The following is a 72089-nucleotide window of genomic DNA, read 5'->3' as shown; positions in this document are numbered from 1 at the left end:
ACGGGTAATGACCATTGGGCCCGCTAATCCCATCGCAATGGGAGGACGTGCAACCAGATCTGCCTCTCCACCTCCTCTCTTTCTTCCGCTCGTCTCCGTCTCCCCTTCCCTCCAGGTCCCACACCGTTGAAGCACCGCCCCAGGCGTGTGCTCTGCTGATGAGGACGGCGGTTACCTCAGGCCATGGCGCGCGCAGCACCAACCTTCCTCTTCCCCCTCTGCGCCCTGCCAAGGAGGACGGCAGTTGGCCCCCCAGGACGCGGCACGCGCATCGCAAGTTTATCTTAAGCATTGCTTCCTCCCTCCCCATCTGTGCCCTGCCATCTCCTTCATGGTGTGGAGGCTTTCAGAGATTCCCACCTGCAAGTACATCGATTCATCGCATGTTATCATCGAATTTAATGTGAGAAAAATTATTTAGACATCAGCAGGAGGATTGATCATTTACCAGGGTACTCAGCCGTATACCGATTTACTTCGCCGCTACAGTATTCTGGATTTTCATGACGTCGTCATTGGCGGATCCACTTACTTGGGACAGAGGATAGCAAGTGGAAATATTCCCCACCTTCTATGCATCGCCTTTCCAACTCCGGACAGCTATCTATGCTCAAGTATTCGAGGGCTGGCAAGCGCTCCAGGAGGCCATGCGGGAATTCCTCCACGGCACAAGCCCCAATCGTCAATGTCCTAAGAGAAGTGAGGCCGCACATCCCATCAGGCAGCGCTTTCAGTCTACTGCACCAATTCACATAGAGTCTCCTCAGCTTGGCAAGTTTTCCAATGTTCGAAGGCAGTGCTACCATTCTGCCGCAGTATTCAATCAAGAATTCCTCCAGGGACAGCGGAAGGGTTTCCTCCTCAGACGATGAAGTGCTCCCCTCCAGGCTGTCACAACTTGTGATATCCAGAAAGCGGAGGCGAACCAAGCACCGGAGCTCCTCTGATGGCCAGCGGACAAGATTGAAGCAACTGTAAATCCTTAGCTCTTCCACGAACGAAAAGCATTTCCAAACCGTAAGTTGTGACCTGGACAATTCAGAGCTTCTGACCAAGCTGTTGAAGCCTTCCAGATACAAATATGTCAGTTTTTCAAGAGGTCTTTGACTTTGGCTTTGCTGGGCGTCTATAGACAACATGGGTATGTCTTCTGGAGACGACCCAAGAGTTAATTTGGTGAGAAATGGCCAAAAGCCCGATCGGATGCACATAAAAACTAAACTGATTGCACCACTGTGAACTTCAACTATTCTCAATTTGTTGATCATGGGGATCACTGGAATACTTGCAAGCTTGGGGCAGTTTTTGATCCTTAACTTTTCAAGCATAGGGAACACTACCAAGAAATCACTAGGCTGTCCCACACTATTTTCTGCACACATCTCTAGGCTTGGTAAGTCAATCAACCTCATCTTCTTCAACCTTGGGAAAATTTGCAGAGGGGTAAAGTGTCCTCCAACTTCCACATCAAGGTTATTACATAATGTGGTCAGGTTATCCATATTCCGTAAGGACAAAATCTCCAGAGAGACCGAAAACCACACGGGAGGTATACTCTTGCATCTTGGGCAGTCGGACATTTCGAGTTCTTCCAGACAGTTGAACAGCTGAGGCTCCCGTACACTATTTTCTGCCCATATCTCCAGGCTTGGTAACTCAATCAACCTCATTTTCTTCAACTTGGGGAAAATTTGCTGAGGGGTAACACGTTCTCCAGCTTCCATGTCAAGGCTATTACATAATGTAATCAGGTTATCCATCTTTTGTAAGAACAAAATCTCTAGAGAGGTCGAGAACCATACTATAGGTATACTCTTGCATCTTGGGCAGTTGGAAATTTTGAGTTCTCTCAAGCAGTCAAACATCTGAGGCTTTCTCATCCATTGTGACATTTCTAGGCCACCATATCCACGTATCTCCAACTTTTGGATATTACTAGGAGGTTCTAAGCACTCAAGCACTTCTTCCACATCTCTAGGCTCATCATCTATTTCTTGGTGCCAAGAGAACAACAACTCGCTTAGATTTTGCTTCTGGCTGAGATTGGCTTCTTTTGCATTCTCCCCACTCTTTATCTTGTTCAAATTCAACAATTCCAACCTATTGCTAAGGTTTTGCAAGTCTTTGAGCTGTTCTATTCCAAGGCCATCTCCAGTACCCACAACAAATGTTGTTAATATATGAAGGTTGTTCAGTAGTCCAAAGTTCGGAGACATACTTTCAAGACGACCACAGCTAGAAAGATGAAGATGGATGAGTTTTCTCAGTCTTACCATGTCTTTTGGTAACCACCGCAGTCTATCGCAACCTATGAGCCTCAATGTTTGCAAGTTATACAACACACATATTGACTTTGGCAACTTAGTGATGTTAGACCAAGAGAGGTCAAGATATCGTAGATGTTTTGCATTTGTGGCCTTGCAATTTGTTACTGAAGAAGGGGAGCAACGCAGTGCTCTCAGTGATGCCGATACCAGTAGATACTCTTTAAAATCCTTGTGTGATTCTGCAGGAGCTAAGAAAGTGCGAAGGTTTGTTCTGCCTTTGCATAACCCACTGATTTGTTCCAATTCAGCCTTTGAGATTTGCATGTGACAAACATCTTTTAACAATGCTTTCTTCTGAGTTAGTTCTTCTATACTTGCACATTCATTCGTGACAACTTTTGCTAGATCATGCATTAAGTCATGCATTTTACATACTATTATCTCATATTCTGTGGTACCATAAACATATTTGAACTCCACTTTCTTATCTTGGAGGAAGGACCTCCAAACCAACTCATTGAAAATGAATTCTCCTTTCTGTTTTAAATCAATTGTTCCCTCTTCTTGAATAAAGCCATTTGCCATCCATAGTTGGATCAACTTATCCTTCTCCATCTGATAATCCTTGGGAAAAACCGCACAGAATGCAAAACATTGCTTCATTTCAGATGACAGGTGTTTATAGCTTAACTTTAGTATGGGCATGACCTCTTGTTTGCCTCCATCATTATCCCCAATATTACTTCCTTCGATGGCCTTCCACTCCTGTACCTTTTGCTTTGAACTCAGTAATCCACCCATTGTCTTGAGAGCAAGAGGCAACCCCCTGCATTTATTGACAATACGCCTTCCGATGGTGACTAGCTCTGCTTGCTCCCGGTCAACACCGTTGCTATATGCTTTCTGTGCAAACAATTCCCATGAATCTTGTTCACTAAGACATGATAGCTTATGGGGTTCAAGTGTCTGCATTATAGAGGCCACTTTCTGGCTTCGAGTTGTGACAACAATTATGCTTCCTGGTCCACCAATAGAACACAAAAGAGGCTTCAGGACATTCTCCCACCTCCTCTCATCTTCATTCCACACATCATCAAGCACGAGCATAAACCTTTTTTCGCCAATGACTTCCTCAAGTTGTTTTTGCAATAGCTCAATCGCGTCAGGCATGTCACGTCTTCTACTTACAGCCAACTCAATTATGGATTTCAAAAGAGCGCTGGCATCAAAGTTGTCGGACACGCAGTGCCACATCTTCAACTGGAAATGTTGCTGGACCCATTGGTCATTATAGACCATCTTAGCAAGAGTCGTCTTGCCAAGACCTCCCATCCCAATGATTGGCAGCACCTGCACTCTCCGCTGATCTTGCTGGTCCAGCAGCAACTTCACCACCACCTCCTTATCATCATCTCTTCCAAAGATCTGGGTAGTCTCGTCCTGTTTTGAGTGCGTCTGCCGCCAAGGATGTTCCTCCTTCTCCCTACGGACATAATTCTCCAGGCCAAACTTGTTCATCTCCTCAACCAACTTATTGATCTTCTCGAGGACGCTCTTGAGTTTCTTGCTCATTTCAAAACGGAATAGCAGCGGTCTGTGGTGCATGAAGTAGCCGAGTACCTTGCGGGAATTGGACATGCCAATTTTAGACTGGCGGCGCAGTGCCTCGTACTGGAAGTCGTCGAGCACGTCGTTGGCCTCGTAGGCGACGGACTTGAGCTCCTTCATCCAACTCTTGACATAGTTGTTTGTCTCGCTCCTCTCCTCTGCATTGGCCAGCTTGCACTCGATGGCTAGCAGTTGGCGCTCCAGTGTTCGACGGTCGTTGTCGAGGCCACACATGCGGGTCACGGTCTCGACAAGTGCGTCTGCAGCTTTGCCGGCTACACTTCGCACTAGAGGGAGAAGCAACAATTCTGCCATGATCTTGCGGATCGAAGGAATAGGAAACTGCAGCATATGAAAGAAGGCGAGAGGTTACAGGAATCATTATGCTCCTAGCTGCAAAGCATGCCTTATCTCCTCGCAATCCACATTTTATTTTACTTTATTTCTTAGTTCCACAATAGCTTAGCTTGTATAACTCTCGAATGAAGAACAGAACATGAAGAACAAGAAGCAGAGCAAAACAAGTCCAAGGCATGCACCTCAACACCACCGGATTTGATCTTGTCCAAATTGGTGAAAGAGCAATGGTACTGCTGGTCGTTCCGCCGTCCCCCCCTGTGCAGCTCCCACGCACGGCAAGGCTGGTAAAGGTAGAGAGGATGGAAGCAAGTGGAGATAATATCAAGGTGCGCGCCCCCCTGTGCGGTTGTTGGAGATAAGATGTAAGGATGGTGATAGTATCAAGGAATCCAAGAGCTGAGCTGTATATTGACTGATAATATCAAGGAATGCAAGAGCTGAGCTTTATTTGCAACTATACATCACTATTTTCCTAATTAAGTTTGATTTATCCTGAACTTCCATATGCAAACAATTGCTTGTACCAACATCACAGATGACTCCAACCAAATGATGTTCAATCCCTGGGGCGAGCATCATTTTCTAACGTGCAGATAGGACAAGGAAGAATAAGCAAGACATTGTTTTCTATCTGTCACTTCTATGACGTACTATATTGGAGGCCCGGCACACAGACCTGGTAATTGATCGGTTTTATATTTTTGTTTTGCTATATAACTTAGTTTTTCTGTGTGTGTTGGATACTGCTCCAGGACAAATTGAAAACCAAAGATCGCATAACCAGAAAGTATTTCTGTGCGGACAAATTGCACTACCTATATTATGCCAATAAAATTCTGAGGACCTTTAGTATGTAATCTTACGCACAGCCAAGTTTTATTTATGCATGCTGGTTAGGATGGGTGCACCTTTGGTTGGAAAATACGTTGGCGTTGTCACCGATGTCTTCGTGGTCACCTGAAACGAATTGGCGTTGCATGCGAGGGCCGGCGCACCTTGTCTTGGTGTGAGGTCACTAGTAGAAAAAGGGTCAATCGTGAAGCACATTAGTGCCGGTTTGTATTTGAGCCGGCACTGATGTATACATTAGTGCCGGTTCCAACGGCTAGCCGGGCCGCTTTCATTAGTACCGGTTCGTGGAGAACCTTTAGCACCGGTTCGTGCCACGAACCGCTACTAATGAGAGTGGTGGCAGGATGTTTCCAGAGTGGGGCCCTCCAGCACCTTTAGTACCGGTTCGTGCCACGAACCGGTACTAAAGGTCGTCCTACATAGACCCTTCGTCCACCAGCACTCTGTTCTTCCCCCTTTCCCCTCTCCGGCCCTCTCCTCTGTTCTTCCCTTCTTCCTCTCGAGTTCATCACAAAATTTACCCAAAATTTGTCAAGATTTGAAGGCCCTCATCCATTCAAATGATCACAAAGGTTAGCAACTTTGTCCTTTCATCTCTCATTGCTAGATTAGCTCTTGCATTGGTTTATATAGTGATTAATTTGTGAGTTTAGTAATTTGGGAGGATATATATATATATATGTGCTGGTATTTGATTTATATGCAATTTGAGGTCAAAAATAACACTTAGTTTGCATATGTAGGTGTGGTTTACTTAGTGCCTTCTAAATCTCCATCGTAGCCACCGTCGATCGCCCGCACCGTCCCGTCGCCGGCACCACCTTGTGGTGAGCCTCTTGTTCATGAAATTTTATATAAAAATTGATGTTTGTGATTTGGATATATAGTTACTCGTATAATTATCTTACCCGTACGTTGTTTGTTATACATATAGTGCCATGGTTTTGATATCCGTCCCCGTCGGCCCTAGTCCTTGTTATGATTCGGATGTGGTATGTATATTCTCTTTTAAAACTAGTTGCATTTCGTGTTTATGACAAATTATGCCCATCAAGTTGACATAGAAATTTTTTCTAGGAGGTATCTGAACCTGAAATTCCAACCGACCCTATTGCCGAGAGGTTAAATTTAGTTGAAAGAGAAAACGAGTACTTGAAAGAAAAATTGAAAAGAATTGAGGGGGAGAAGATGGAATTGGAGTTGCATGTTGCCGATGTCGTCAATGATCACAAGATCAAGATGGAGAAAATGCGCTTGAAGATTAGAAAGATTAGAAAACATGCCATCGATAGTGAGGCTTGGTATCATTATGCTGTTGGATCCATTGTTACCTTAGTTGCGATCTTGATCGTATTTGTTGTTGCATTTAAATGCTTTAGCTAGAGAGTTATTTGTTTGTTGCATTTAAGTGTTGTATGAACTTTATGTATGAACTTGTATTAATTTGGTCTATTCGGTGTTGTGTAATGAAGATGAGCCGGCAATGGATGTACGATGACCGATGCTCTCCCCAGTTCGTTGAGGGCGTGCGTACTTTTCTGCTTGCGGCTGAGGCAAACAAGCGGGCGGATTGTTTTATGCCTTGTCCATGTGCTCGCTGTAAGAATGGTCACAATTACTCTACGTCAAGAACCATTCACGTCCACCTGTTTAAGACCGGTTTCATGCCCCATTATAATGTTTGGACCAAGCACGGAGAAAGAGGGGTTATGATGGAAGACAATGAAGAAGAAGAGGACGAAGACAGCTATCCTGGCCATGGGTTCCCTGAATACGATGATACAACAATAGGGGAAGAAGCTGAGCCGGTAATGCGGGAAGAAGCTGAGCCGGCAATGCGGGAAGAAGCTGAGCCGGTAATGCGGGAAGAAGCTGAGCCGGCAATGCGGGAAGAAGCTGAAGAAGATGCATCAGATGAGCCCGTTGATGATCTAGGTCGGGCCATTGCCGATGCAAAGAGAAACTGCGCAAGTGATTTGGAGAAGAAGAAGTTGCAGCGCATGTTAGAGGATCACAAAAAATTGTTGTACCCGAATTGCGTAGGTGACAAGAAAAAGCTGGGCACCACACTGGAATTGCTGCAATGGAAGGCAGAGAGTGGTGTATCTGACAAGGGATTTGGAAAGTTGCTGGTAATGATAAAGGATATGCTTCCAGAGGACAACGAATTGCCCGAGAGTACGTACGAAGCAAAGAAGGTTGTCTGCCCTCTAGGGTTAGAGGTGCAGAAGATACATGCATGCCCTAATGATTGCATCCTGTACCGCGGTGAGTACGAGGATTTGAACGCTTGCCCGGTATGTGGTGCATTGCGCTATAAGATCTGCCGCGATGACCCTGGTGATGTCGAGGGCCGGCGCCCCAGGAAGAAGATTCCTGCCAAGGTGATGTGGTATGCTCCTATAATACCACGGTTGAAACGTTTGTTCCAAAACAAAGAGCATGCCAAGGCGATGCGATGGCACAGAGAAGACCATAAGAAAGACGGAAAGTTGAGAGTACCCGCTGACGGGTCGCAGTGGAGAAAAATCGAAAGAAAGTACGGGAAGGAGTTTGCAGATGACGCAAGGAGCGTATGGTTTGGTCTAAGCGCAGATGGCATTAATCCTTTTGGGGAGCAGAGCAGCAACCATAGCACCTGGCCTGTGACTCTATGTTTGTATAACCTTTCTCCTTGGTTGTGCATGAAGCGGAAGTTCATTATGATGCCAGTGCTCATCCAAGGCCCTAAGCAACCCGGCAACGACATTGATGTGTACCTAAGGCCATTAGTTGAAGAACTCTTACAACTGTGGAATGGAACAGGTGTACGTGCGTGGGATGAGCACATGGGGGAAGAATTTGACCTAAAGGCGTTGTTGTTCGTGACCATCAATGATTGGCCTGCTCTCAGTAACCTTTCAGGACAGACAAACAAGGGATACCGCGCATGCACGCACTGTTTGGACGATACCGACAGTATATATTTGGCTAATTGTAAGAAGAATGTGTACCTGGGACATCGTCGATTTCTTCCGAGCAGGCATCCCGTAAGAAAGAAAGGCAAGCATTTCAAAGGTGAGGCAGATCACCGGACGAAGCCTCGCCACCATACTGGTACTGATGTACATGATATGGCCAAGGATTTGAAGGTGGTATTTGGAAAGGGTCCTGGTGGACAACCTGTTCCGAATGACGCTGACGGACGCGCACCCATGTGGAAGAAGAAATCTATATTTTGGGACCTGCCCTATTGGAAAGACCTCGAGGTCCGCTCCGCAATCGACGTGATGCACGTGACGAAGAATCTTTGTGTGACCCTGCTTGGCTTCTTCGGCGTGTATGGGAAGACAAAAGATACACCTGAGGCACGGGAGGACCAGCAACGTATGCATGGAAAAGACGGCATACATCAGGGTCATGCAAGCTACGCTCTTACCAAAGAAGAGAAGGAAATCTTCTTTGAATGCCTGCTCAGTATTAAGGTACCGTCTGGCTTCTCGTCGAATATAAAGGGAATAATAAACATGGCAGAGAAAAAGTTCCAGAACCTAAAGTCTCATGACTGCCACGTGATTATGACGCAACTGCTTCCGGTTGCATTGAGGGGGCTTCTACCGGAAAACGTTCGATTAGCCATTGTGAAGCTATGTGCATTTCTCAATGCAATCGCTCAGAAAGTAATCGATCCAGAAATCATACCAAGGTTACAGAATGATTTGGTGCAATGTCTTGTCAGTTTCGAGTTGGTGTTCCCACCATCCTTCTTCAACATCATGACGCACATCCTAGTTCACCTATGCGAAGAGATTAACGTTTTGGGTCCTGTATTTCTACACAATATGTTCCCCTTTGAGAGGTTCATGGGAGTCTTAAAAAAATATGTTCATAACCGTGCTAGGCCAGAAGGAAGCATCTCCAAGGGCCGTCAAAATGAGGAGGTCATTGAGTTTTGTATTGACTTTATTCCTGACCTTAAGCCGATTGGTGTTCCTGAATCGCGGCATAAGGGCAGACTGGATGGAAAAGGCACGCTAGGAGGGGAACAAATAATATGTATGGACGGACATTCTCTCACTGAAGCACACTACACAGTTCTACAGAATTCCGCCTTGGTGGCTCCGTATATGGATGAACACAAGAATTTGCTACGCTCCAAACACCCGGAGCGGTCTGATGACTGGATTACACGTGAACAAACCAGGAGTTTCGCTAGCTGGTTGCAAGCACGTACCATGCATGACACCTCTATTGAAGATGACCTGTACTTGCTGTCCCAGTTACCATCTTCGAATATAATGACTTTCAAAGGGTACGAGATAAATGGTAATACATTTTACACGATCGCCCAAGATAAGAAGAGCACCAACCAAAACAGTGGTGTCCGCTTTGATGCAGAAACCAAGACGGGAAAGGAAACATATTATGGTTATATACAGGACATATGGGAACTTGACTATCGACGTGGTTTGAAGGTCCCTTTGTTTCAGTGCAAATGGGTCAATATGACACGAGGCGGGGTAACGGAAGACCCGCAGTACGGAATGACAACAGTGGATCTCAACAATCTTGCGTATGCAGACGAACCATTCGTCCTAGCCAATGATGTGGCACAGGTTTTCTATGTGAAGGACATGTCTACCAAGCCAAGAAAAAGAAAAGATAAGGAAGCGAATGCATCGTACGATGAGTCAAAGCGGCACATAGTTCTTTCTGGGAAGAGAAACATCGTGGGAGTGGATGACAAGACACACAAGTCAGAAGATTATGAAAAGTTTGATGAAATTGCTCCATTCACAGTGAATATTGACCCGAGCATCCCGTTAAATGATGAAGATTTTCCATGGCTACGATGCAAAGGGACACACGCGAAGAAAAAGTTTCACACCCAAAGATCTGGGATGTGATCGGCTTAGCTATCATCACTTTCTTCTGTATTTCACACCCAGGAGGGAATCTCTGTAATAGTTAGGGTAGCTAGTTATGTGTTTTGGCATTTGAAACGTGAAGAAATTTTATGTGCAAGCAAATTCTTTCATGCATTTATTGATTTTTTCAGTTAAATGACCCTGAAATTGAAAAGCATTTCAAATGAACTCAGAAAAGGATGAAAGTTGGCATGGTATCATAATTTCACCCACATAGCATGTGCAAAAAAGTAGAGAGAGTTACCGCAAAAACTGGATACACTTCGTGTACAAAATGAACAATCTGTTTCGAAGTATCGGGGTTTTGGACGAAAACTCATCCGTTAAAAAGGCATTTCATTTTTAAATAACTTAAGCATTACCAAATTGAATATAATGATAAAATACACTAATATTAAACATAAGAAAAAAGAATCACTGGAAAATGTATTTTTAAAGTTAAGTTATTCACAAACTAGTGATTCACAGAAATTTCAAATAATTCAAAATTTAAACTATTCAAATTTAAAAACTACCGGCACTAACTGAAAGTTTCTAAAAACTATCAAAAATATTCACAAAGAAACTCTAAATACAGCAAAAAACAACTAAAAATAAATAAAACAAAATAAATAAAGCAGAAAAGAAAAAACTAAATGAAAAAAGCCCACCTACCAGGCCACAGCGGCCTGCATACGACTAGAAACCCAACCTGTTGTTGGGCCAGGATGCAGGCCCGAAAGCCCAATAGGCCCCACAGGGCAGAGTAGCAGAGGTAGGCCTAGAAGGCCTGCATTAGAGAGGAGCTCGAGACAGCAGCGGCGGCGGGGCTTATAAGCAGGTGTGAGCGCCCTTCGGCTAGCGAGGTGGGACTAAACTTCTGCGCCCCTCGCCTGGCAGCGCACCCCCTTTAGTACCGGGTCGTGGCACCAACCGGTACTAAAGGGGGGGCCTTTAGTACCGGTTGGAGCCAGGAACCGGTACTAAAGGGGGGTGCTCCCCCCCCCCCCCCACTTGGCCTGGCCAAAACAGGCCTTTAGTACCGGTTGGTGGCTCCAACCGGTACTAAAGGTGTCCCCTATATAAGAAGCACTTCGAAAATTTTCAGTTTCTCATCTCCCACTTCTCTCTGCCGCCGCCCCGTCCCGCGCCGTCGCCGTCCCCGTCGACTCCGCGACGCCCCCGTCCTCGTCGCGTCGTCCCCGTCGACTCCGCGGCACCCCCGTCGCCGTCTCGGTCGCCGATCCCCTCGCTTCGCCGTCGCCGTCGCCTTTGGATCGACCTCGCCCTCGCCGTCGCCGTCGCCTCGACCTTGCCCGCGCGCGCTGTGAGCCCCTCCCCCGGCCCCTCTCCTCCCTCCAATCGATCGTAGCGCACACCGGCGCCGGCGCCGGCGCCGACCGTGCGCACACACACGCGCGTGCACACACACACACTACATGCACACACACACACACACACACACACTACACACACAATTTTTCTGTTTTTAGCTTTTAGTTTTTTCTGTTTTTCTGTTTTTCATACAAAGTTTTAGATGAATTAATTAATTAGATTAGATTAATGTCAAATAGTATGTAGAAATGTTAGTTATAATATATATAATGTCAAATGTTATAGAAATGTTAGTTATATAGAAATGTTAGAAATTTTGGAAATGTTAGTTTTAGCTAGCTAGATGAATTAGATTAATTTCAAATTGTTAGACGATGATCGATGTTTTTTTAGTTTCTTATATTTTTAGTTATAAAATTTAGAATTTGCATATATGAAATCATCACAATCCATCATTTAAAAAATGTTACTTTACTTTTGCGGCATATAGTATTTTGTTGTCGACGATGCCCGGCCCGCATCCTCGCCGTCGACACGTCCGCGACGACGTCCTGCTTCAGAGGACCCATGTCTGGGACTGGGCTCCGCCGGGCTGGCACTGGGAGGTGCTACCTTCAGGGGCGCGACGCTTGGTGAGGAACCCGGCCCCGGGTCCCGTCGTCGACCCTCATCTCCTTTGGTGGCATTCACGTGGGCCACTTTCGGTGCGGAGGGAGTTGGCCTGCCGGAGGTGGTACGTCGCCGTGTCAGGGAGGAGGACGAGCACGTCCATCGCTACATGGCTGCTATGGACGTCAGGTTCTCCAATACCTGGCAGGTTCTTTGGGGAGATCACCCGAGCTATGATCCAGTGATGGTTCCTTCTCTTTGGGTGTCCACCGCCCGCACCTCAGGAACCGCGAGTGGCCTAGATTACTCTGTACTATTCGATCTTTATTAGCTTGCTAGCTAGCTAGCTAGTGATGTATTCAATATTATATCTATTATTCGAGATGATGTATTCGAGATTATATCTATTATTCGAGACGATGTATTCGAGATTATATCTATTATTCGAGATTATACTAAATTGTTTTATATTTCTTTTGGCATAGTTAAATAAAAGCTATGGCGAACAATACCGACAGAGATAGAGAACAGACCATGCTCGATATCATACGCGGGCCAGATGATGATCAGAATGAACAAGATTTTGACGGCTCCGAATTTCTAAACAACACCGGAGAGGGTGATATGATATTCGATCACGACGACCGAGAAGATGAAGTCATGAACTATGACGAAGAACATGTTGATCCTGAAACAACAAACACCGGCGAGGTATATATATTTATATAAGCAGGAATCTGGTGATCATCGCATGTTTTAAATGAGTTGAAGATATATTAACGAATCAATCTTTCTTCTTTCAGCCATCCGGATCGAGCAAATCTTCAGGCAAAAGGACGAAACGAGGCCCGAACAAAAAGTTGAAGGAGGGCGTAAAGTACAATATCGAGGCAATCAGACCTAATGGCGAACCATTAGCGCCTAAGAAGATTGCGGACAAGTTCGTTCGTCAGTGCGGAGTTATTGTGAAGGACCAACTCCCGATCTCCCTTCAAGAATGGAGAAAGCTAGCAAATCCACGTCCAGATGTTACTTTTGTCGACGAGAAGCAAAAAAATCTGCTTTGGGATACTCTCATGGAACATTTCACCTTACCAGATAATTTCACAGAAGCAGACGTGCGGAAAGTCAAGGACGCTGCTTTTAGGAAGATGGCGGTTGCATTCAAGAACCACAAGAGAATGACGTGGGAGAAGTACGTCAAGGGAGGAAGGAAGACTCCAGTATTCGAGGGGATACTAGAGAATCAAAGTGCTCATTGGGACGATTTCGTGAAATTCAAGGATTCAGAATTAGCTAAGGAACGGTCGAGAATAAACAAGGCCAATGCCGAAAAAAAGGATAAGTTCCATAAGCTGGGGCTAGGTGGCTACGCGGTGGCAATGCCTAAGTGGGATAAGTCTGAGAAAGAGATGGAGGATGCAGGTGTCACTCCGGTTAGTAAGAGCTGGCCCCCCAGGTGCAGGACTTGGTTCTATGCGCATGGGGGGGAGTTGGACCCGAAGACAGGCAATGTTTCGACGAAGGCATGTCTGAACGGAGCCGACGATGCGCTACTTGTTGCAATAGAAGAGGCTCGATCGGGGGTGTTCCAGCCCAACAGAGAGAACGACGAGCTTACGCGTGCCCTGGGAAATCCTGAACACCCGGGAAGAACACGAGGCAAGGGCGCTATTCCGTGGTATGAGGGGTTTTCGGACTGGAACGCCGACTACAGAACCCGTGCGAGAAAGAAGATTACGGAGGAGAAGAAGAGGAAGATGGAGGAGGAGCAAAGGAAGCTCGACTATGAACGCCTTCAAGGCCTAGAAGCAAGTCAAGCGGAATTGGCAGCTAAATTCCAGCGGCAGCAGGAGCAGATCGACTCACTTAGCCAGCAAAGGGGGTCTCAGCAGCTGCAGCAGCTAGCGGATGATCCAGTATTGGATACCACCGCCCCATCCATGCCGAGAAGCAGCGTGGGTTCCGCCCCGGGCGACGCAGTAGTGCTGGATAGATACCCCGTGGATGACATCACGGAGAACACTAACTGCGAGCTACACTTCAAAATGAAGAACATATCCATGAAGGTGGCGGACGCCGTTGCTTTTTCAAATTCCCCCGAGGCAACCTTCCATTGCAACCCGATTCCAGCGGGCTATGCTCGTGTCTTGGTTGATGAGGTGGTGGACCAATATTCGGGGCTAGAGCTTGACATTCCTGGAGGTGATGAGGAGCAGACACTCGGAGATGCCAAACATCGTATCATCGATTGCATCATTTTTCGAAGGCCACCGACACCGCGTCACCCGACTCCTCGTCGAAGTCCGCCACCGAGTCAGCAGACTCCGGCTCCTCCAAGTCCACCAACGCGTGAGGCCACTCCTCCTCCTCCAAGTCCGGCAAAGTGTCAAGCCACTCCTCCTCCAAGTCCGGCACAGCTTCAGGCCACTCCTCCTCGTCCAACTCAGCCCCGTCAGCCGTCTCCGCCGCCTCAGCAATCGCAGAAGAGACACCTCGCAGCTATGGTGCGTAGCGGTACCAGTCGAGGTCATAGTACAGGAAGTACAGGCGGAGGCAAGTGATATAAATATGGTCCAAACCTCACTACTCCTCTTCCTGTGAGGGCTTACGACAGGACCGAGGAGCAAACCAATGCCATAGTGCGGGCAGAAGTCGACGCCCATTTTGGACCGAAACCGCCACCGCCGCCAAGGGAGAAAGTGCCTGTGGAAGTAGTTGACCACTTCATTCGTATGGCTCAACCACCAGCTCCTAAGCCTGTTGACACAGACTATGAGCGCCACATCAGGAAGTTACATCGACAACGTCTACAGAAGGAGGCGAGCTCGAGCTCGAGCAAACAACAAGCAGCTGTCAAAAAATGCGGGAAAACCGTTGCCCAGCTGGGAGAACAGGCGGCGCAATCGACCCCCCGCTTGTTGTGCCGACAACACGTGACAGTACGCGCGCCCAATATTATTGTGGCCAAACAGTTTACGTTTCCGAGGTGGGCAATGTGGTAATAACCCAGGAGCATATAATGCAGGCTGAAGAACTCAAGATCACTGTTGGACAACTCCTCGAGATCGAGGACATGCCTGTGATTACAGAGGAGGAAATAAAACGGAAATATGTCCGGGGCCAACCTTTGGTCAAGCCAGAAGATGTCAAGAAGCTCCCAACGAGAATGTATGAATTGCATCAATGGTACATGGACATTACCAAGAGATCCGATCGAGAGTCCCTCATGGTGTATGTCAAGAAGGATCATTACTACCATGAGAAAGCTGTGGCCGTTGAGTATTCTGAACTGTTTCAGTTATACAATCAAGACGCACTCGACAAATCTATCGTCAGTTGCTATTGTCTGTAAGTGATTTCTTTCTGTAATTAATTTAAGTCTCAAGCTAGCTGTAGTGATCCTTTTGATCAATCATTACCTGTAATTATCCTCACTATATTCTTTTCTGTGGTATTATGCAGGATGAAGATGTATGAAATGAGAAAAGGTGGACGCTATGGCATTGGGTTCATTGACCCAAACACCGTTAATGAATACACATGGAAAATGAACAAGTATTATAAAAAGCAGGTAGAGGACAGCATGCTAGAGTTCTTGAAGCGCCTCAAATACAATGAAGATATACTACTTCCTTACAACTTCCAGTGAGTCACACTTTCTTGTACTACAAATTCTCTGTTTTTGCCTACTAGCTAGCTACATGTTTTTGCTTACATATGCCCGCTTAATTAAGACATTGAAATGTGTGTGCATGCAGATTTCACTGGATCTTGTGTATCATTAAAGTTGACGCCGGAACAGTTGAAATACTGGACATGCTACTCAAAGCAAATAGTGACTACAACATCTTGTATGGGATAGTCAACAGGTAATTTCAATCATTATTAACTATATATCTCGGCCTATTTAGTTCGTCATTTCATGATATGAACTATTTAATAACCCCTTTATTCATTTTCTTTGTCGGCGGGCAGGGCTTGGGCAAGGTTCATCAGCGTCACGAAAGGCGAATGGAAACCACAGCTGAAATGGTTTCGATCCAAGGTAAGTAATTAAGTAGTACTAGCTAGCTAGCTGCCATCTCTTTAATTATCATGCTTGATTAATTATTATCTGATCAACTTAAATTCCATTCTCGTAATAAAGGCCCTGAAGCAGGCGCAGGGGACTAATCTGTGTGCATACTGCGTTTGCGAGAACATTCGCATGATGGCGTCCGAAAGGAGCAGATCTCAAAGACAGGAATGGGTACGCTTATCAGAACACTATTCACAATTTTTACACCATTATCGATATCTAGTCACACAACTAATACACATGCATATTGATCTCCTTCTTAACAGTTCAAAGAGGTGCGGGACAAGCTCCTAGAAACGGAGCGCGTAGAAGCACTTCAAGAGGAAATAGCGGGATTTTTGCTCGACCAGGTCATAAATCCGAAGGGAGAATACTATTACCCGCTACCGCCCCCATCGAACATATCATGAACCACTTCCAATTGTCATCGTGCTCCGAAGGCACCAATTAGGCTAATGCCACTGGCTCCGAAGGCAACATGCATATGTAGGAGAAATTGTATATAGCTATATATGTGTGTATGTGTAAATTAATATGATGGTTTGTGAGACATTGATGATATATATATATATGATTGGTTCTACTAGAAATTCTATTTATATATATATATATATATATATATATGCATAACGTGTACAATGTGTAGTACCGTAAAATACCAGCAAACGAAAAAGAATTAAAATGGAAAACACAAAATTAAATGAAAAAAAATCATAAAACCAAAAACCCCCAAACATTTTAGTACCGGTTGGTGTTACCAACCGGTACTAAAGGGCTCCCGGCCCCCGGAGCTGGCTCGTGCCACGTGGTTGCCCTTTAGCACCGGTTCGTGCTGAACCGGTACTAAAGGGGGGGGGGGGGGGGGGGGGGCTTTAGTGCCGAAATGTTAGTGCCGGTTTCGGAACCGGCACTAAAGGGCCTTACGAATCGGTGCTAATGGCCCGTTTTCTACTAGTGGGTTATACATTGAGAATTTAATCGCCGCTGCCACAAGATAAACCATGCGAGATAGAGACAGAGACGAAGGGGTCTCTTTCGAATAGGGAAATCACCGCCAAACCTCGGCATGATCGTCACTACGTTGCTCTCGGATGAGACGACGGTAGAAATTATGCACCGCTCCTTGACATGCCAGCTGCAGGATGTAGATATGCTATTTCTTTTCAATAGACCTTGAGGATCAGAAATTTAAAAGCAAAATAGTGCAGCTCGATCGGTGAAAACTTGTGGATGGATGGCCCGGCCCCATTCGCTCAGACAGTCCACTCCATAATTCTCGCCTGAACCTAGAACAACCCATCTTTTGCTGTCTGCAATATATTTTGATAATCTATCTACCTGCACTTTTATACGTGTAGTTCCATCTACAGCTAGTGCATTATTTGCCGCGTCCATGCAGTACCACAGACTAGAAGCCTTGTCGACCTTGCTTACAAGAAACAGCGTGTGTATACAAAGCTGCTTCAAACCCAAAGCGGTTTTGTTAGGCCGGTACTACACTCTAGCAGTAACTAATTAACTGATACAAATGCACTTTACTACAAACCTGAGACTCCTACAGCTAGCTGCAGTGAACTACTGGATTGGAAATGCCCCTTGAGAGTCGAGTACAGACTACATGTAGTGTATCCACTACAGGAATAGCATGGAAAGCCGAGTACCCAGAGTATTTCACTAAGGCCCGAAAAATAGTGCTACTCGGGCAGCGGAAACTCATGGGTATGCAGAAACAAATGGACGACTCGCCTCAAGCTACATTGTATGAGAGGGGCGTACCATTGACAGCGGTGGTGAGCATGGACGAAGAAGAAGAAGAGTGATTAGAAACTAAAAAAAAACGACGATGTTGTTTGTTGCGCATAAGGATCCTTTTTTTTGGGAGGAAATTTTTCGATCTATTCATCAACTGTCAAAGTGGCAAATGAACACCAGAAGTAAAAAAAGTACATCCAGGTCCGTAGACCACCTACCGACGACACTAGTAAAAAACGGGTCTATTGTCCCGGTTCGTAAGGGCCTTTTGTCCCGATTCCTTAACCGGGACTAAAGGGTCGTTACTAATGCCCTGACCCTTTAGTCCCGGTTCTAACCAGAACCGGGACAGATGGGCCTCCACGTGGCCTGCGCGCTGAGCCCAGGCAGGAGGGCCTTTGGTCCCGGTTGGTGGCACCAACCGTGACCAATAGGCATCCACGCGTCAGCATTTCTATGGCTGGGGTTTTTTTATTTTTTTTTTAAAGGGGGGGGGGGGTTTGGGGGTTTTGGGGGGTTAATTTAGCTATTTCATATATTGTGTTAGCTAGCTAATTAATAGAGAGAAGTGTCCTCTCTTATATATGTCCGTGCTTGGTCGACGGTACGTACTATACTACATACGAGAGGACTAGACACGCTAGCTAGCTAGTAAGCAAACAAAGGAAACAGAAGATCGTCATGAACATATATGCATACAGAGAGAAGTGATATCGACCACCTCTCCTTCTCCGAGAGATTGGTCGAACAACAAGTTCTCGTATATCTATCCGACACTACCGGCTACATATATACAATAATTATCTCTTACAAATATAATCTCCTAAATTACGGACACATGGTCCACATAGTATTCTTCGTCTTCAGCGATCACGTGGTCAAGAAAGAATGCCGCCAATTCCTCTTGAATTGCTCGCATGCGATCTGGTGGTAGGAGTTCATCCCGCATCCGAAACATCTAATTTAAAGAAGGGGGTCAATACATACATACATATATATATATATATATATATATATATGAATGAAACTCAACACAAATGATGGTAATAAAATAAAATTGTGAATATTGTTATTTACGCACTTCATATTGTTCGTCAGAGTAGCCCCGCTCACAGGTCGTGTGGCGGATGGACTCGCAAACGTAGTATCCACAGAAATCATTCCCTTTTTCCAGCCACAACCACTTTACAAGAAATAGAGGTCAATCAAACTGATAAGCAAGAATGCCAAATGGTATTGATGAAACTAGCGCTTGAATCACTAGGAGATGCGCGGAACATGCTACTATAGTACTTACTTTCGGGTGTCTAAATTCCAGCTCTTTCGGCAGTCCCGGAGCTTTTCTGGTGAATTTTCTCCAAACCCTGCCAGACAAAGAAAACAATTACTTGATATCAGAAATGAACAAAGTTGCTGATATGGTGGATAATGATCGATTTAACTTACTTCTCGAGCATTTTAGTCATGTCCGCATACTCCTGGGGATCTTTTCGTTTAGAGTCCAAGATAGTTACTACTCCCTGCTCAAGCCTAATCTCTAGGAGAATATAATGGTAACTGCGCACGCATGCATAACTCATCAATTACATTACTATAACCTGGACTAATATATAAGGGAAACCGAATATGCACAAGACAGTAACACTCACTTGAAGTTGTAAGGAAAGAGTATTATATCTTTGTGTTAATTTATTTTGAATGATCGTAGCAAGTTGGCCTCGGTATCTGCGGCATGAAATTTAACCTTAGTTGCATCTATGAGATATGTGTTAATGAACCCAATATCACCGACTTGTCTTTCTTCAATTCGGCGATCTTCAATCTGCATAATATAGTGAGGATAATTATAAATACATGCAATGAAAGAGCCGAGCTATATAGAGAGACTTAATGACAGAAGTAGTAGTACTTATAGACAATAGCAGGTGACCGTTGCTTTTTCGAGGGCCAATTGATTGAAAAACTAATAGAACTCCTCAAATGGAATAGGCAACAGATCAATTCCAACGAGGTCATGCTCCTTTTTAACTCTCACATACAAAGTACTCCTTCCCCCAGACTCTCTGCAGATTTTCAAGTACCAATCATGCAATCTTCGCATCATCGTTGATAGAGATCTTTCATCTTTGACGAGAGGCTTCCCGTACTCGTATCTGTGCATCTGCACGTCCATGAAATCATAATGTACATCGTCGGTCAGGTAATCTCCAAGATTGCTATAACCGGGCACCATCTTCGGATCGACGATGTCGCTAGGCACCTTGAGCGGGGGGCACGATTGATTCCCTTGTTCGCCGAGCTAGGCAATTTGTTTCCCAGCTGCTCGTCGTTCTTTCATCCTTTGATCACTGACTGTACTTTCCGACCGCTCTGCTTCGGCCCATGTCTTTCCAATAATGTGCTCATAGTTGCCTTTCGGCGGAGACTTGGGTGGTTTTGCCAGGGCAGCCAGAGTGCGCTTCGCTTTCACCGGATCTACCTTCTCCTCCAGAGGTGGATGTCTCTTTGCTTTCAACCCTTGAAACCAGTCATCCACTTCGGTTCGCGCGATCTTCGCGTTCTCCTCCGGGGTCCTCTCGTATGGTAACTTCTCTGGACTCTTCAGAGAAGGACCGAATCTGTATGTCCTCCCGCCTCTCGCTGTACTGCTAGATGTCGGCCGAGCAGACGGACCGGCTATCTTCTTTACTTGCTTACGAGGCGGAGGAGAAGGACTACGACGCGCCGGAGCAGCTGCCGGAGCGGCGGCATGTCTCTTCCGCCCTTGCTGACGAGGCGGAGAAGGAGGAGGCTGGCTGCTCGGGCGCGCCGGCGCAGGCGGAGAAGGAGGCCTAGTGCCGCCACGCGCCGGAGAAGGAGTCGGCGGCCGAGTGCCCTGATCGTCACTCGCCGGAGGAGGAGGCGGTGGAGGAGGTGGAGTGCCCTGACTCTCCGGAGGAGGAGGAGGAGGCGGAGGCGTCCAGTTCGGAAGGTTGATGAGCTCCTTCCGCCATAGGCATGGAGTCTTCAGAGAAGAACCCAGCCGAGTCTCCCCTTCTCCGGTAGGGTGGTCAAGCTGGAGGTCCTCAAATCCCTCCGTTATTTCATCCACCATCACCTTAACATATCCTTCTGGAATCGGCCGGCAGTGAAAAGTTGCTCCGGGTTCATTAGGAAAAACAGAGCCAACAGCCGCCTTGACCTTCATATTAATCCATTGCGTCATTGGATGGCAATTCTGAGACTCCGTGATAGCATCCACGGGATAGCTGGCAGGAGCCGTCAAGACATGCTTCGGCTGAAGCAGCTCGGTGGAAGCCACGCTGCTTCTCCGCTGAGATGGCGGGGTAGCTTCAGGGGAAGCTTCGGCAAGTCGTTTGCTGCGATTTGCTTCTCGTTCCTCTATCGCTTGTACCCTTGCGTGCAGCGCCTGCAGTTCGGTCTGCTGCACTTTCTTCCTCCTCTCGTGGCATTTGTAACCGCCTGCGTCCAAAAACCCAGCCTTCCACGGAATGGAGCATGGCGTGCCTCGTGTCCGTCCAGGGTGCTCAGGATTTCCGAGGGCCTTTGTGAGCTCGTCGTTCTCTCTGTCTGGAAGGAACGTCCCTTTCTGCGCTGCATCGATATAGTACCGAAGGTTCTTGAAGGGTATGTCAAGTTGCTTGTCCGTCCAAACGCACTTCCCTGTTACAGGGTCCAATTATCCGCCAGCCCCAAAGAACCAAGTCCGGCAACAGTCTGGCCAGTTCATTGTCTCTGGTTCGATCCCTTTATCAAGCAGATCAGTCTCAGCCTTTGCCCACTTAGGCCGGCCTTTGAGGTAGCCACCTGACCCCGTGCGATGGTGAAGCTTCTTCTTCTCAGCATTTTTCTTGTTTGTCTCCGACATCTTCTTACTCTTATCCGATGTCTTGTGGGCCACAAATGCGGGCCATTGATCTCTGATCTTCGCATATTTGCCCTTGAATTCTGGTGTCTCTTCTTTGTCGACAAACCTTTTCAGCTCTTTCTTCCACCTCCTGAATAGCTCTGCCATCTTCTTAAGAGCAACAGACTTAATTAATGGCTCTATAACCGGCTTCTCCAGATCCTCCTCTGGCGGTAGGGTGAAATTTGCCTTCAGCTCATTCCAAAGATCATCTTTCTACATATCATTGACATAAGACACCTCAGGGTCTTCTTTAGCCGGCTTAAACCATTGGTGGATGCTGATCGGGATCTTGTCCCTAACAAGAACCCCGCACTGAGCAGTAAATGCATCCTTTGTCCGGATGGGTTCAATCGTTAGGTCGTCGCGCGCGATTTCTGTGATCTCAAACCTTTCATCCTCGCGCAACTTTTTCTTCGGGCGTCGTCTCTTTACCGAAGTTGTGCTCGATCCGGAGGGCTAGAAAAAAGAAGAAAGACGAGAGTTAATTAATATGTGTACATACCAAAACAATGAATGCATCAATTAGCTAGTCTCAGCACAAGCTTAACTAATATATTTACCTGACCGGACTCTGTTCGGTCACCGGAGCCGTCACCCTGTTCTTCTGGACCTGCTTCTTCACCCTGCTGTTCTTCCGGACCTGCTTCTTCACCCTGCTGTTCTTCCAGACCATCATTGTCGTTAAGAAAACACGACATGACATCACCTCCGTCTAAGATTATGTCCCGCAACCTCTCTTCTGCTTCCTCGTCTCGTCCGTGCTCCATTGTTTCTGCAAATATATATTACAACATGGCAATTATTACACAAACATGACAGCATGTGGATATATTAGTTTGGGTGTACTCCTCGAGAGTTTTCACTGTCGAAGTTATCCGAGAGGGGGTAATATCGACAACGATGAGATACATACACGGGAAAATAATGTTATCGGGGAGCGGGTATATCGACTCCCCCCACCCCCCACGTGTTGAAGTTATCGGGAGGGGTACATTTATATTGACAATGACGATATACGTACATGGGAAAATAATATTATCGGGGAGGGGGTATATCGACCCCCCCACGTGTTGAAGTTATCGGGAGGGGGTATATCGACCCCCCCCCCTCGTGTTCAAGTTATCGGGAGGGGGTAATATCGACAACGATGAGATACATACACGGGAAAATAATGTTATCGGGGAGCGGGTATATCGACCCCCCCCCCCACGTGTTGAAGTTTTCGGGAGGGGGTATATCGACCCCCCCCCCCCCCCGTCGTGTTGAAGTTACCGGGAGGGGGTAATATCGACAACGATGAGATACATACACGGGAAAATAATGTTATCGGGGAGGGGGTATATCGACACCCCCCCCACATGTTGAAGTTATCGGGAGGGGGATATCGACGACGACAGATCCGATAAAACATAAGAAAACGAAGAAGAAATAAAAAGAGGAGAAGAAGAAAGGAATAGCTAGAGGAGAAGATCGAAGAAAAAAAAGAAGAAAAAAAAGAGGAGAAGAAGAAAGGAATAGAGGAGAAGAAGAGAAAATAGAATAGAAAATAGAATATATATTCTATTTTCTCTTCTTCTCCTCTTCTTTTTCTTCTTTTTTCATCTTCTTATTTATTTCTCCTCTTCTTCCTCTCCCCTCTTCTTCTCCTTTCTTCCTCTTCTTATTTCCTTTTTCCTCTCATTCTTTTTCTTCTTCTTCCTTCTTAAAAATACATGAAGTAGTATTGCTTAATTCATTGTTCATATGAATATACAAACATTTTCATATTTACAATAATTAATATCACCAAAAAAACCTATGAACAGAAAAAATCCTAATTTTTCTAAAAAACTATCTTTTGCATATATACATGAACATATATATACACAGAGAACATATATACATATATATAAAAAAAGCATATATATGAAAAAAAGCATATATATGAAAAAAAAATGCTAGCTAGGGAGAGGGCGCCGGCCGGACCAGGAGGACCGCGGGGTCGGCGGCGAAGATGGCGACAGGGCATTGGGCGCGCGCTCGGGGTAGGGGGCGCGGGCGACGGCGAGGGCGGGCCGGGGCGGCGTGCGTCGGGGAAGGGGCCGACGCGGGCGACGGCGAGGGCGGGCCGGGGCAGCACGCATCGGGGCAGGGGCGCGGGCGACGGGGGCGGGCCGAGGCGGCGCGCGGGCGACGGCGACGACGGGGGCGAGCCGGGGCGGGCGGCGTCGGGGCAGCCTGGCGGCGTCGACGTCGGCGTCGTCGGGGGCGGCAACTGCAAGATGAGAGTGAAAATTTCCTAAGTGTGGACTTATATAGCAGAGCCTTTAGTCCCGGTTCGTGGAAGCAACCGGGACTAAAGGTGGGCATTAGTCCCGGTTGGTGCCACCAACCGGGACCAAAGGCCACTTTTCAGTAGTCCAAAGGGCGGGAAGCGGCGGCCTTTGGTCCTGGGTGGTGGCACCAACCGGGACTAAAGGTGGGCATTGGTACCGGTTCGTGGCACCAACCGGGACCAATGCCCACCTTTAGTCCCGGTTGGTTGCACCAACCGGGACCAAAGGCCTTGTGCTGTTGCGCCCGCGTCGAAAGTTTAGTCCCACCTCGCTAGTTGAGAGGGGTGCGGAGTGGTTTATAAGCCCCACTGCCGCACCCCTCTTGAGCTTCTCTCCATTGCAGGCTTACGAGCCTAATTGTCACTGCTATGCATGTGGACCTACTGGGCCTCCTCCGGGCCTGAATCCTGGCCCATGGATGGGTTTCTAGTCGTATTCAGGCCGTGGGGGCCCAGTAGGTGGCACTTTTTTTGTTTTTTTGTTTTTTTGTTGCTTTATTTATTTTATTTTCTTTTGTTTTTGCTTTATTTTTTAATTCTTTATGCTTTTAGTTTTAGAAAAATTATAAACTTTTTGTTAATGCCATTAGTTTTCAAATTTGAAAACACTTATTTTGTTTTTTTGTTTTCTTTGTTGCTTTATTTATTTTATTTTGTTTCTACTTACAACAAAATACTTATTGTTGCTATTTTTATTTTTTTTCATTTTTTTGTTTTGTTTTCTGCATTATTTATTTTCTTTTGTTTTTTGCTTTATTTTTTTAATTCTTTTTGCTTTTAGTTTTAGAAAAATTATAAACTTTCTGTTAGTGCCATTAGTTTTCAAATTAGAATAGTTAAAATTTGAATTCTTTGAAATTTGTGTGAATCACAAGTTTGTGATTAAGTTTACCAATGGCCCACATGGCTGCCCTCTTGAGAGTGTTCTTGGTGAGAACATTGTTGACAAGGAGCGAACCGGGATTAATGGTATTAAGAGGGCCAAACCATAAGACATTAAAGCATTTGAAATGAACTCTGAAAAAGTTGGCATAGCATGTGCATGTACAAAACGGAGAATTGTATCATACTCGTCTGTTACAAAGTTGGCATGGTATCATCATAATAGTTCCGGGAGAAAGTCTTCACTTTTTCTTCACTTGTGTCATTTGCTTATTGCGCCGTAACCATGAATAATCTTCATCGTTTATCTGGATGCTTGGGTCAGCCTTGACTTTGAAGGGAGGAATTTCATGAAATTTTTCATAATCTTCAGACATGTTTGTCTTGCCCTCCACTCCCACGATGTCTCTTTTTCCTGAAAGAACTATGTGGCGCTTTGGCTCATCGTATGATGTATTCGCTTCCTTATCTTTTCTTTTTCTTGGTCTGGTAGACATGTCCTTCACATAGATAACCTGTGCCACATCATTGGCTGGGACGAACGGTTCGTCAGTGTACCCAAGATTTTTCAGATCCACTGTTGTCATTCCGTACTGTGGGTCTACCTGTACCCCGCCTCCTGACAGATTGACCCATTTGCACTTAAACAAAGGGACCTTAAAATCATGTCCGTAGTCAAGTTCCCATATGTCCACTATATAACCATAATATGTGTCCTTTCCCTTCTCGGTTGCTGCATCAAAGCGGACACCGCTGTTTTGGTTGGTGCTCTTTTGATCTTGGTCAATCGTGTAAAATGTATTCCCATTTATCTCGTATCCTTTGTAAATCAATACAGTCAAAGATGGTCCCCTGGACAACAAGTACAGCTCATCACAAACAGTGTTGTCATCTCTGAGACGTGTTTCCAACCAACTGCTGAAAGTCCTGATGTGTTCACATGTAATCCAGTCGTAGCACTGCTCCGGGTGTTTGGAGCGCAGACTGTTCTTGTGTTCATCGACATACAGGGTCACCAAGGTAGAGTTCTATAAAACTGTGTAGTGTGCTTTAGACCAAGAATGCCCGTCCCTACATATTATTGAGTCCGCTCCTAGTGTGCCTTTTCCGGTCAGTCTCCCCTCATACCGCGATTTAGGGAGACCTATCTTCTTAAGGCCAGGAATGAAGTCAACACAAAACCCGATGACATCCTCTGTTTGATGGCCCATGGAGATGCTTCCTTCTGGCCTAGCGTGGTTACGGACATATTTCTTTAGGACTCCCATGAACCTCTCAAAGGGGAACATATTGTGTAGAAATACGGGCCCTAGAATGACAATCTCGTCGACTAGATGAACTAGGACGTGCGTCATGATATTGAAGAAGGATGGTGGGAACACCAGCTCCAAACTGACAAGACATTGCGCCACATCACTCCTTAGCCTTGGTATGATTTCTGGATCGATCACCTTCTGAGAGATTGCATTGAGGAATGCACATAGCTTCACAATGGCTAATCGGACGTTTTCCGGTAGAAGCCCCCTCAATGCAACCGGAAGCAGTTGCGTCATAATCACGTGGCAGTCATGAGACTTTAGGTTCTGGAACTTTTTCTCTGGCATATTTATTATTCCATTTATATTCGACGAGAAGCCAGCCGGGACCTTCATAATGAGCAGGCATTCAAAGAAAATTTATTTCTCTTCTTTCGTAAGAGCGTAGCTGGCAGGACCTTCATACTGCTTCGGAGGCATGCCGTCTTTTTCGTGCAAACGTTGCAGGTCCTCCCGTGCCTCAGGTGTATCTTTTGTCTTCCCATACACGCCCAAGAAGCCTAACAGGTTCACGCAAAGGTTCTTCGTCACATGCATCACGTCGATTGAAGAGCGGACCTCTAGCTCTTTCCAGTAGGGTAGGTCGAAGAATATAGATTTCTTCTTCCACATGGGTGCGCGTCCCTCAGCGTCATTCGGAACAGCTAGTCCGCCGGGACCCTTTCCAAAGATTACGTGTAAATCATTGACCATAGCAAGTACGTGATCACCAGTACGCATGGCGGGCTTCTTCCGGTGATCTGCCTCGCCTTTGAAATGCTTGCCTTTCTTTCGACATTGATGGTTGGTCGGGAGAAATTGACGATGGCCCATGTACACATTCTTCCTGCATCTGTCCAGGTATATACTTTCGGTGTCATCCAAACAGTGCGTGCATGCGTGGTATCCCTTGTTTGTCTGTCCTGAAAGGTTACTGAGAGCGGGCCAATCGTTGATGGTCACGAACAGCAACGCCTTTAGGTTAAATTCCTCTTGTTTGTGCTCATCCCACGTACGTACACCGTTTCCATTCCACAGCTGTAAAAGTTCTTCAACTAATGGCCTTAGGTACACATCAATGTCGTTGCCGGGTTGCTTAGGGCCTTGGATGAGAACTGGTATCATAATGAACTTTCGCTTCATGCACATCCAAGGAGGAAGGTTATACATACATAGATAGAGTCACGGGCCAGGTGCTGTGATTGCTGCTCTGCTCTCCGAAAGGATTAATGCCATCCGCGCTTAAAGCAAACCATACGTTCCTTGGGTCCTTTGCAAACTCATCCCAGTACTTTCTCTCGATTTTTCTCCACTGTGACCCGTCAGCGGGTGCTCTCAACTTCCCGTCTTTCTTACGGTCCTCACTGTGCCATTGCATCAACTTGGCATGCTCTCCGTTTCTGAACAGACGTTTCAACCGCGGTATTATAGGAGCATACCACATCACCTTCGCAGGAACCCTCTTCCTGGGGGGCTCGCCGTCAACATCACCAGGGTCATCTCGTCTGATCTTATACCGCAATGCACCGCATACCGGGCATGCGTTCAGATCCTTGTATGCACCGCGGTAGAGGATGCAGTCATTAGGGCATGCATGTATCTTCTGCACCTCCAATCCTAGAGGGCATACGACCTTCTTTGCTGCGTATGTACTGTCGGGCAATTCGTTATCCTTTGGAAGCTTCTTCTTCAATATTTTCAGTAGCTTCTCAAATCCTTTGTCAGGCACAGCATTCTCTGCCTTCCACTGCAGCAATTCCAGTATGGTACCGAGCTTTGTGTTGCCATCTTCGCAATTGGGGTACAACCCTTTTTTGTGATCCTCTAACATGCGATCGAATTTCAGCTTTTCCTTTTGACTTTCGCATTGCGTCCTTACATCGACAATGACCCGGCGGAGATCATCATCATCGGGCACATCGTCTGGTTCCTCTTGATCTTCAGCAGCTTCACCCGTTGCAGCATCATTGGGCACATCGTCTGGTTCCTCTTGATCTTCACCAGCTCCCCCCGTTGCAGCATCACCGTATTCAGGGGGCACATAGTTGTCATCGTACTCCTCTTCTTCGCCGTCTTCCATCATAACCCCTATTTCTCCGTGCCTTGTCCAAACATTATAGTGTGGCATGAAACCCTTGTAAAGCAGGTGAGTGTGAAGGATTTTTCGGTCAGAGTAAGACTTCGTATTCCCACAATTAGGGCATGGACAACACATAAAACCATTCTGCTTGTTTGCCTCAGCCGCTTCGAGAAATTCATGCACGCCCTTAATGTACTCGGAGGTGTGTCTGTCACCGTACATCTATTGTCGGTTCATCTGCGTGCGTTATATATAATTAAGTGTGTCAAAACCATTACAGAACATCATGAATAGATAATTAAGTGACCAAATTAATAGAAGTTCGTCATCACATTAAAACCAAAGTACATAGTTCTCATCTAACAACATATAGCTCTCCAGAGCATCTAATTAATTAAACCATACATTGAAACTATGTAAAACATTTCAATGCGAAAACAAACGCGATCATAATCGCAACCAAGGTAACAATTGATCCAACGGCATAATGATACCAAGCCTCGGTATGAATGGCATATTTTCTAATCTTTCTAATCTTCAAGCGCATTGCATCCATCTTGATCTTGTGATCATCGACCACATCCGCAACATGCAACTCCAATATCATCTTCTCCTCCTCAATTTTTTTTATTTTTTCCTTCAAGAAATTGTTTTCTTCTTCAACTAAATTTAACCTCTCAACAATAGGGTCGGTTGGAATTTCCGGTTCAACCACTTCCTAGATAAATAAAATCTATGTCACGTTGGTCGGCATAATTGTCATAAACAATAAATGAACCAATAGTTATAAAGATAATATATACCACATCCGAATCATAGACAGGACGAGGGCCGACGGGGGCAGATACCAAAACCATCGCACTATATAAGATGCAATAATAAAAGTAAGAAAATGATACAAGTATCTATCTAAACATACAAGTAAGAATATTTTTCCTTTCAGAAAGAAGATAAGAACAAGAGGCTCACCACGGTGGTGCTGGTGATGAGATCGGCGCGGGTGATCGACGGCGGTGAAGACGGGGGCGGGGCGTGACGGACCGCTAAACCTAGACAAATATTGAGGAAAATGAAGCTTGGAGGTCGAGCTTGTAGAGGAGAAAGCTTAAGTAGTGTGGCTCGGGCATTCCATCGAACACCTTGTGTGCATAGGAGGTGAGCTAGAGCACCACCAAGCCCTCTCCCCCCTCGTCCAGAAAAAACAGAGCAGTGTGCTCTGCTCTTGCGCGAGGGGGTATATATAGGCACCACCATTGGACCCGGTTGGTGGCATGAACCGGGACTAAAGGGGGGCCTTTCGTCCCAGTTCGTGCCTCTAACCGGGGCCAATGGTGGTGGGCCAAGAGCCAGGACCATTGGTCCCGGTTCGTCCCACAAACCAGGACCAAAAGGTCCAGACGAACCAGGACCAATGGCCCACGTGGCCCGGCCGGCCCCCTGGGCTCACGAACCGGGTCCAATGCACCCATTGGTCCCGGTTCTACTCTGAACCGGGACTAATGGGCATACCCGGCCTAAACCTTTGCCCCCTTTTCTACTAGTGCGACTATAAGCACTAGAGCGAGCCGAAGGCGTGCCGCCATCATCAGTGCTCCCTCACCGGAGCCGTGCAAATATTGTTGTATTAGACAGCCGGGAGGTCGTCGTGCCAAGGGCCTATAGGACCAGAGCACCGCTAGCAACCGCCATCGATGAAGAGAAAGATAGATCGGAATGATCCAACCTATAGACACACGATCACTGACGAAAGAAGACCCGATCAACATGGATCCATCGAAGTCAAACGCCAACCTAATCCTATGAGATTCGGCGGAGACAAACCTCCACACACACCCTCCAACGATGCTAGCTAGAAGCACCGCTAGAACGGGGGATAGACGAGGAGAACCTTATTCCATCTCCAGAGAGCCGCCGTCGTATCGTCTTTCTGAGCAGGACACAAACCTTAAGGAAACTCATAAAAACATCCAAAAACGAAGCCCTCCAGTCGGCAAAGGCTGGGATCCACCACACCTCCTGTTGGGGAACATAGGAATTCAAAAAAATTCCTACGATCACGCAAGATCTATCTAGGAGATGCATAGCAATGAGAGGGGAGAGTGTGTCCACGTACCCTCGTAGACCGAAAGCGGAAGCGTTTAGTAATGCGGTTGATGTAGTCGAACGTCTTCACAATCCAACCGACCCAAGTACCAAACGTACGGCACCTCCGTGTTCAGCACACGTTCAGCACGATGACGTCCCTCGAGCTCTTGATCCAGTAGAGGACGAGGGATAGTTTCGTCGGCACAACGGCGTGGCGATGGTGATGATAAAGTTACCGGCGCAGGGCTTCGCCTAAGCACTACGACGATATGACCAAGGTGTTAAACTGTGGAGGAGGGCACCGCACACGGCTAAGAGATTGTCTGTTGTGCTTTGGGGTGCCCCCCCCCCGCCTCCGTATATAAAGGAGGGAGGGAGAGAAGCCGCCCCCCTAGGGGCGCGCCAAGTGTGGGGAGTCCTACTAGGACTCCCAAGTCCTAGTAGGATCCCGCTTTCATTTCCGGAGTAGGAGAGAGGGAAAGAGGGAAAGAGAGAGGGAGTAGGAAAGGGCAAGGGGGGCACCCCCCCCTCCCCTAGTCCAATTCGGACTCCATGGGGGGGGGCGCCACCTCCCCTTGGCCTGCCTCCTCTTCTCCACTAAAGCCCACTAAGGCCCAATACTTTCCCGGGGGGTTCCGGTAACCTCCTGGTACTCCGAAAAATACCCGAATCACTTCGGAACCATTCCGGTGTCCGAATATAACCTTCCAATATATCAATCTTTACCTCTTGACCATTTCGAGACTCCTCGTCATGTCTGTGATATCATCCGGGACTCCCAACAATCTTCAGTCGTCAAATCACATAACTCATAATACAAATCGTCATCGAACGTTAAGCATGCGGACGCTACGGGTTCGAGAACTATGTAGACATGACCGAGACACATCCTCGATCAATAACCAATAGCGGAACCTAGATGCTCATATTGGCTCCTACATATTCTACGAAGATCTTTATCGGTCAAACCGCATAACAACATACGTTGTTCCCTTTGTCATCGGTATGTTACTTGCCCGAGACTCGATCGTTGGTATCATCACACCTAGTTCAATCTCGTTACTAGCAAGTCTCTTTACTCGTCCCGTAATGCATCATCTCACAACTAACTAATTAGTCGCTTGCTTGCAAGGCTTATAGTGATGTGCATTACCGGGAGGGCCCAGAGATACCTCTCCGATACACGGAGTGACAAATCCTAATCTTGATCTATGCCAACTCAACAAACACCTTTGAAGACACTTGTAGAGCATCTTTATAATCACCCAGTTACGTTGTGATGTTTGACAGCACACAAGGTGTTCCTCCGGTACTCGGGAGTTGCATAATCTCATAGTCAGAGGAACATGTATAAGTCATGAAGAAAGCAATAGCAATAAAACTAAATGATTATTATGCTAAGCTAACGGATGGGTCCTGTCCATCACATCATTCTCTAATAGTGTGATCCCGTTCATCAAATGATAACACATGTCTATGGTCAAGAAACATAACCATCTTTGATTAACGAGATAGTCAAGTAGAGGCATACTAGGGACACTCTGTTTGTCTATGAATTCACATATGTACTAAGTTTCCGGTTAATACAATTCTAGCATGAATAATAAACATTTATCATGATATAAGGAAATATAAATAACAACTTTATTATTGCCTCTAGGGCATATTTCCTTCATCTCCATGGCTAGGCAAGGCGCAACCGACGGGGGGAACAGAATAACAAGCGCCGGTGGCCGACTAGGTAAAGGAGACGGACAGGTTGGTTGCGAGGGTTGAGGAAACGAGATCTACTGCGATGCGTGTAAGGATCCTAACCACATATATTCAACATGATTGATGTTGTACCATTATAATACGTATTCCCCATTGCAAAGAATGGTCATTTACCTAGTAGATACCATATAAGGTTTGAGGTTTAAAATACAAGTTTACGAGAAATGAAATAAAGGAATTATTTACCAGGTGTATGACATAAAAGGAATTGTTTAGCCGGCATACTGACATAAAAGGAACTGTTTACCAGGCGTACACGTAAGTCATAAATAAAAACCCTTTGAGGTTATTTAAAACTTTTTTTACAAAAACTTAAGAAAAAAATATTAACCAAGCGTACGTGTAATACGCTACAAGAATAAAATTTCAATATCCATTTGAGGTTGCTAGATGTGCAGACCGCATAGGTTAGGGTGGATGTGCTTACTTTTTAGCACGCCTCCTAAACAGCCTCGTGCGCTTATGAATTGGGGTGGTTACATTAAGCTAAGCCATGTGGGACTAAAATTTACTTCTCTGTCGCTTGTTCGTTCCGTTCACATGCCGCCTACGTGCATGTTCGTTCGGCTCTCTTGAAAAGCCACAAGCCTTACCATGACATAATGGCCCATACGTCAGTCAAGGCCCACACCTTTGTTTTCAGCAGGGCACAACTCTGATCCGTCTACACATATCTGTCTCTATCCAATGCAAGCTGTGGCCTGTGTGTGACCAGAAGTACGTTTGGAATTTCAAATCCGGCTTACATGGATCGAGTTTGTGATGATTAGTTGTGGACAACAGATGAATGGATCTGCTTAGTCTGCACTCTGTAGTAGTCGTGGTGGTAGGATGCTTCATCATGTCATGCTCTCAAAGATTCCAACTCAAGGAAGGAGCAGACACAAGATCAGACTGTTGTTGCCACTAATTGTTATGCAGATTATATGAATTGGGTCCATCTAATCACCGTACGAGGTTGCTGTTGAGCGGAAGAAAAATTCTTTTTTTTTGCGGGCGAATAAAAATTCTTTGCTTTGGAAATAATAAAAATTCAGGCTGAAACGAAGATTTTGTTGAACACCACTCTAATTATCTACACACACAAAAGAAGGTGCAATTATAAAGGCCATGGAATCCGTGCTTTCAGGTCTAATTATTCCCATGTTATCCAGCCTTGAAACAACCCATGTCCTCGTAGGAGCCCCACAAGGTGCAAAAAGCATACAAAGGCACACTCCAATATTTATTTTTATCATTTAAAACATATAAAATGATTAATGATGCATGAATTAGAAAGGTATAGATATGCTAAGTACTAAAGTTTTCCTAGAGAGGTAGTGCTGGACTGTTTACTTATGTAGAAAAAACACGTCAATCAATTCTATTTCTAAGTTTTAGTAACGAAAACATCGACGTGATAAAAACATATTCCTAAACTGCGAATTCAGAACCTAGGGATGAAAAAAAGGATTGAGCATATGACACTTCCATATATGTTCACTTCTCAAGCCACGTCAGTATAAGCTCTTTTGTCATGCAAATACATTACTCAGCGAGAGTACATTATAAATTTTGGTAATTGATTTCACATTACATAGATTGATGGCATCATATTTCTATCTCGATATTTCTGAAAATAACTTAGCAATCACACAACATTCTGATTTTACAGTGAATGATCGTTTGGATGCAACCCACGTTGTATGCAAGAAATCTTGCACATGAAGTTCAAGTCAAAGAAAATGTTATGCTTTCACTCACAAAATCATTTGATTTTGTGTCATGTGTCGTATGAAAAGTTCAGCCTTGTAAGACCATTGTTGTACACATACATTGGAATCAGGAGTAGTTCATAAGAAACTATTTTCCCAGAGTGAGTTTTTCTTCACAGAGGTATAAGTATCCAGCTATATTATAACAAATGAACTGCAGGTCATTTGAACTTCCACTAAATCAGAATCTTAAATTCCGAATATTTGTTGTTGTCATGGGCTCGTGGCCGAGAGAACATTTTTGCAGTTCAAACAATCCCATCGGAAAGTTGGCACATTGTTTACTTCAATTTCCCAAGAACACTATCAACCTAATCTGCATAGAGCAGTGCTATACACACGACATTTCTCGGACGAATTTTGCACGGTGTAGCAGATTGAACAGTCGGTGAGGTGGACTGAAAGTGCAGCGACCGGTGGAAGTTGGAGTAAATTGCATAAAACCACCACTTTGAGGGCTAGGTTTGCGAAAAACACTAGGATACAGATTCGCTGCAGACAGCACCACATCTAGCGTAATTCTTTTGCAACAACCACTGATCGGTTGATCGGGCTGTGTTAAGTGAGTTTATGACAACTGGGGCCCGTTTTTCGCCTACGTGGCACTCCAGGCCGTCCCGACAGCCGGCAGACGGCGTTAGACGACGCGTTAGGTCTCGTCTTTAGTCATCCACGCATTCGTCTCTGTTTCCCCATTCTTCTTCCCCCCCCCCTCGCTCCCGCCGCCGTCACCCCCTCCCCCTCGCTCCCGCCGCCGCCGCCCCCTCCCCCTCGCTCCCGCCGCCGTCGCCCCCTCCCCCTCGCTCCTGCCGCCGTCGCCCCCTTGCCCCTCGCACTGCAGAGATGCGTAGCCCGGTGAAAGGTGGAGTTGCTAGTGGCGGCGCTCCGCCCGGCAGCGGAGGAGGACCCGCAGTGGATCCAGGCGAGCTTTGCGGGAGCTCGAACCCTAGCAAGCCGACGGAGGAATCAGAGGAGGAGGACCCGCAGTATTCGATGGAATACCGGGCGGCGAGAGCATTCGCCGCGGCCGTGAAGGCCAATCCGACGGGAAGCCAACACATCGGGTCATCCTACGGCGGCGTATAGTGAGATCCACTTTTCTTTGCTCTTCCCCTTCCCGTTCTCCATTCAATGAGTACTCCCATTCAATTCTGTTGCTAGTGTACTCTATGGTTAGGGTTCATATTGCTCTATCCTATCAGATGGAGTAGATGTTGTGGATTTGTTGTCATGTGCTCTAGGGTTGACATAATTTAGATTAGTTCAGATTCTATGATTTGTTTGTCCTGTGCCCTAGGGTTGACATTTTTAGATTAGTTGACAAATAAGCTGATTTAGTTGATTTTATAAACGAGCAGCAAAGTTATCCTGGTATAGTATATGATTATCATATTATTAACTTAGAAAAATGCATGTTTGTGCTTTGTTATTCGGTTTATTTTAGGTACACTGTTAATTGGAGTGAAGTTAGACATTTGGTTAGGTTCACTGTTAAATGAGTTATCCTGTTATCTGCTTTATAAGTGACAAAGGATTGTATTAGTGCACTGACATGAGTTGTTTCATTAGTGTTATTCAGTTATAATTAAGCACTTATACTGCTATGTATTTTATATTATTTGCAGTCTGGATGATGAGGTTTGGGAATTGAGGATGCATTTCCATGACAGAGACAATATTGAGAGATCTATGATGATGTCAGACATAACATTTTACAACCTAGTAGCACTGATAGAAACAGAAGGTTATGGATTTAAAGATTACATGTACTATGTCAGGGATCCTGGGCTAGGTATAGAAGGAATGGAAGAAATAGATGATGATGACAAGCTTAAGGAAATTCTAGACAACATAGCATTGCAAAATCATGAATGGATCTGCTTAGTCTGCACTGACGCTTTATCATGTCATGCTCTCAAAGATTCCAACACAAGGAAGGAGGAGACACAATATTAGACTGTTGTTGCCACTAATCGTTATGCAGATTATATGAATTGGATCCATCAATCACCGTACGAGGTTGCTGTTGTGCGGAACAAAAATTCTTATTTTTTCGTGGGGGAATAAATTTCTTTGCTTTGGAAATAGAAATTCGGGCCGAAAGGAAGATATTATTTTATTGAACACCACTCTAATTATCTACACATACAAAAGAAGGTACGATTATAAAGGCCATGGAATCTGTGCTTTCAGGTTTAATTATTCCCATGTTATCCAGCCTTGCAACAACCCATGTACTTGTAGGAGCTCCGCAAGATGCAAAAAGCATACAAAGGCACAGTCAAATAATTTTTTTATCATTTAAAACATATAAAATGATTAATGATGCATGAATTAGAAAGGTATAGATATTTTTTTTTATTTTGAAAAGGACGATTACCCCAGCCTCTGCATCTGCATTTGGGCGATGCATGCAGCCATTTTATTAATTATTCATAAGGACCTTACAAAGTAGTACATCAGGTAGTCTGAAGCCACCATCCTAGCAACAACTGTCGCTGCTCCTATCCACCTGATGAAAGGGTGCCGATAGTCCGAGCCTAATACCAAATAGATATCGCACCAAAGCCTAACTTCTAAATCTGGAGGCCCCAACCGAGCCACATACTGAGTTTGGGGTACAAACCGGTCCGACGCACTCTCATGTGTCGTCGCCGCCATCTTCAACCAATCCATCTTCAGAGCAGAAACTAACGCATCGACCTTGCCAGGCCTCTCTGCCATCGACGCCACCATGACGCCAGACAGCGTCCTCCTCCTGCACGAGTCCATCTCCGCGCATCGGACGCCGAGTCTCCACTGGGCCACGCCGCCGAGATCCGCCGCCATCGATGAGTAAGATGAAGCACCGCTCCACCAAAGAAGCCGTCCACTGGTCCCTCGAGCCCGTGTACACCTCAAAAAATGACGCCCCCAAGAGGGAAACGACACCAAAGCGCCGTCGTCATCCGATCTACTGACAAGAAAGGTATAGATATGCTAATACTAAAGTTTTTCTTTCTCAAAAAACGTTTTCCTAGAGAGGTAATGCTGCACTATTTATTTATGTAGGAAAAACACGTCAATCAATTCTATTTCTAAGTTTTAGTAACAAAAACATTGACGTGATAAAAAAACATATTCCTAAACTGTGAATTCAGAACCTAGGGATGAAAAAAAGGATTGAACATATGAAACTTCCGAACATTTTCACTTCTCAAGCCACGTCAATATTGAGAGTGCATTATAAATCTTGGTAATTTTTCGATAAAGTGGCAATGGATATCACATTACTAGATTGATGGCATCATATTTCTATCCCAACTTTTTTAAAATAACTTAGCAATCGAATATACTCACAACATTCTGCTTTTACAATGAACGATCGCTCATATGTTATTTTTTTAGTCGCAAAATCATTTGAGCTTGTGTCATGTGTCGTACGAAAAGTTTAGCCTGGTAAGACCATTGTTGTACACCAACACTGGAATCAGGAGTGGTTCATAAGGAACTATTTTCCCAGAGTGGGTTCTTCATCACAGGTATAAATGATCCAGCTATATTCTAACAAATGAACTGCAGGTCATTTGAACTGCCACTAAATCAGAATCTTAATTCAAAATATTTGTTTTTGTCATGGCCGAGAGAACATTTTTGAAGTTCAAACAATCCCATTGGACAGCTGGCACATTGTTTACTTCAAATTTCCAAGAGCACTATCAAGCTAATCCGCATAGAGTAGCGTTATACAGACGATATTTTTCGGACGAATTTTGCATGGTGTAGTAGACCAAACCATCGGTGAGGTGGACTGAAAGTGCAGCGACCAGTGGATGTTGCATCGTGTGAATTTTGTACAAGGAATCACCGTGTGTGTGTGTAGTATTTTCGATCCGCATAACTAGCTTATGTTCTTTTTGCGGGAAAGACTTTTGATCTATTCATATTCAATTATGATAGTACAACGAAAACCAAAAATAATAAAAATTACATCCAGATCCGTAGACTACCTAGCAACGACTACAAGCACTGAATTGAGCCGAAGGCACGCCGCTGTCATCACCCCTATCTCTCCGGAGCCTGTCAAAACTTGTTGTAATAGACAGTCAGGAATTCATTGTGCTAAGACCCCATAGAACCAACGCACCAGAACAGCAACCGGCGTCGATAAAGAGTATCATAGATCAGAAGGATCCAACTAGAAGACACATGAACATAGACGAAGGATGGCCAAATTAGAGCAAATCCACCAAAGACAGATCCGCTGGAGACACACCTCCACACACACACCAACGATGCTAAACGCACCACTGAAATGGGGGCTAGGCGGGGAGACCTTTATTTCATCTTCAGGGACTCATGTATGTAATACTTCTTCTGGCTTTTGAAAAATGAAATGCTATTAATATTGACAGGAAAGTAAATATATTGAAGGTCTGGAAGTGTTTCTTATATTATAATCCCTCCGTCTCGAAATAAGTGTTCCAACCTATAATTTTATACTAGAGCGAGTATAAAGTTAAGGCATTTATTTTGGGACGGAGGGCTAGTTAAGACTTACAAATAGAGTAGACCTTAAAAAATACTTGCAAAAAGTTATTTCTTAGGCACATAATGCTAACCATTTTTTGTGGATAGTCCGTATTCCAAAGGGAAATGCCCCTTGGTTCATGGGTGTATATATGGGAATTTTTTTGCAAAAGAAGACAAAAAATTATAGATTTTTTTAATAAACTTGACTTTTTTTTTGCACTAGTATATATATTTTCGCAAAGGAAAAACTTCCATTGGCTTCTGGGCAAAAAAATATATTTCTATATACAAGTTACTTTTCACACCTATTTGACCTTAAATTTTTAACTTTTTTCCCTGAAGTCAACAGGAGTTTATTCTTTGTGGATTGTTTTTTGCAAGTACAATAGAAGTTCAACTTTATTTATTTTTCAAAATCATTTATTTTTATTTTTAATTACTATCTTCTTGCATATAGGGTGTATATACACCCAAGAATCAAACGTTCATATCCGTAAACCAAATGGAAGGACAATAGTTTTTTTTTCTGCAAAAATGGGTAAACGCTACAAGTAAAGACCCAGCCCAGCCCACCTCTCCTCTGCTGGTGTCCATTGGGCCTCTGCCCACGGCGTCCATCCATCATCCATCTTTCTAGCTCCACCGTGGAACCACCGCCGCCCACCCCACCCCACCCTCACGGCGTGCGCTCTGGTGGGTAGGACGGCCGTTGCCCCCCTAGGTCTCGCCGCGCACTGCAGCAAAATGGGGGGCGGACGGGAGTAGCGAAGCTTCCTCTTACAGCCCATTCACTACAGCTGCTTCCTTCCTATCCTTCATGCCGCGGAGGCTTTCAGAAATCCGGACCTGCAGGTACATGGAGCCATCGCGTGAGCAATCCATGTTATCTTCCGCCGAATCTGATGCACCCAACCATTTCTTTCGTGGCTTGCTTCAGATTAACCAGCAGTGTCGATGTCGTTTAAGCGATTTCAGTATTTATTACTATTTATTTATGCAGGAAACCAGAGCACTAATGAGGCTCAGTTGATTTCCCTCCAGCAATTTGATTATATGGCTGTGGTTACAAGTTTTGGTTACCTGAAACACCGAGTCGTTCATGGTCTTTACGGATGTGCAGTATCAGACGGTGGCATCAGAATTCGTGTTCCTCTGGAGCCCCAGCCATTGTCTTGAAAGCCCAGTCAAAAGCTTAACACTAAAGCAGTTACAGGAGACGAAGCAACAACATTCAGAACTCCCCGCACATACGCATCTCAGTTATAGTCAGGCTTCGACCCACCCTCTGCTGCATCTTCTTGTCTCCTTGAGCGCAGAGATTTGACGAGGAATTGAGCAGAGGCACCTCATCACACAAGCTCAGGTCCGGCTCGACAAGATGCTCGCCGACGCATACATAGACATAGCCACGCTTTGATGATCCAGGACATAATCAGTGTGTTTGCATTCCAGTGAACACTTCCAATCAGGCAGGCAGGCAGGCAGGAATTACTGACGCTATCATTGATTCCACGGAATGGTGAATTTGGTGATGATTAGTTGTGGACAACAGATGAATAAATCTGCTCTAGTCTGTAGCAGCAGCATCAGTACTAGGATACTTCATGTTAGGGTCTCAAAGGTGGGGCAGACAGGAATTCACATTATTGGTGCCATTAATTGCTTTGTTAAGTTCATCTGCCTGGATAGAAGACTTGTTGTTACAGCACAGACCCATTATCTACACAGAAAAAACTGCAATGATGACACATAGATTGGACCCGGAAGCAGTTCAAAAGAATCTACGTGACGGAAGGCAAAAATAAATTCTTTGCAATGACTAATGTTTTGTGGCAAGAAAAGAAGCCCTTTGTTTGGCATGGAAATTGGGTATGCGCCATGTGGTTATAGAACATGGCAGGAGCTACTACTACTTCCCAGGGATAACTATCAAGCCAAGCCGCACTATCAAGCCAAGCCGCACAATACTACTACTTCGGGCCTCCGCAAAGAGAGAGAAGTAATGACAATTGGGCCCGCTAATCCCATTCCAGGGGGCTTCCAACCCACCGACACCAACTCTCTGCTTCTGCTAGTTGGTCCATCGGGACCTCGGATGCTGCCCACTGCGTAGGGCAGCCAAATCTCGCCCCCTCTCCTACACGCCGCCGCCGTTCCAGGCGTGCGCTCTGCCAAGCAGTACGGCGGCTGCATCAAGCCGCGGAACCTTCCTCTCTTCCCATCTGCGCCCTGCCGAGATGGACGGCGGATCGACCATTGTCTCCTTCATGGTGTGGAGGTTTTCGGAGATTCCCACCTGCAGCTGCAGGTACATCGATTCATCACGTTAGCATCCCATGTTATTACAGAATTTGATTTGAGAAACATTTGTTTAGATAGAACGGAGATTCATTATTTACCATGGGACTCACGCGTATGCTGACTTACTTCGCAGCTCTTCTGGATTTTCATGACGCCGTCATCACAAAATATATTTACTTGGGACAGAGGAGAGCAAGTGGAAATACTCCCCACCTTCTCTGCATCGTCTTCCCAACCTGGGGCAATCATCTATCTTTAATTCTTCGAGGGCTGGCAACCGCTCCAGGAGACCATGCGGCAATACCTCCAAAGCTGGACAACCCAAAATCAACAATTTCCTAAGAGAAGTGAGGCCACACATCCCATTAGAGAGAGCTTTCAGGCCACTGCAGCCAGACACATCGAGACTCTTCAGCTTGGTCAGATTTCCGAGGTTCCAAGGCAGCTTGGCTAGACTTTTGCAGCCCCGAATCATCAAATGCTCTAAGGAGAGCGGAAGGGTCTCCTCATCAGACGATGAAGTGTTCCCCTCCAGGTTGTCACAATGATAGATCCACAGAACACGGAGGTGTTCCAAGCACCGGAGCTCCTCTGATGGCCAGCGGACAAGATCGCTGCATCCAATAAACCTCAGTTGTTCCACGAACTGAAAGCATTTCCAAATTATAAGGTGTAAACTGGACAATCCGGAGCTTCTGACCAAGCTGTTGGGCCCTTCTAGAGTCAGACGCTTAAGTTTTTCAAGAGGTCTTTGACTTTGGCCTTGCTGGGTGTTTAGAGGCAACATGGGTATGTCTTCCGGAGACCAAAGAGTTAAGCTGGCGAGAAATGGCCAGGAGCCTAAACGGATGCTCATAAAAACTGAACCGACTGCAGTACTGTGAACCCCAACTATTCTCAAGTTGCTAACAACGGGGATCACTGGAATGCTTGCAAGCTTGGGGCAATTTTTGATCTCTAGCTCTTCAAGCACCGGGAATGTTAGCAGGTTATCACTACGCTCTCCCACACTATTTTCTGCCCATATCTCCAGGCTTCCTAACTCGATTAATCTCATCTTCTTCAACCTAGGGAAAATTTGCATAGGGGTAATGCATCCTCTGGCTTTGACATCAAGGTTATTACATAATGTTTTCAGGTTATCCATCTTCTCCAAGCACAAAATCTCCAGAGAGACCGATGACCATACGACAGGTATACTCTCGCATCTTGGGCAGTCGGACATTTCAAGTTCTTCCAAACAGTTAAACATCTGAGGCTCTCCTACACTATTTTCTGCCCATTTCTCCAGGCTTTGTAATTCAATCAACCTCATCTTCTTCAACCTTGGGAAAATTTGCAGAGGGGTAATGCATCCTCCAGCTTCCACATCAATGTTATTACATAATGTTGTCAGGTTATCCATTTTCTGTAAGACCAAAATTTCTAGAGAGACCGAGAGCCATATTAAAGGGATACTCTTGCATTTTGGGCAATCAGATATTTCAAGTTCTCTCAAGCAGTCAAACATCTGAGGCTTTCTCATCCATTGTGATATTTCTAGGCCATGATATCCACGTATCTCCAGTTTTTGGATATTACTATGAGGTTCTAAACACTGAAGCACTTCTTCCACGTCTCTAGGCTCATCATCTATTTCTTGGTCCCAAGAGAACAACAACTCACTTAGATTTTTCTTCTGACCTAGATTGGCTTTTTTTGCATTTCTCCCACTCTTTATCTTGCTCAAATTGAACAGTTCCAACCTATTGCTAAGGTGTTGCAAATCTTTGAGCTGCTCTATCCCAAGGCCATCTCCAGTACCCACAACAAATGTTGTTAATATGTGAAGGTTGTTCAGTAGACCAAAGTTTGGAAACATGCTTTCAAGACGATCACAACCAGAAAGATGAAGATGGATGAGCTTTCTCAGTCTTGCCATGTCTTCTGGTAACTGCTGCAACTTCCTGCAATCTATCAGCCTCAATGTTTGCAAGTTATACAACACGCATATTGAATTTGGCAATGCAGCAATGTTAGACCCAGAGAGGTCAAGATACCGTAAATGTTTTGCATTTATAGCCTTGCAAATGACAATTGAAGAAGGTGAGCAATGCAATGCTCTTAATGATGTCGATACTTGCAGCAACTCTTCAAAATCCTTGTGTGATTCTGTAGGAGCTAACAAAGTGCGGAGGTTTGTTCTGCCTTTGCCCAACCCACTGATTTGTTCCAATTCAGCCTTTGACATTTGCATGTGACAAACATCTTTTAACAATGATTTCTTCTGAGTCAGTTCTTCTATACTTGCACATTCATCTGTGACATCTTTTGCTAGATCATGCATTAAATCATGCATTTTACAGTTAATAGTCACATATCCTTTTACACCATAATAGTGTGTGCACTCCTGCTTATCTTGGAGGAAGGACCTCCAAACCAACTCATTGAAAATGAATTCTCCTCTTAGTGTCAAATCCTTTGTTCCCTTCTCTTGAATAAAACCATTTGCCATCCATAGTTGGATCAACCTATCCTTGTCTATCACATAGTCCTTGGGGAAAACTGCTAAAAATGTAAAACATTGCTTCATTTCAGATGACAGGTGTTTGTAGCTCAACTTTAATATAGACATGATCTCATCTTTGCCTCTAACTCTATCCCCAATATCATTTTCTTCGATCGCCTTCCATTCTTGTACTTGTTGATATGAACTTAGCAATCCACCCATTGTCTTGAGAGCAAGAGGCAGCCCCCCGCATTTGTTGACAATACGTCTGCCAATGCTGACCAACTCTGCTTGCTCCTGCTCTACACCGTTGCTATATGCTTTCTGTGCAAACAATTCCCATGAATCTTGTTCACTCAAACATGCTAGCTTATGGGGTCGAAGGGTCTGCATTATAGAGGCCACTTTCTGGCTTCGAGTTGTGACAATAATTACGCTTCCTGGTCCACCAACAGAACACAAAAGAGGCTTCAGGACATCCTCCCAGTTCCTCTCATCTTCATTCCACACATCATCAAGCACGAGCATAAACCTTTTTTGGCCAATGACTTGCTCAAGTTTCTTTTGCAACATCTCAATCGTGTCAGGCATGTCACATCTTCCACTTACAGCCAACTCAATGATGGATTTCAAGAGAGCAATGAAATCAAAGTTGTCGGACACACAGTGCCACATCTTCAACTCGAAATGTTGCTGGACCCCTTGGTCATTATAGACCATCTTAGCAAGAGTCGTCTTGCCAAGACCTCCCATCCCAATGATGGGCAGCACCTGCACTCTCCGCTGATCCTGCTGGTCCAGCAGTAACTTCACCACCACCTCCTTATCATCATCTCTTCCAAAGATCTGGGTAGTCTCGTCCAGTTTTGAGTGCGTCTGCCGCCAAGGATGTTGCCGCTCCTCCCTACGGACAGAACTCTCCAAGCCAAACGTGTTCATCTCCTTAACCAACTTATTGATCTTCTTGAGGACGTTCTTGAGTTTCCTGCTCATTTCAAAGCGGAAGAGCAGCGGGCTGTGGCGCGTGATGTAGCTGAGCACCTTTCGGGTAGTAGACTTGCCAATCTTAGACTGGCGGCGCAGCGCTTCGTACTGGAAGTCGTCGAGCACGTCGTCGGCCTGGTAGGCGACGGACTTGAGCTCCTTCATCCAGCTCTTGACATAGGGATTTGTCTCGCTCATCTCCTCAGCGTTGGCCAGCTTGCACTCGACGGCTAGTAGACACCGCTCGAGCGCTTGGCGGTCGTCGTCGAGGCCACACATGCGGGTCACCGTCTCGACGAGTGCGTCTGTGGCCTTCCCAGCCACGCCGCGCACTAGAGGGAGAAGCAGCGACTCTGCCATGATCTTGCAGATCGGATGAATAGGAAACTGCAGGATATGAAAGAACAGAACAGCTATTAAGCACTGAAAGAACACGAACAACCTTGTAAGCCTCCTATGGAGGAAACACTATGCTCCTAGCTACAAAGCATGGCTTAGCTTAGCTTGTGTAGCTCTTGTATATACATTTTGATATGTATACATAAAAATTTCATGGTCTGTACAGCTAAAAACAGAAGATGAACAACCGATGAAGAGCAAAACAGGGCAAGGATTGAGGAGAGGATTCACCTTAACAACACCCAAATTCGATCTTTGGTGAAAGAGCAACGATACTGCTGCTCGTTCGTCGCCAGCCCTGTGCAGATCTCTCACGCTTCAGGGCTGCTTGGTTTGATAATGGGAGGTTGCTGGAGAGAGGATGCAAGCAAATGGAGCTAGGATGAAGGGATCCAAGATCTGAGATGTATATTTACTGGTACCTACCGGTGGCCCCTCAATTATATGGAGACAATCATGGTGTGCGTCCCCCTGTGGAGAGAACTACTGATGCATGTACCTACGGGTGCCCCCCCTCCCCCCCCCCCCCCCCCCTCATTTATTTGCATCTGTACGCCATTACTACCTCAGTATCATATTTTGGTTAATTTGCTTTATAACTTTTTTTTCTGTTGGCCACTGCTCCAGGACAAATTGAAAACCAGAAATCGCACAGCCAGGAAGGAATTTTCTGTGTGGAATGTATCACCTATGTTATTGCAAGAGAAATTCTAAAGAGGCGCTCCTGCATTAATTCTTTTCATGACACAGCAGCCCAAGTGAAAACTCTGTTGTCTACCTCCAGAGCTTACATCACCAAACAAATATCGGTTTTATCGACGGCTGCGGTTGAAGGAGAGTGGACGATGGCAAATGGAGATAAGATCAAGGAATCCAAGATTTGAGCTGTATGTTCAGTTACTACAGATGATTCCAATCAAAAAATGTGGACAGCGCACCACTTTCCAACTTGTTGATAGGACAATAATTGAAGAGAGAAGCATGCCATGCATGCATCTGCCGTGAAGACTTTTCTCAATTGTGTCACTAATGGTTCTGCAGGAATAGGCAAGACACTGTTTTCGAGCTGGCACATTACGTGTGGACCTGGTAATTGATCCGTATCATTTTTTTTTGCTATATAACTTGATCTATTTCATACTTCATTTTTTTCTGTTGGATGCTGCTCCAGGACAAATTGAACACCAGAGTTCTCATAACTAGGAAGAACTTATGTGTGGGAATGTTATTACCTTTGTTATGCAAAAAAAAAAAACATGATAGAGGCGTTTCAGCATCAATTCTTTTCATGCCCCATCTCCACCTGAGATTTATTTTGAGCACACTAAGTACTACCTCTAGAGTTTAGAGCACCAAACAAATATCACTTTAAGGTTGTTGGAGCACATAAGTAAAATAACATTATAAAGGGGTGTAAGATAAATCATCTGCAGCGCAAAAATAGAGCTGGAGTAAAACTAAAGATGGATTGTGTAAGGTTGTCAATTCGCCAAGGTAGAGCCTGCAATGCTACCAATTTAAAAATGAAAACAGAAAATTATTTGATTTGTTGTGGAATGTCGCTTGCTGTGCTTTTGGTTTTAAATGTAAACCAAAAAAGTGTCTACCATTTGTTTGGGGTTTGGATTAAGAACTTTGGGAGTAGTGAACTTCAGCTGGTTACGGTGGGAGTTCCAGCGCTACTGTGGTCGATTTGGAGGATGAGAAATGATGCTTATTTTCGTGATATCCTTCCACACACAGCCCAGTTTCTGTAACTAACTTGGGTCTGCTTGCTCTGTTTTGCAGGTAAAGGGGTCAAATCGAACAAGGATAAATTGGGGAGCCGGATTGCCCGTGCGCTTATCTAGTGAAGTTTTCCGGGCACCGAGAGCAGATCGAAGATTGAGATGTGATGGCTTGTTGTTGCTGGCTGGATGGGTGCTCTGCTGCTGCTGCTGTTACCTAGCTGTTGCTGCCTGCTGAATTGATAAGCCAAGTTTATCTGAACCTCGAGAGTAGGATTTCCAGCGGAGAGCAGACTGAAGATTGATGTGCTTGTTTGGCTGTGCTTTGCATTTTGTAATTGGCCGAGTTCTAGTAGAGTATTGTTGATCTTTTTATATATTGAAATTAGGGGTAAATATCTCATCCTCTGTTTCAGTCAATTGCTGGAGAATATTGCTGTGACATCAGCTGACTGGAATTCTCCCTGTGCAAACAGCATGCAGATATTAGTTAGCTGAATTCTGTAACCTTTTTTTTCCTCCAAAAAAAAACTCTGTAACCTTATTGAGGGTTTTATAGGCATTCCTCTGCAACTACACAATGAGGTACTGTGTAGATCAAATTTACTGTGTAGATCAAATTTACAGTGATCAAATTTACGGTGTTCGTGATACAGTGGTATTGTCATCGCTATCCCATGCTTGTAGCAAGGACAGGACGGTTTTACTCACCATGCTGCCAACGCCGATTCTCAAAAGGTAGAAACAGTAAGCATAGCTCGTACAAAACAGCTAGTAGGCGGATGGGATCCCAATTTACGATTTTTAGAAGTAGCAAATTTGATTTTCACCGGTTAAGCAAATATTTCTTCAAAGAATCATGAGATACCATTGTATCGTATTTCTTCAAAGAATCTACGTTTCCTTCAATTTCACCATGTTGTGAATCTTCGTTGCCTAGAATGAGAAATGAAAGTAAATGTTATTCAATACACGAAGCACATCAGTATGATTTCCCTACAAGTCCATAGAATCATGAGATGGCCACTTGGTATCTATTTCACAGGATAAAGGAACATAAAACCATTGGATACATCTTAGTGCAAGATCATACTCATTGTCCAAACATTATTGTACTTCTAGTCTACACCCTATGTCTTGCAGAAGGACTAATAGTCACAACCAACAATTTTTAAAATCTCATTGTCCAACAAATTTTCAAAAATCACAAACAATGTTTGAATTTGTGAATATTTTTTAAAATCACGAAAAAAATCAAATTCGTGAACTTTTTTTTGAAATTCTTAAACATTTCTAAATTTTAATATTTTCTGAATTCTTTATTTTACTGAAATTCTTGAACATTTTTCAAATTCATGGACACCTTTTGAATCGACGAACATTTTCTCAACTCTTTGGGAACAATTTTTTATATTCGCAAACATTTGTTTAATCAGCGACATTTTTTGCTGAATATTCATCAAATTTGTGAACACTTAAAAAACCGAATATTTCTTTAATGTGGAAATATTTTGAAAACTCATGAACATTTTCTAAAATTTGAAACTTTTTTTTGAAATCCAGGGACATTTTAAAATTTGTGAACAATTAGAAAACAGAACATTTTTCAAAATCATGAAAAAATTGATGCACTGAAATCTAATTAAAGAAGAAAAAAAGAAAGAAAATAGACACAAAAAAGAGAAAGAGAAGAACGAAAAAGGGCCACCCCGCCTAAGCACATGGGCAGGCCCAAGAGCACACGCGTCGAGAGCGGGCGGTGCGCCGTTCGACGACGCACGCCTCGCTAGACACTAAAATTGAGGTACCCCATGTTTTTGCTATGGGAGCCAAACATGGTTTTAGTTTGTTACACGGTTATATGATTTGATGGAAAACTATTTTTGCTAAAACAACGCAACCAAACAAGCCCTTCGATCTTGTTGATAGACGGTTGAGATGGTTTGGATGTACTTCATCTAGTTCATTTTATTGGGTAGTCTTTGTTACTTGAAAATGATCTAAGGTTTCATCTTTTAGTTTTTCCTCACCACACCCTTTGTCCAACCTTCCATGTACGTCCATCACCCTTCCACTGATTAGTTTTTCAGGCATTCGCTATCCCACCAATCCAATTAAACTGTTTTTTAGCTACCATTCTAAATAAACTGAATTTTATCTTTCAAATCAAATAAATTTTGGTATATTTGGAAATGCCTTGATGGAAAGGAATCAATCACGCTCAGTCTCTAATAAATCTCTAAAGATCTATATTTGGTAATGCCACACATATTACAAAATGGAATATCCTCCTTGCTTTCATTCATCCATCCATCCATCCATCCATCCAACTTTAGTTCTGCTATATACTACGATATATGCATGCACAATAAATCTTACATTATGTTTGCAAAAGTAGGCATATACATTATGTTTGCAAAATTAGGCATATCAAAGCAGTATCTTCAGCACACCACATATCACATATCTCCATATGTGTAATTTTCTATATATTTTTAGTTCTGATGTCAAATTTGTCAAGAATTTCAACCTGATGCATATTTTGGTGCACTATCTATAAGTTGGTTTGGTGCTTGTTTGTTCTTGCTGCAATGGCTGCGACATACCTTGGGTTTGCGAGAGTGTTGGGGATTATGTGAGGGAATGTGCCATTAACAGTGGTGGGGATCATGAACTGGGAAGAAGAAGATCGAAGAAGAGTGATTTAAAAGTAAAAAAAAAAAGAAGCCAACTATGTTACATAAGAATCCTAACCACATATATTCAACATGATTGATGTTGAACCACTAGAATATCTATTCCCCGTTGCAACACATGATCATTTACGTAGTAGATACAAAACAAATGCTTGAGGTTATTTAAAAGGGGCGTGCAACGCGTCTGCTGGCTAAAAGATCGGCTAGGTGGTGAGCCGCCAATTCTGTTGCAACTGAGATTTTGTTGCAAAATTGTCCATGAGGATGGACACGTTTAAGGGAAGGAGGCGGACGCGGCTGCTGCGATCCACGAGGTGATGGTAAGCGTTTCTCTATTTAAAATAGTACTAGTTTACGAGGTGTACTAACATAAAATGAATTATTTATCAGGTGTACGAGATAAAAGGAATTATTTAGTAGTTGTACACGTAAGCCATACAAAAAAATGTTTAAGGTTTTTTTAATAATTTACGAAACATAAAAAAGAAAAAAATTACCAGGCATACGTGTCATATGCTACAAGAATTCAATTTCAATATCCAGTTAGGGTTGCTAGATGTGCAGACCGCACAGGTTGATGTGGATGTGCTCTCTTTTTGGCATGCTCTCTAAACAGCCTGGCGCGCTTATGAATAGGGGTGCTTGCCTTAAGCTAAGCCATGTGGGACTAAAAATTGCTTCTCTGTCGCTTGTTCGTTCGGTTCAGCCACGCACGGCGTTCGTGTGTCCTTCTCTTAAAAAGCTATACTAGTAGTACAATAGATAGGCAGCCCGAAATAATGGCCCATACGTGAGTCATGGCCCACACCTCACAGCTCGATCCGTTTATCTTATGGATACGTATACCGAAATCATTAATTAAGGAGTACTCGTTGCAAAGAACACTCCACTTTCCCAGGTCGCGACAAGTGGCGCACATGCAGCGCGCCACTTGTCGCAACCTGAGAGTTTTCTCTTTTTTCGTAGAGTCGTTTATTCAAAACGTTTTATCTCTTAAACCGTGTGTCCAAATCTCGAACCGTTTTCATCATTGGATTCCTCGCGTCGAGATCTTCAAAACTAGATCCCATGTTGATAGGTTTTGACGAATTTTTTTACGAAAAAAACCGGATGAAAAAACCGAACCGGAAGCACGGTTTTTTTCCCTTTCCGAAAGAGGCACACTCGTGCCTCTCGCGAAATCACAACCGTGCCTCTCGTGGAAGCAAAACTGTGACTCTCGTGAAAGGAAAAAAAACAGAAAACACATTTTTTTTCGTTTTCGAGAGGCACGGCCGTGACTCTCGCGAAAGCAAAATCGTGACTCTCGCGAAAGAAAAAAAACAGAAAACGCGTATTTTTTTTCCTTTTCCGAGAGGCACGGCCGTGACTTTCGCATAAGTACAACCGTGTCTCTCGCGGAAGCAAAACCGTGACTCTCACGAAAGAAAAAAAACAGAAAACGCGTTTTGTTTTTCCCTTTCCGAGAGGCACGGCCGTGACTCTCGCGGAAGCACAACCGTGCCTCTCGCGGAAGCAAAACCGTGACTCTCACGAAAGAAAAAAAAAGAAAAAACACGTTTTTTTTCGTTTCCGAAAGGCACGGCCGTGACTCTCGATAAAGCACAACCGTGCCTCTCGCGGAAGAAAAACCGTGACTTTCGCGAAAGAAAAATAAAAAAAATGCGTTTTTTTGCGCAAATTTTTTTTGATCGAAAAGCTAAGAAAGACCGGGAGAAAACCAAAACGTCAAAAAAACCCGAAAAAAACGTTTAAAAAGCCGAAAACGTTTGCGGAAAAAAAAAAAAATCCGAAGGAAGCGTCCAAAGCGCGACACGTGGCGAATGGCTGAGAGCGCGCCAAATGGCGCTGATCGTTGCGAGGCTTCCGAAGGAGCGCTCGTTAACTAGTTCTCCTCTACGTATACTGACCAATAATTTATCTGTCTGTATCCTTTGCTCAAAAAAGAGAAGAAGAAAAAAAACTGTCTGTATCCAAGCTGTGTGACCAGAAGTGCTGTGTGCGCTGCGTTGCGTTACTGCCAAAACGTTTGGAATTACAAATCCTTCTTGCATCGCTGTCCTTATCTGTCTGCACTCTGTAGTAGTATCGGTAAGATGCTCCATGTCGTGCTCTCAAAGATTCCTACTAAAGGGTGAAGTAGACACAAGATCAGATTATTATTGCCACTAATTATTATTATGCACATTGTACGAATTTGAACAATCTTATCACCAGTACGCTGTTGCTGTTTTGCGGAAGAAAAGTTATTCGCTTTGTTAAGGGAAATGCCATTTGGCTCATGGGTGTAGATACACCATATGGGATTTTCTTTGCAAAATAAGTCAAAAAATTATAGAACCTCTTCTTTTGAATAAACATGACTTCTTTTTTTGCACTGGCACATAATTTTTTGTGAAGGAAAAACTTGCGTTGACTTCTGGGAAAAAAAGATATTGCTATATACAAGTTACTTTTCCCACCTATTGGACTTCAATTTTTTTACTTTTTGCCTTGAAGTCAATATGGGTTTTTCCTTCGTGGATTTTTTACAAGTACAATAGTAGGTCAACTTTATTTAAAAAAAAATTAATTACTATTTTTTTGCATATATACAGTGTATATACATCCAGGAGACAAACGTCCATAGCCGTAAACCAAATGGAAAAATGATATTTTTTTTCTGGAATGGGTAAACAGTACAAGTACAATAGAAGGTCAACTTTAATTTTTTTTAAATCAGTTTTTTTTACTTTTGTGTAATTCCTAATTCTTTTACAAGTAGTACAATAGAAGGTCAATTTATGGAATGGGTAAACACTACAAGTACAATAGAAGGTCAACTTTACTTTTTTTAAATCAGTTTTTTTACTTTTGTGTAATTCCTAATTATTTTACAAGTAGTACAATAGAAGGTCAATTTATTTAAAAAATCATTTTTTTGACTTTTTTGTAATTCCAAACTTTTTTTACATGTAGGCTGTATATACACCCAGAAACCAAACGTCCATATTGGTAAGCCAAATGGAAACATAATAGTTTTTCACCCGCAAAAAAGGAAATAGAATAGTTTTTGTTTCTGAAATGGGTAAACACCCAGGCCAGCCAACCTCTCCTCTGCTTGTGTCCATTGGGCCTCTGCCCACGGCGTCCATCCTGACGCCGCATCTCGCTAGCTCGCCTCCACGCCGCATCTTGCTAGCTCCACCCTCGAACCACCGCCGCTCACCCCACCCCACCCTCCCGGCGTGCGCTCTGGCGGGTAGGACGACGGCGAGATGGGGGCGGATGACCGAGGTGAAGCTCCTCTCACAGTTCGTCCATTAATTCGTTATTGCTGTGGAGGTTTCCAGAGATTCCGACCTGCAGGTACATACATGGAAGCATCGCGTGAGCAATCCATGCTATCAACTTATCATCCGCGGAATCTCATGTGCCCAACCATTTCTTCCGTGGCTTCAGATTAGGTAGCAGTGTCGTTTAAGCGATTTCAGTATTTATTTTTATGCATGCAGGAAAACAGAGCACACATGAGGCTCAGTTGATTTGTCAGATTTTCTTTTTTTAACCTGAAACACTTGGTCGTTCATGGTCTTTACGGCTGTGCAGAGTTCAGGCATACTATATGAGTGTTCCTCTGGAGCCTGTCCAAATTCCAAGTTGTGCAAACCTGAGATGAGATCATTGGGCATCGGCAATCTGCTGCTTGGCGTCAGTTAGTAGCAAATGTGCAGAATTCCCCACACACATGCAGTCAAAAGCTTAACACTAAGCAGTTGCAGGGAAGTATTAGAGATGAAGCAAGCAACAAATATTAACTTCCGGGATATTCTCGGTGGATCCTACCAATGCGAAAGAGTTGTGTCAGGGGAAGTGGCTGGATGTGGTGAGGAAGGAGCAGAGGGCGGTGCGGGTGCCAAACCTCAAGTACGTGGATGCCATGGGGCTCCCCGTCGCCAACGGCATCAAACATCTCACCAGTCACCACCCAGGCGCAGGTCCGGCTCGGCAAGATGCTCGTCGACGCATACACCGCCACAATCTGATCATCCACCAACCAGTTATCAGTCGTTGTGCCTGCTTGATCCGTACTACCATTGATTTCATGGAAGAGTTAATCTGGTGATGGTTAGTTGTGGACAAGAGAACAGGTGAATAAATCTGCTCTAGTCTGTAGTTGTAGTAGCAGGATGCTTCATGTCAGGCTCCCAAAGGTTGCAACTCAAGAAAGGAGCAGACATAAGGTCAGATTATTACTGCCATTGTCATGCACATTGTAGGAATTGGAACAATCTCACAATCAGAACGATATTTCTGTTATGTGGAGGAAAAATTCTTCGCTTTGCCAAGTTTATCTACCTGAAAACAAGACTTGTTCCTACGGCACATATCGATTATCTACACACACAAAAAACAATGATGTACACATAGATTGAAATCAGAAGCATTTGAAACTCTGTGCGTGGATATTGACAGTGAAATTTGGTATGTGGTAGAACATGGCACGAGCTACTACTTTTCAGGAATACATATCAAGCTGAGACGTGGTAGAAATACACTGGAGTCACACCTGCTTCTGCTGTACTACAGATTATAGCAACGCGCTCCTGTATGAAATATTACTACTGCTGGCCTCCGCAAAGAGAAGTAATGACCATTGGGCCCGGTAATCACAGAGGGCTTCGAACCCACCCTCCCCTCTGCTGCTGGTTGGTCCATCATCTGCTCGGCCAGCGCAGCCCACCGTCTGGCTAGTAGGATGGCGGTTGCCTGACGCCGCGGGGCGCGCTGCGGAGGAGGCCCTATTCCATCATCGCTTCCTTCTGTTGGAAATAATCTTGTTGCCTCAAAATATCTAGGCCATGTAGCTGCAGGATGGCAAGAAGCAAACGTAGCAGTACAAACTATCAGTGGCAGTCAAAATATCAGGACATTAGCAAGAAGCATTTGCTACGGCTGCTAGCAGCAAGAAATATCCAATGCATGTCGGCAAGACTTAGCTAGTAAGGAAGTGATGTGTCACCAGGAGAATAGTGCATGCATGAGCTGTACATGCAAGTAGTAAATCCTAGTACGTAGTGTAGTTTCTAGTGTGTGTACGTGGCTGTGCACGTGTTGCTCACCACCAGCTTGTAATCCCCTATAAAAGGGCATGCATCCATCTCTTGTAAACTCAAGCAATCAAGCTTCAAAGGTGTAGTAGTGTACGTGAGCTTCTCTATTGCAAGTGTGTGTGAGTGCTTGTAGATTGAGCTGCAGTGTCTTGTGTCTTCCTTTGATCTCGTACAACAGCGACCACGCAAAGCTGCTCTCTGATTCTCTTTAGTTTGATCCTGGGAGAGCTAGCTACTCGGTAGTTTAGCTAACACCTTCTTCCCCTCTCTGTGTTCTGCCCCTCAGGCCGCGGCGCGCACAGCGGCAAGATGGGGGCGGATCGACATCGATTCGGACCTGCATGTACATCGATTCAACGTGTTACCATCGCATGTTATCACTGGATTTGATGTCAGAGCATTTATTTATTTAGACAGAAGGGAGATAGATAGTTTACCAGGGCACTAATATGTGTGCCGATTTACTTCACATCTATTCTGGATTTTCATGACGCCTCATCAATAATAACCAATCGTCTTACGTGGGACAGAAGAGACCAAGTGGAAATACTCCCCACCTTCTCTGCATCGCCTTTCCAACTCCGGGCTGAGACTTATGACTAAGCATTCGAGGGTTGGCAAATGCCCCAGGAGACCATGCGGGAATTCCACCATAGCTGGGCAGTAATACATCTCTAATGACCTAAGGGAGGTGAGGCCACACATCCCATCAGGCAACGCTTTCAAGTCACTGCACACACTCACAACCAGACTCCTCAGGTTGGCTAGATTTCCAAGGTTCCAAGGCAGCTTGGCCAGATTTTGGCAGAGGAAAATCCCCAAATATTCCAGGGACAGCGGAAGGCTCTCCTCATCAGATGATGAAGTGTCCCCCTTCAAGTTGTCACAATTTTGGATATACAGAAAGCGGAGGCAATCCAAGCACCGGAGCTCCTCTGTTGGCCAGCAGACAAGATTATTGCATCTCTGAAACGTCAGCTTTTCCACAAAAGAAAAGCATTTCCAAACCATCAGGTGTGATCTGGACAATCCAGAGCTTCTGACCAAGCTATTGGGGCCTTCTAGAGTCAAACTCTTAAGTTTTCCAACTGGTCTTTCACTTTCGCTTTGCTAGGCGCCTAGCGGCAACATGGCTATGTCTTCCAGAGACCCAAGAGTTAACTCGACGAGAAATGGCCAAGAGCCCAAACGGATGCTCATACAAACTAAACCGACTGCAGTACTGTGAGCTCCAAATATTGCCAATGCGCTTACAATGGGGATCATTGGAATACTTGCAAGCTTGGGGCAATTTTTGGATTGTTAGCTTTTCAAGCACTGGGATTGTTACCAGGCTATCACTAGGCTCTCCCACACGATTTTCTGCACACATCTCCAAGCTTGGTAAATCAATCAACTCCATCCTCTTCAACCCAGGGAAAATTGGCAGAGCGGTCATGCGTCCTCCAGCTTCCACATCAAGGTTATTACATAGTGTAGTCAGGCTATTCATCTTCCGTAAGGACAAAATCTCCAGAGAGACAGAGAACCATACGACAGGTATACTCTTGCATTTTCGGAAATCATGCATTTTGAGTTCTCTCAAGTATTCAAACATTTGAGACTTTCTCATGCATTGTGATATTTCTAGGCCATGACATCCACGTATCTCCAAATTTTGGATATTACCATTAGGTTCTAAACACTGGAGCACTTCTTCCACATCTGTAGGCCTATCATCTATTTCTTGGTCCCAATGGAACAACAACTCACTTAGATTGTGCTTCTAACTGAGATTCGCTTCTTTTGAATCCGCCCCACTCTTTATTTTGCTCAAATTTAACAGTTCCAACATATTTCTAAGGTGTTGCATGTCTTTGAGTTGCTCTATTCCAAGGCTATCTCCAATATCCACGACAAACATTGTTAATATGTGAAGGTTGTTCAGCAGACCAAAGAAGCTCCGTGGAGAAAGGCAAAAATAAACTCTTTGCAACGAAGCTTGATGTTTTCTCGAAAAAAAAGGAAGCCACATGTTTGTAACTCAGTCCTCTATGGCCAAAAAGAGATAAAGGAAACATAGAACTGAAATATTTTGAAATATTCACAAGATGCTTAACAATACAAGGTTATAACTCGCAAACATATTGATATTGGCAGGGAAATTGGGAATGTGGTGGAAAATGGCAACACAATTAACCTACATGTGGTAGAAATATATTGGAGTCACACCTTTTTTTGTTTCAGATGCTGTGCAGATTAAAGCAACGAACTGTACATGTGTACGAAGTACTATATCCAGAATGCTGGAATTTAGTCTATTTTGGGCAGCCCAATAACTATTTCAGAAATTCCTAATAAATCCTAGAGGCCCACTCAGTCTATTTGTGCAAGGCAAGGGATACTACTAAAGTTTAGTCCCACATTGCTAGTTTAGTGGGAGTTGGACCTCCTTATAAGGGAGGTTCTTTCCCCACTTGTACGAGCATGAGAATAAGAGGGATATCCACGCGCGCTCCTCCTCCGCCGCCCGCCTCGCCACGCCACGCCACGCCACGCCACGCCACGCCTCGCCTCGTCACGACGCGCCGCGGGTTGCGAAAGTGGAGTTTGAATGCGAACGGTGCACCAGAACTTCTCCTTCCTCTAGCGACTACTGACTTCTTCATCACGGACTCCGACGACTACTTCCCCGACGTCGACGACCTCATCGACGACATGGCTGGAGAGGACGTCGACCCCAAGTCCAGTGCTTCTGCTGCTGCTGTCCTGTACGTATTTATGCTCTTTCTGTTAGACGTCCTGCCACAGTTCTTTGCTCTAGTTTCTGCCCTACATGTGTTAGGTTCTACTTCATATATGCAACTTGCTATACTGTCTGCTCTAGATGTGTTTAGTTACAGTTCATATGTGAAGTTGCTGTTTACCTTCTCTTTGTCAAATCGCATGACTTGCTTTATCACTGCTATACTAGTCGTGCTCGATCTAGTATTTCTGTTAATAAAATCATTTGGTAAATTGCTCATATTTCCAACAATCCAAAAACCTTATCATAGGCAATTTACACCAAGTGGTTTTGCTGCTTCCATGAGACCTCCTATGTTTGAGGGTATCCACTATAAGAGGTGGTGCGTGAGAGCAGTCTTATGGTTTTAAACCATGAGTTGCTATGACGCCACTCTTGGCAAACCTGAAGGGGACCTTGATGCTCAACAGGCACAAGCCTTTCAGAAAATGGATACTCTGTTTAAGGCTGCTCTCTTGAGTGTTCTTGGTGAGAACATAGTTGATTCTTATGCGTCGATTGATAATGGAAAAGATATGTGGGATGCACTCGAGGCCAAGTTTGGGGTCTCGGATGCTGGCACTGAGCTGTACATCATGGAGCAATTCTATGATTACAGGATGACTGAAGAGCGCTCCATGGTTGAGCAAGCTCATGAGATACAATCATTTGCTAGAGAACTTGAGCACTTCAGTTTTATGCTACCAGACAAATTTGTTGCCGGAGGTATCATCACTAAGCTTCCTCCTTCATGGAGGAACTTTGCTACCTTACTGAAGCATAAGAGGCACACTATTGGAATCAGCTACTTTGCCATCTGCCAGCTCTTTGCCGTCTGCTAGCGGACGGCAAAGAAGCTTTTTGCCATCAGCTACCCAAAAGCAGACGACAAAGAACTGGCTGATGGCAAAGACCTTCTTTGCCATCAGCCAGTTCTTTGCCGTCCGCTAGCAGACGACAAAGATTCTTTGCCGTCGGCTAGCAGAGGGCAAAGAGGGAGGGGGCCCCACTGACGAGCTGGTTAAAAAAAACTTAACGGCCCCCCTCTTTGCCGTCTGTTAGCAGACGGCAAAGAGCAAGTAACCGGACGACAAAGGGGGGCGGATGGCAAACGTTTAGGTTACTAACGGCCGAGCCCCAACCCCGCCCATCTCTCTCTGTTTCGATCCCCTCCTCCCCGACGACCACCGCCACCCGCCGCCGCCCCCGCCACCCACCGCCGCCCCCTTGCCCCACCTCCCCTCGCCCCGTCGCCCCACCGTCCCAACCACTCGTCGCCGCCGCCGCCACCCGCAACCGCCCCTCGCCCCATCGCCCCCACCACCCGCCACCGCCCCGGCGTCCCGTCTCCCGCGCCGGAGCCAGGCTCGCCGCGGGCCCCCTGCGTCCGCCTCGCGCCCCCCGTCCCGGAGCTAGGCTCGCCGCCGCCCCTGTGCCTGCACCGCCCCCGGAAGCAGGCTCGCCCCTGCGTCTGCCTCGCGCCCCCCGCCCCTGCGTCCGCCTCGCGCCCCCCGCCCCGGAGCAAGGCTCGGCGCCGCCCCGGAGCCAGGCTCGCCGCCGCCCCTGCGCCCGCGCCGCCCCCTCCATCCTCCATCGAGAGGAGCCAAGGTGAGCATTTTTTTGTTTTTTTCTACAGTTTTTCTTTGCTGTTTAGGTTTAATTAGGTTATTGATAGGTTTAGGTTAGTGGTTGGTTTAGGTTAGTGCTAGATTTAGGTTTAGATTATTAGAAGAAGAAGAAAGTTGAAAAAAAGAAGAAGAAGTAGAAGAAGAGGAAAAAGGAAAAAAAAAGGAAGAAGAATAAGAAGAAAGTTGAAAAACAGAACAATATAGAAGAGGAAAAAGGAGAAGAAGAAAGAAGAAGAAGAAGAAGAAGAAGAAGAAAGAAGAGGAGGAGGAGGAGGAGGAAGAGGAGGGAGAAGAAGAAAGAAAAGAAGAAGAAGAAAGAAGAAGAAAGAATAAGAATAATAATAAGAAGAAGAACCTGACGCGCCACCCCGACACCCCGACCCCGACCCCCGACCCTCGACACCCCGACCCCGACCCCCGACACCACGACCCCGACCCCCGACACCCCGACACCGACACCCCGACCCCGACCCCCGACACCCCGACCCCGACCCCGACACGCCACCCCGACATCCCGGCCTGACACCCCGACCCTCGACCCCCGACCCCCGACACCCCGACACCGACCCCCGACACCCCGACCCCGACACGCCACCCCGACCCCGACACGCCACCCCGACACCCCGGCCCGACACCCCAACCCCTACCCCCGACCCCCGACACCCTGACACCACACCCCGACCCCGACACGACACCCCGATACCCCGACACCCGACCCCGACCCCCCGACACCCGACCCCCTGACCCCCCAACCCCGACACCACACCCCGACAACCGACCCCCTGACCCCGACCCCCCGACCCCGAAACAGCACCCCGACCCCGACACGGCACCCCGACACCGACAGGACACTCCGACCCCCGACACCTTCCGAAAAGGTGTTCTTTGGCCTTCCAGAGGCCGACGGGGTCATATATTTGTGAATTATTAGTTAGGTTATATATTTTTCGATTTTGTTATGAAAAACATCATATATATAATTGTGTTGATCGAGTAGTTTTAAATGTGCAGTTGTTTCATCGCTGCGAGGTTTGGTGTTCGACGACCTCGCCGTGCGTTTGACGAGCTCTGCCCCTTCGTTCGTGGGTGAGCACAAATGACAAGTCCTCCTCCCCCATTAATTATTTGATCTATTCCGATGAAACTTGATAGCTAGCTATATATGTGTCTTGAATCATCAGTATGCGTAACCAATATGTGTCTCCCGTTCGAAAGCGTCATAGTTATAAATATGCATGCATTTGCATATTTATAACCTTGATTCTTTTGAATTGTCCAACGCTATCCATGGACAGCCCGAGTATGTGTAGATTGGGTTCGTTTTCCCATATGCTTTGCTCCGGATCCGACGCATAAATTTCGTCAGTGCCTCCCCAGTTGTTCTTCGGGTACACATCCTCTCTGTTTATTGCAGAGACGTGTATCAGGAGAATAGCGGGGAGGTGCTGCCAAAATTTTGCGTCGGATCCAGAGCATAGCATGGGAAAATGAACCCAATCTACACATACACGGGTGGGATTAGGACCTATCATTACCTATTAGAGTGTAGGTTGCATGGACGTAATAAAATTGACAAAGTAGATCAATTGATGAGTATATACATGGTGAATTACATATATAATTGTTGTGTGTCCAGTAGCTCTGAAAGTCAAGATGAGTGACCGTGAGTGGATGTATACCGGTCACACTGGTCAGAACAAATGGAGCGCTGAATGGTTCACAAAAACCAAGGGGTTTGTGCAAGCCGCATTTGCAAATGGCCAGAAGAAAACCTGGTGCCCCTGTTTCCGGTGCGCCAATTGGGAAAAGAAGACAGAGGTTGAAATGGGCAAACACCTGGAGAAGAGTGGTTTTACGCCTGATTATACGGTGTGGACATTTCATGGTGAGTCTGCCCAACGTGACCGAGCTGAGGTGGATCGTCATCGCACCGACGAGCATGGTACCGGGATGGGAAACATGGTGCAAGACTATGATGATGCTCGGGATCCGGACGAGGAGATGGAGGAATCTGCAAAGGCCTTCAATGAAATGTTGGAGTCTTCAAAACGTCCGCTCCACGAGCACACTGAGCTTTGTCAGTTGGATGCCATCTCACAAGTAATGGCTCTGAAGGCTCAGTTCAACTTGGGCAGAGAATGCTATGACGCAATTATGACAGTATTTGGACGCTTTCTACCCAAAGGCCATGTAATGCCTGCAAACCTGTACCATTCGGACAAAATCCTCCGTGCACTGAAGATGCCCTATGAGAAGATACATGCCTGTGAGAAAGGATGTGCCTTATTAGGCTTGACTATGCGGACTTGAACTATTGTGCCATTTGCAAGTCTTCCAGGTATATTGTGGTAGACAACGGTATGGGTGAGAAGACACAGACCAAAATCCCCGTTAGTGTTCTTTGGTATATGCCAATCATACCAAGACTTCAACGTCTTTTCATGGTCGAAGAGACGGCCAGACAGATGACATGGCACAAAACAGGCAAAAGAACCGAACTAGATGCAGATGGGAATCTGATGATGGTACACACATCGGATGGTGTTGCATGGAAAAAGTTTGATGAATTACATGCTGACAAAGCGGCAGATCTGAGGCATCCTCGAGTCGGCATTAGCACGGATGGGTTCAGTGTGTTTGGTATGACGGCAGCCCAATACAGTTGTTGGCCCGTATTTGTCTTTCCACTCAATCTCCCCCCGGACAGATTATGCAAAGAAAGAACATTTTCCTGACGTTGATAATTCTAGGACCCAACTATCCGGGGAAAAATATGAATGTGTACATGCAGCCGCTTAAAGACGAATTGCAAGAAGCCTGGGATAATGGGTTCAAGACATACGACGCCTTTAGCAAACGGAACTTCATAATGCGTGTCTGGTACATGTACTCGACGCATGACTTGCCGGCGTATGTGCTATTCGTTGGCTGGTGTGTGCATGGAAGGTTCCCGTGCCCCACATGTAAGGGAGCTCTTGAGTTTCGTTGGCTTCAGGCCGGTCGCAAATTTTCTTGCTTCGACATGCATAGACAGTTCCTGGATCCTCACCATAAGTTCAGGAAAGACAAGAAGGACTTCATCAGGGGTAGAGTTGTCAAAAACTCTGCACCACCTGCATTGACAGGCCAACAGACCCTGGATCAGTTAAACGCTCTCGAGCCAGATCCACAACGTCCAGGGTACTTCAAGGGGTATAATACTAAGCATGCATGGACTCACAAAACATGCTTATGGGATCTGCCTTAATTACTTCAAAGACCTCCTTTGCCCACACAACATCGACGTGGTGCACACTGAGAAGAATATCGCCGAGGCACTTTTTGGTACATTGTTCCGCATAGATGGGAAGTCAAAGGATAATACTAAGGCTAGAGTCAATCTGGAGGCGCTATGTGATAGGCCGTTACAAAACATGAAAGAACCGAAAGGAAAGCAGAACTGGACGAAGCCAAAAGGCATGGTTCAATCTTGGAAGGCCAGCTATGAGGGAAATTCTCTTGTGGGTGCAACAGCAGTTGATGTTCCCCGATGGGTATGCAGCGAATCTAAAGAGGGGAGCGAATCTTGATAAACTGAAGATATTTGGTCTCAAGAGTCATGATTGGCACATATGGATTGAGCGGGAATGCCGGTGATGTTGCGTGGCTTCATCCCTGAGGATGAATGGCTAGTACTGGCAGAACTCAGCTATTTCTTCCGTGTTCTTTGTGCGAAATAACTATCGCCTGGCGTGCTAGAAGAAATGGATGAGTTGGCGCCGGAGTTGATCTGCAAGTTAGAGAATATCTTTCCACCGGGCTTCTTTAATCCAATGCAGCATTTGATTTTGCATCTCCCGACCGAGGCAAGATTGGGGGGGCCCGTGCAAAATCGTTGGTGCTACCCAACTGAGAGGATGCAGAAGACGCTTCGAGAAAAATGTAAAAATAAATGTAGAATTGAAGCATCGATGGCTGAGGCATTCATCACAGAGGAGGCGGCAAACTTCGTAACAGCGCACTACGAAGCCAAAAATCGTCATTTTCATAATCCGAAGCCTCGGTACAATGCTGACGAGCCTAAAAAGGGTGGATCCAACCTCAGCCTACTCAAAGGGAATCTCGCACCAGCTAGTGTTTCACATCCAGTATCTTTGGATAATGAAGAATGGCGGACCATTTCGTTGTATATCTTCAACAACCTGATAGAAGTGCGGCCGTACATCGAGTAAGTTCTTGGTACATTGTTTCGCAACTTCTATTTCCTTTGAACTGCTCTTATTCCTGGATATGTCATACAGTCGATACGTCGCCATATTCTCGTATGGAGCGGAGATCCAAAAGGATTCTGTCGAAGAGTATGAGCTTCTCGCAAAGCAAGGAGGAGGCTATCCCGGTTTCATCTCTTGGTTCAAACAAACGGTAATTTCTATTAGACAATTTCATTTCATTCGCTAATTTGTGCATAATGCAACAATCCTTTCATATTAAACTTGTAGGCTAATTCAGAGTCTATGGACGCCGAATTGAGACAAGTCGCTAATGGTTTTGACTATAAGGTCCGTTCATTTGACAAGTATGACATCAACGGGTATCGCTTTCGTACCTATGGCAAAGAGCTATCTATGGCCGACCGAAAGTCTACAAATTGTTGTGTATCTGCTATCGGCGAAGGAGGTACCGAGTATTATGGGAGAGTTGAAGCAATTTATGAACTTCTGTTCTATGGTGAAAACCCACCGAATGTCGTAGTCTTCAAATGTTATTGGTTTCAGCCGAAGGAGACTAGAAGGACTCATGAACATATAGGGCTAGTTGAAATCAACCAAAGCACCCATTTAGATGTTCCTGATGTCTATATTACGGCTCAACAGGCGACCCAAGTATTCTATCTACTGTGGGCCTGCCAAACTAATCCAAATCTGAAAGGTTGGGATGTCGTTTATGAAGTGCCGCCACGTGCTAGACTTTCTCCCCCAAAGGAAGAGGATTATGAACCTCACATTAACCCAGACACATATGAAGGAGAATTCTTCCAAGAGACACGTCTTTCCAAAAAGCGTTTCAAGAACCGCTATACTTCACCCCAAAACATTGAAGTAGACAGCGACAATGAATCCGACATCACCCCAGAGGAGGAACAAGAAGAGCCGGAACAAGAAGAGGTTACTGCTGTGGATGACCTGTCAATGCTTGACCGATTACGTCAAGGTGGCCTTGCACATGTTGATGCCAATGAACCCTATGAGCCCATCATTGATTATAGTGATGATGATTATGCATTTATTGATGATACTGATCGAGATTATTAGTAGTGTCAGGTATTCAATTTTTTTATGTTGTACTTGATGATGATACATTTAAGTGATATACATATTATTATTCATGTTGGTACTTGATGATGATACTTTTATGTTGTACTAATTTCGTTTATTCTTTGTCATGGCAGGTGTTGAAAGATGGTGGGCGCTGGTCGGGAGCGCGCCGAGGCCCCTTCTTCGTCGGCGCGTGGTGCGAGGTCTTCCATTCCACACGCACCTCTCCGCCGAGCGTTGCTGGACAGTATGGCGACACCGCCGGGCCCTTCTTCGTCGACCACGGTGCCTAGTAGGGGACGAGGTAAGAAGAAGAGAGGAGGTGGAGCATGTGGTCGCGGGAGAGGAGGTAGGGTGACTCTTACGGCGCCTTCCTCGCTGCCGCCCCCAGCTGTTTCACCCGAGCACGTGACTGCTAGGGTGGACTCGTCTGAGGAGGCTGCACGGACTCCGGTCCACGAGCCTCCGGTCCACGGGTCTTCGGCCCACGAGCCTTGGGTCGATGGGCCTTCGGCCCACGAGACTTGGGCCCACGAGACACCGGAGGAGCACACGTCTGGATGGGGTACCTGGTCGGGTCAGCCTGAGGAGCCGAGTGGCCACGCTGATGATGGCGCAGAGCCGAGTGGCCATGCTGATGATGGCGGGGAGCCGACTGATGAGGAGGGGGAGGAGGGGGGCAACGTCTACCAGCGTGGTGCTACACGGCTCCCGTCCGTGCCGGCGACCCGCGAGCAGAGGTGGTTGATTTTCCTTGATGGGGAGAGGTAAGTGCATTTAATATTTTTGTACCTTCTGCATTCACGTTTCTTCAAATAACTGATGTGTTGGCCTTGTCATGCTGCAGGGGTTGGGACCACCATGAAAGTGTTCGCCGGCCCAACTCCGTCCTTGGAGTTCTGATTCGGCAAAACTTCCCGGGGTTTGTCACGTTGCCTGGTGAGGGTCGGCTTCCAGAGGTTGGATTGACTTGGGAGCACTATTTGGCTGCCCCGGCCCCGCCGGGTGAGATTATCGACGGTGTCTTGTGCAAGACGAGGGCAGACGTCGTGATCAGAAAGTTCTGGGTAATTGCTCCTTTACACAATTAAAAATCTTCAACTAGCTAGTTATTAATTGTACTAATCAATATTGTCTCATTTGATTGCAGACATTCTACAGGTGTGAGGAGGGATACGAGGAGGAGGCGGATCATGTTATCCACAAGGAGTGCAAGCGCCTACTTCAGAACTTACGACATGAGGTTCGGGTGCAGGCTGTTCGAGACTACTACGCCGGGCGTGGTATCAAGAAGCCCAACCAGGAGTGCCGCGATAAGTTCTTGAGTAAGGAGAAGTCCATGAAGGTAATTCTTAAGGCCTTGTACTTACTTCCTTCATTTAGTAATTCATAGCCGTAGCGCTCAAGTTTCTATTTGCTAACTTAGGCCCCTCCGAGATGGTGTGCGGATCGGATGGATTGTTGGGAGGTGTTGGTCAATGCGTGGTGCTCAAAAGAATGGCTGGCCACCCACAAAGAGGCCAAGGACAAACATGCCCAAATGGAAGGTGTGCCACACCACCAAGGCAGCTCCAACTTATTTCAGTACGGGCGGAACTGGGTATGTGGTTTGCTTCATGATTCATGCAATTCATTCATCATGCTAGCTTTAGCCCTTTAATTACTAATTTACTTTATTTCTCTCTTTCAGGCACGCTACAATAAGGCGGATAAGGTGCTAGAGGTGTACAACCTGTATGCCATGGCCCACACTGGCCCTTACAAGAAAGTCAAGGCATTCTCTGCGTTTGACCTCGATGATCCAAAGAACTTCACCAACATCTCCGCCCACGACAAGCTCGTACAATATAGAGATCAGGGGAAGGCGAGGAAAGGGGAGGACTTTAACCCGAGCCAGGGTCCCATTGATATAGAGCTGCTGATGATATCTGGTGGCGGGAGGTCCCGTGGCTCCATAGCCATGGGAGATGGACTTATCCGTTGTCCTAGCACTCTCCCAGAGATCAAGGCGCGCCAGTCGAGCTCCGCTCCTGAGATAAGGCCTCGTGAACGGCCAGTCCAACTCGCCTTCAAGGTTAGTTATACGTACTCAGCTATATTTCTCCATTACATTGTGTGCGCTTCCATCAATGATTACAAATGGTCAAGTGAGTGGTGTTGCAGGCTGCTATACAGAGTGAGAGAGATAGAACGGAGAAACTTCTGGCGGAGGCGGCGGAGAGGCAGCGGGAGTTGGAGGAGAAGACGACAAAGATGTTGGAGCAGGAGAGGGCACGGAATGACATGCAGGCAAGGGCCATGTACGAGCTCCTTGTGGTAACTTTCTTCTGCAAATTACTTGCTAGTCTTAACATTTGAGTCTCATTACTAACTAGTATGACTCTGTTGTGAAAACCAAATGTGCAATCTGTGTGCGAGAAGTCCGGTCAGACCGCTCCGCCGATGTTAGTGATTGCTCCTGGGAGCACGGTGAGTTTAATTTGAATGGACATTACTTGCTAGTCTTAACATTTGAGTGTCATAATGCTAACGAGACATTGGAAATGATCTTTGGTGCAGCTTAACTCCAGAAACGCTTCGCACGATCCTTCTCCAGCTACCGGCGCGAGCCAGCCCGCTCCTTCTCCAGCTACCGGCACGAGCCAGCCCGCTCCTACACCTCCGTGATCACAGTAAGTTTCTCTAGTGTTTTGCTTAACAAATGCATAAAGACCTAGACTTAGCTTTATTTCCTCCAATATGCTTACCATAATGACCTAGAGTTAGCTTCTTTTCCTCCAAAATGACTTAATAAGCTTACTGACCTCATAAACCATCCATTCTACCTAAGTTAGCTCTAAAATGACTCATTTTACCTTAGTTAGCTTACAAGTGATCCAATTTATCCAAGTTAGCTCTAAAATGACCCATTTTACGTAGATTAGCTCCTAAATGATCCATTTTACCTACGTTAGCTTTAAAATGACCCATTTCACCTAGGTTAGCTCCAAAATGACCCATTTCACCTAGGTTAGCTCCAAAATGACCCATTTCACCTAAGTTAGCTTATAAATGATCCAGTTTATCCAAGTTAGCTCTAAAATGACCCAATTTACCTAGAGTAGCTCCTAAACGATCCATTTCACCTAAGTTAGCTAAAAACGATCCATTTCACCTAAATTAGCTCTTAAATGATCCATTTCACCTAAGTTAGCTCAAAAACGATCCATTTCACCTTAGTTAGCTCAAAAACGTGGCATTTCACCTTAGTTAGCTCATAAACGACCCATTTCAACTAAGTTAGCTCATAAATGATCCATTTCACCTAAGTTAGCTAAAAAACAATCCATTTCACCTTAGTTAGCTCAAAAACGATCCATTTCACCTTAGTTAGCTCATAAACGACCCATTTCAACTAAGTTAGCTCATAAATGATCCATTTCACCTAAGTTAGCTCATAAACGATCCATTTCACCTAAGTTAGCTCAAAAATGATCCATTTCACCTTAGTTAGCTAAAAAACGATCCATTTCACCTTAGTTAGCTAAAAAACGATCCATTTCACCTTAGTTAGCTCAAAAATGATCCATTTCACCTTAGTTAGCTCAAAAACGATGCCCTTCACCTTAATTAGCTCATAAACGACCCATTTCAACTAAGTTAGCTCATAAATGATCCATTTCAACTGAGTTAGCTCATAAACAACCCATTTCAACTTAGTTAGCTCATATATGATCCATTTCACCTAAGTTAGCTCATAAATGACATATACTTCTTGTTCTAGTCTTCTTGTTCTATTCACCTATTTCTAACTTTCTTATTTACCATTTTGCAGATTTCACTCACTTCATGGAAGCTAGCTTACTATGATGGAGTGCTTGCTTTTTCTTTGCCAAAACTTTGCATTGTATCTAGCTTGCTATGATAGAACTTGCTATGTTGATGAAACTTTGCTATGTAATATGTATATGGAACAATATGTATATGCAGGCTCTTTGCTGTCCGCCACCGACGGCAAAGGGCTCTTTGCCATCAGCAGCGGACGGCAAAGAGGCCACGTGGCAGGTAGCTGTGCTTCCTGGGAGGCTGACCAATTTGGTCAGTTTTCCTACAACGGCTGACGGCAAAGGCTTTGCCATCCGCGGCGGACGGCAAAGCCTTGCCGTTAACCACCTAACGGAGTAACAGCGCATTTATTGCCGTCTGCACTCTTTGTCGTCCGCTGCTGATGGCAAAGGCCCCTTTGCCGTCAGCCGCCCGAAGCAGATGGCAAAGTAGCTCTTTGCCGAACCTTACTTTGCCGTCCCCTTTTGCCGTCCGCGGCGGACGGCAAAGACCTTTGCCGTCAGCCATCCATGCCTTTGCCGTCTGCCGTGGCAGATGGCAAAGTAGCTGATTCCTGTAGTGGCAGGAGTTTTCCGTTCCGGATCTCATTGGCACTCTTGAAGTGGAAGAAAAGGCGAGAGCAAAGGACACACGTGCTCGAGGTATTGAGGGAGGATCTAGTGCCAATGTGGTACAGAAGCAGAGCTTCCAGCCCCACAAGTTCAAGAACAAGGGCAAGTTTGATGGTAAAGCAAAGTTTGATGGGAAGAACAAGGCTGTGCAAAACACGAACTTCAAGAAGAAGAAAGGTGCTTGTCATGTGTGTGGGGATCCTGATCATTGGGCTCCTAGTTGCCTAATCGCTTTGACAAGCGTCATCCTGGGAAAGGCGGCAAGACCGCTAATGTTGTCATTGGAGACACTGACATGAAGGATGCTGGGTATGGTATATTTCCCACTATTCTTTTAGTATGTCATTCTCCTGACTGGTTGATTGACACGGGTGCTAATGTGCATGTATGCAGTGATATTTCCATGTTTTCGTCTTATTAGACCACAGGGACTTCAACCGTGCTGATGGGCAACGGTTCAAGTGCTTCTGTTCGTGGTGTTGCCACGGTCGATCTGAAGATTACTTCGGGGAAGATCGTGCGGCTGAAGAACGTGCATTATGTCCCCTCCGTCAATAAAAATCTTGTTAGAGGATCTCTTCTGTGTAGAGATGGCTACAAGCTTGTCTTTGAGTCGAATAAATTTGTAATATCCAAGTATGGAACCTTTGTTGGTAAAGGCTATGAGTCAGGAGGCTTGTTTCGTTTATCCTTATCAGACGTTTGCAATAAAGTTGTTAATCATATTTGCAACAATAGTGAATCCAATGTGTGGCATTCACGACTTTGTCATGTTAACTTTGGTTGTATATCGCGACTAGCGAAGTTGAACTTAATCCCTAGTTTCACCACTTTCAAGGGATCTAAGTGTCAGGTGTGTGTGCAAGCTAAGCAACCTCGTAAGTCTCACACGACTGCGGAAACGAGAAATCTTGCACCACTAGAGCTCATACATTCAGATCTATGTGAAATGAATGGTGTTTTGACAAAAGGTGGAAAGAAATATTTCATGACGTTAATTGATGAATCCACTAGATACTGCCGTGTGTATCTTCTGAAATCTAAGGATCAGGCTTTGAACTTTTTCAAGATCTATAAAGCTGAAGTGGAAAACCAACTTGATCGAAAAATCAAGAGGCTTAGGTCCGACCGTGGTGGAGAGTATTTTTCCAATGAATTTGATGCTTTTTGTGCGGAACATGGTATAATCCATGAGAGGACGCCTCCCTATTCACCTCAGTCAAATGGGGTGGCCGAAAGAAAGAACCGTACTCTAACAGATTTGGTTAACGCCATGTTAGACACTTCGGGTCTCTCCAAGGCATGTTGGGGGGAGGCGATATTGACTGCATGTCATGTCCTAAACCGAGTTCCCACAAAGAACAAAGAGATAACTCCATTCGAGGAATGGGAGAAGAAAAGGTTAAAACTCTCTTATCTACGAACATGGGGTTGTTTGGCGAAAGTCAATGTTCCAATTCCAAAGAAGCAGAAACTTGGACCAAAGACTGTGGATTGTGTTTTCCTGGGATATGCTTTTCATAGCATTGGCTATAGATTCTTGGTTGTAAAATCTGAGGTACCTGACATACATGTCGGTACGATCATGGAGTCGAATGATGCGACTTTCTTTGGAGATATCTTTCCCATGAAGGATATGGCTACCTCATCTAATCAGGAGATGCCTAGTTCATCGAATCAGGAACCGGTTACAATTACCGAACCTGCCATTTCGATGGAACACTTTGAAAGTCCTGTGGAGGAGAACAATGAAGTTCCTACTAGGAGCAAGAGACAGAGGACTGCAAAGTCCTTTGGTGATGATTTTCTTGTGTATCTCATAGATGACACTCCCAGTTCTATTTCAGAGGCCTATGCATCTGAAGATGCTGACTACTGGAAGGAAGCGATTCATAGCGAGATGGATTCCATATTGGCGAATGAAACCTGGGAGATAACTGATCGTCCTTATGGGTGCAAACCTATAGGATGCAAATGGGTATTCAAGAAGAAGCTTAGGCCTGATGGTACTATTGAAAAGTACAAGGCTCGGCTCGTGGCTAAGGGTTATACCCAAAAGGAAGGTGAACACTTCTTTGATACTTACTCACCTGTGGCTCGACTGACTGATGAAGCTATGTACCTAGGGTAGGGGCACGGACCTGTCCAAAGAGCCCTACCCAAGGACATTCCTAGAAGAAGTCACCTTTCAATCGACTTGAAGATACCCACTCGACGGGTTCAAGACACTCGACCAAGAAGCTATCACTCGACCACGAAGCCAACCACTCGACTGCCAGGGGATCTAAAGTCACTCCGCAGGCAAACGGTCGGTCATTAAGTAGCTTTTATGGTCATTATCGCACTTTATTAGGGGCGTTACCAGTAACGCCCAGCCTTAATGTACTTTAAACCCTGCATTACTGAGGGCAGGAGAGGGCTGGCGAACTCTATATAAGCCACCCCCCTCCTCAGTATCAAGGGTTCGCACCCCTGTCATTCTCACACATATAATCAAGTCGACCGCCTCCGGGCACCGAGACGTAGGGCTTTTACTTCCTCCAAGAAGGCCTGAACTCGTACATCTTCGTGTGCTTACAGCTTCTACATAGCTAAGATCTAGCCTCTCCATACTTACCCCTCTACATCACTGTCAGACTTAGAACCACGACAGTTGGCGCCCACCTTGGGGCTGGAATCTTAGCGCTTGATTGTAGGAGTTGCGATTTTTCCAGTCTCCTTGATCATGGTTTCATGCGGAGTTTTGGTTGAGGGCCACGAGATCCGTCTCGGCGCGCTCACGTTCATCGCCGACGACTCCGCTTGGCTTCAGGAGGCTCCTCTCGACGTCGACGCGCTCCCCGTCCGCGGGGCGACGCACTTTCGCGCGTGTGTTCGTGGTGTCCTCCTGCGGCAGCCGTCGACCCAGTATCGGTCGGCTCCCGTGTCATCTCCCCGCCTCGTCTCTCGTCTATCACCGGCGCAAGCGCTCTGGTCGATCGAGACTTCAGAGGTGGGTAAGGCATGCGGTGGCTCGCCAGTCGGCCACCCCACAAGTCGCGGCAATCAAGCCCGACGAATCTCTCTACGGCCTGTTCGACCTGTCGACTGGCTCCGCAGAGACCGCATCCGAATGCGACAGCAGTGACCCTGCGGCGGAGGTGCTGGCAATTGATGGGACGCGCAGCCCTCCCGGTTTTCCCCGAACCGACGGAGGTGCGGGTGGGGGCGACCCGTCGCATCCCCACGAGGAGTATCTCCCCGAGCCGCTCATGTCGTTGCAGCGAGAGGAGCTTCGCCGCCGGAACATGGATGCACTCCACACTCCTATCGTTGGGGAAACCCCCGAGGCCCGGGCCTTGGAGGACGCGCGCTTGGCTAACTTGGCCGAGCGCACTCGACTGGAGAATCTCCAGCGAGCACTCGACGAGCAAGCGCGTCAGCGGGCTCCTGAGTCCAGTCGACGTCAGCTCTTCCCGCCTACGCAGGTATATCGAACTCCCGTTCAGAATTTGGCAGCTGCGGCCCGAATAGCAGAATCAATTCAGCCCTCACAGTCGGAAGCTGGCAGAGGCTTGTTGCAAATCAGAGCGTTGCTTCGAGCAGCGGGAAACCAGAATTCTGCTGTCTCTCAGTCGCGGAATAGGATCCACAGCCGATCCGTTGCAGCGGATACAGTGCAGTCGGCTCACAGCCCAAGATCGCCTCCGAGGCGTGAAGGACATGGGGACCGACCCGATCAGTATATAAGAAACAAGCAGTATGATCACCGATTCGATCGTGATGATCGACGTCGAGTGCCAACCCCTCCCCCGAGGAGCGGGTCATATGCGCCTCGATAGCAGGATGACAGACGCCCTCATAGTGTTGGGCGGAGGATTCCAGTCGACCCCAGGGAACCAGGCTTTGACGCGAGATCCATCCTCGTTCAAGGTTGGTTCGACA

General features: G+C 45.6%; 2 protein-coding genes and 2 long non-coding RNA genes across 7 annotated transcripts; 2 read left to right on the top strand and 2 right to left on the bottom strand.

The window, feature by feature from the left end:
- Positions 1–349: 349 nt before the first annotated feature.
- On the bottom strand, positions 350–4554 carry LOC125530644 (disease resistance protein RGA2-like). The gene is made up of 2 exons (XM_048695033.2): positions 4415–4554; positions 350–4217 (listed from the first exon to the last, which is right to left on the bottom strand). Exon 2 carries the CDS (start codon positions 4188–4190, stop codon positions 513–515), a length of 3678 nt encoding a protein of 1225 aa, XP_048550990.2. The 5' UTR covers positions 4191–4217; positions 4415–4554; the 3' UTR covers positions 350–512.
- A 34445-nt stretch (positions 4555–38999) lies between these two features.
- On the top strand, positions 39000–41009 carry LOC147956930 (uncharacterized). The gene is made up of 3 exons (XR_015610049.1): positions 39000–39207; positions 39356–40663; positions 40790–41009. It is a non-coding gene; the product is annotated as an uncharacterized LOC147956930 (long non-coding RNA).
- LOC125521648 (disease resistance protein RGA2-like) lies at positions 40518–44899 on the bottom strand. 2 transcript variants are annotated; one of them, XM_048686706.2, is made up of 3 exons: positions 44759–44899; positions 40783–44515; positions 40518–40657 (listed from the first exon to the last, which is right to left on the bottom strand). In XM_048686706.2, exon 2 carries the CDS (start codon positions 44486–44488, stop codon positions 40817–40819), a length of 3672 nt encoding a protein of 1223 aa, XP_048542663.1. In that variant the 5' UTR covers positions 44489–44515; positions 44759–44899; the 3' UTR covers positions 40518–40657; positions 40783–40816. The 2 variants fall into 2 exon arrangements, 1 of the variants encoding a protein (XP_048542663.1); XR_007289348.2 differs by having other exon boundaries at positions 40519–40657; positions 40755–44515.
- On the top strand, positions 41511–46886 carry LOC125521650 (uncharacterized). Of its 3 annotated transcripts, none has more exons than XR_007289350.2 (6): positions 41511–41644; positions 41795–41850; positions 41948–42002; positions 44694–45022; positions 45155–45616; positions 46316–46886. It is a non-coding gene; the product is annotated as an uncharacterized LOC125521650 (long non-coding RNA). The 3 variants fall into 3 exon arrangements; XR_007289349.2 differs by having other exon boundaries at positions 44694–45032; positions 46316–46885; XR_007289351.2 differs by lacking the exon at positions 41948–42002 and having other exon boundaries at positions 44694–45032; positions 46316–46885.
- Positions 46887–72089: the final 25203 nt, after the last annotated feature.

The sequence above is a fragment of the Triticum urartu genome, chromosome 7A (assembly GCF_056163025.1).
Source record: "Triticum urartu cultivar PI428250 chromosome 7A, HENAU_Tu73, whole genome shotgun sequence".
Taxonomy (NCBI): Eukaryota; Viridiplantae; Streptophyta; class Magnoliopsida; order Poales; family Poaceae; genus Triticum; species Triticum urartu.
Note: the sequence above shows the minus strand (reverse complement) of the source record. Positions and strands in the feature narration are given on the sequence as shown.

Bases quoted from the DNA above. Each gene is read 5' to 3' on its own strand.
- LOC125530644 (XM_048695033.2), bottom strand. From the start codon at position 4,190: ATGGCAGAATTGTTGCTTCTCCCTCTAGTGCGAAGTGTAGCCGGCAAA.
- LOC125521648 (XM_048686706.2), bottom strand. From the start codon at position 44,488: ATGGCAGAGTCGCTGCTTCTCCCTCTAGTGCGCGGCGTGGCTGGGAAG.